The 70,777-nt window shown below is 43.0% G+C and overlaps 4 protein-coding genes across 4 annotated transcripts; 3 read left to right on the top strand and 1 right to left on the bottom strand.

The window, feature by feature from the left end:
- The first annotated feature begins 23,568 nt into the window (after positions 1 to 23,568).
- On the top strand, positions 23,569 to 29,379 carry psmb1 (proteasome 20S subunit beta 1). Its single transcript, XM_088934094.1, has 6 exons — positions 23,569 to 23,806; positions 24,423 to 24,530; positions 27,034 to 27,115; positions 27,221 to 27,350; positions 28,213 to 28,319; positions 28,859 to 29,379. The coding sequence occupies exons 1-6, from the start codon at positions 23,706 to 23,708 to the stop codon at positions 29,042 to 29,044; spliced, it is 714 nt and encodes a 237-aa protein (XP_088790220.1). The 5' UTR covers positions 23,569 to 23,705; the 3' UTR covers positions 29,045 to 29,379.
- A 3,295-nt stretch (positions 29,380 to 32,674) lies between these two features.
- On the top strand, positions 32,675 to 41,712 carry tbp (TATA box binding protein). The gene is made up of 8 exons (XM_088933569.1): positions 32,675 to 32,767; positions 35,487 to 35,674; positions 36,457 to 36,854; positions 38,481 to 38,568; positions 38,989 to 39,080; positions 39,546 to 39,713; positions 40,106 to 40,200; positions 40,592 to 41,712. Exons 2-8 carry the CDS (start codon positions 35,621 to 35,623, stop codon positions 40,669 to 40,671), a joined length of 975 nt encoding a protein of 324 aa, XP_088789695.1. The 5' UTR covers positions 32,675 to 32,767; positions 35,487 to 35,620; the 3' UTR covers positions 40,672 to 41,712.
- Positions 41,713 to 42,072: 360 nt separating this feature from the next.
- pdcd2 (programmed cell death 2) lies at positions 42,073 to 46,637 on the bottom strand. The gene is made up of 6 exons (XM_088933568.1): positions 46,260 to 46,637; positions 44,973 to 45,212; positions 44,388 to 44,546; positions 43,989 to 44,098; positions 43,149 to 43,262; positions 42,073 to 42,869 (listed from the first exon to the last, which is right to left on the bottom strand). Exons 1-6 carry the CDS (start codon positions 46,573 to 46,575, stop codon positions 42,696 to 42,698), a joined length of 1,113 nt encoding a protein of 370 aa, XP_088789694.1. The 5' UTR covers positions 46,576 to 46,637; the 3' UTR covers positions 42,073 to 42,695.
- Positions 46,638 to 50,522: 3,885 nt separating this feature from the next.
- rhoua (ras homolog family member Ua) lies at positions 50,523 to 58,453 on the top strand. The gene is made up of 3 exons (XM_088933570.1): positions 50,523 to 51,183; positions 52,171 to 52,229; positions 55,439 to 58,453. Exons 1-3 carry the CDS (start codon positions 50,934 to 50,936, stop codon positions 55,889 to 55,891), a joined length of 762 nt encoding a protein of 253 aa, XP_088789696.1. The 5' UTR covers positions 50,523 to 50,933; the 3' UTR covers positions 55,892 to 58,453.
- Positions 58,454 to 70,777: the final 12,324 nt, after the last annotated feature.

The following is a 70,777-nucleotide window of genomic DNA, read 5'->3' as shown; positions in this document are numbered from 1 at the left end:
CCTTCAATTCAAGGTTTCAGTTCCATCTTGGCTGGAATCCATTTGATTTATAGAAGCTCATAAATTGGAAAAACCCAACCCATTGCAGTATTTTGGTTTGCTTATATTATTGATCTGGGAGCTCCACTAAGCCATGTCATATAGGGTGCCAGCAAATTCAAGTCTACTGCACAGTGTACCTGTAAACCTGTACTGTACAATGGGACAGTTTGTCATATTGATGCAAGTCATCGTGTGAAGAGTGTGCTGTGGTGTTGTCGGCCCAAAACTTGACTTGGTGTTATATTATGTCTTCCATAGTGTGCGAGAAAGGATTTGATTAGACTTATAATTTTGACGTGTTTGCCTTACTCCACATCCAGTTTTGAGCACTGCTTACCTTTAAGCAAAGCACCTGCTTTGCCACTTTGCTGCAATACGCATTGATCTTCCAATTATTTCAGAATGGGGGTCTCGTGCTGAGTTTCAGCAATAATGGGCAGAAAGGTTGTTTTTCAAAAGTAGTTTGGGGATAAAGTGAGCGCTGTGGCTCCTGGTTTGGCCAGAAACAGATGTGTGACACTCAGGATGAAAACAGCAGATATTGACCTGATGTCATCCCAGCAGGCGGGACGAGAGGGGAACTGGGCTAACGGGGGATTTCAGAGCAAGCCTGACGGGCTTGCGGAGAATCGCAGTGGGATAACCTCCTCGCTGGACTCCTTTTCGTGCGTGGTCGGGGCTGCTGCTGTAGAGTGCACAAGTGTGGGGTGAGAACGTCACCTAGACCTGGGGGAACAGCATGGAAACTCCCGGGATTCTGCAAAGCCCTATGCAGTACTGTACTGCTGGAGCACACAGCCAGCTCATGTCCACAAAGTAAGAAGAAGGAAGAACAATGCTCTGCGCTGGAGCCTTCTTCAGCAGCAGGAATTATAGCATATAGTGGTTCTTCCTAAAACCAGGAGTTGCACAAACTATTTGGTCACAAGGTGCTTTCATACCGCAGATGTTTGCTTCTTCATACGTGAGCCTGCACTGTGTGCTGTGTTATTGTGCTTCCCTGAATGTCTGGGCTGTTGTTTACTTGTGGAATCAGTCCAGCCTCTCGCTGGTGCTGTCCAGCCCCTGTACCCACCACTGCCTGGAGGCAGACCTTTGTCTCGTCTTTGCTCCTTACTGGGTGATGCAATCAGAAGGCAATGCAGGGACAGCAGGGTTAGCGTTACAAGAAGCAGAACAAGGATGCGCAGAATTGCAGGGAAGAATAAATGACATGGAAGACTATAAATAACCCTTCCTGATAGGAAGCGATGGCCACTGAAAAAAAACCCCGGAATATTTGGCAACACTAAATAAGGAAACTAAGGGCCTGCTTTACAAGGCCAGCGGACCTCCGCCAAGTTGCAGTCACTTATGGAACTGCTAATAATGAGAAAAAACATGCAGCCAAAAAAGAACAAAAATGCCAACGTCTCCCTATTCACACATCCTTCCTATTCCCATTGGTTTATTTCACATTCAAAGGGGGAAAAAAAAAAGATTTCTTCTAAGCACCAAATTTCCAAAGAAGGAAAAATGAGCACAGCAGTAGATCCACAGTGGATCACCATATCCAGCAGTAACTGTAGTGGTGAAGGCAATAACAGATGCAGCTGAGTGACACCGCAGAAATGCAGTAGCAAACCTGGCACATTATGGGTGTGAAGCGTCAGGCCGGTAGCGTTACAGACGATTTTACAAACTCGGTCGCCCAGTCAGGGTCTCGGAGCTCTGAGCAAAGATGCCCTTGTGTTGTGAAGCGCACACTTCAGCGCATCTGAACTGCTGATATTTTATTTAATGAGAGTGGCAACATGTTGCACGTTGCTCCTTGTCTGTACGTCTTTTATCTGTTTTGTGTTGTGGGCTTTTTGTATCCAGTCTGCTTTTTCAGCAATCATTTAAGCAGGCGCTTGTAACTTTGTTGCTGCTGCTGCTGCTGCTGTTCTGTGTTTATGTTTTGATGTTTCCTTAATGTCTTTGTATTAAAGCATACCTGCAAATAAGCCTTTCAGTGCACTCGTGCATATGACAAATAAACTAGACTGGACTGAGGATGGAGAAGGGAAGGAGTCAGTTATTAATCACCAGCATCTTGAGCTCAAAAGCCCTCGTGGTGAGAACTAGACCACATGCTCCCTTTGTTGACAACTCCCATCAGGCATCGATGGGTTAGTGCGGCAGGTTCCCTCTATTAGAAATTCTAATGGGCTTAAAGTGGCGAGTTAATGTAGCACAGAAGGTCTCAGGCCCTGGGGCATAGGCTGGTCCCTCTGTCTTTTTTTTTGGAAAAAAAAGGAGGCATCTGTGTTTGGCATATGGCACTTATTTATTATAGCTGCGGTATTGTAGGACTACAGTTCCCATGATAACAAGTTCTCACATATCAGAATTCCTCTGCTGCTCGTTCCCACAGCAGTCGACTGGACAGGAATGTGTGCACCAATGCCACCACTGTTGCGGCAGACAGTTGTCTAAATGTAGTCATTACTGAGGATAAACAGACGCGACTGCTGGCCTGGTATAAGACAGCCTGCATATTAAACAGCAGCGGGCAGGGAATCACAGAGTAGGGAGGGTTGTCTGGAGACAGCAGTTCACACCTCTTTCTGATGTAGCGTCGCACGGTCTCTTTTTGCACAGTAAAGAGCAAATATACGCGTTTACAAAAAAACACCAGGCATACGCACGGTTTCAGTTTCCTTCAAAAAGCGAGAAAGGAGGCATTGCTGGAGCTGGGGTTGAGCCGGCACAGAAATGTAAGACTGACGAAACTTCAATAGAGAACACAGCTTATTTTAAAATCACTCAGCAAAGGAAACTCCCACACCTCTTCCAGTTTCTGTTCTTCAGGTATTAACCTGCTAATGTGCTCAATGTTGATGGGGAAACGAAGAAAAAAAATATCCACCTGAAAGGCAACACAGTCTTTCCCTGAAGGAGCGCGTGTACCTTTCTCTTTCCTGGGACTTTCTGACTGGTGCCTCTTAAAGAGTCCAGTTGCATTTTCAGCTGCTTCAGCCCTTCTGCTCTCTATGTGAGTTGAATGCCCGACATCCTGCATCTGCAGAGAGAAATTGCCGGTCGCCTTTCGCTGGGCTGTGTCTCCTCACTGCCTTGAGTGACCAGCAGGCACGGATGTGTCTGCTCAGGCTTGTGCACCGCCAGAGCCAGTGGACGGGTTTCTGACCATCCAGTTCCAAGGTCAAACGGGCGTGGTTCTGAGTGTTCTGTGTGCTGGTACAGAGCAGCCCGATTGGAATGCCTGTCATCCTGCTTATTTCCAAAAGTCTTGGCCTTTTATTTCCCAGACTTTGAAGCTGCCTGTCCCAGGCTCTGCATGAACTCGAGAGTCTGCTGAGACTTTTATCATAATAATAATAATAAACATTTTTATATAGCACCTTTAAAGGCGGCTTCTCAAAGTGCTTTACAGAATGACAACAGCAATAAATAAGAAGAATACACAAGATAAAACACAATTACAATACACAGAGGAGACTGTGGATGGTGGTACTAAGTATAGTAGGAGCAGAGGGGTAAAGAATGGAACCAGTTCTGTAAAGGCTCTTCTAAAGAAGAGGGTTTTGAGTCTGGATGTGAAGGACTTTAGGGGAGGAGACTCTCTGATATCCTTGGGGAGAGAGTTCCAGAGCCTGGAGGCATAACAGGAGAAGGATCTGTCACCCCTAGAGTGTAGACGGGCTTGGGGGACACTTAGGAGACCAAAGTCTAACCTTTTAAGTTTAAAAAGGTTTTCATTTTTATTGGGTCTTTGCTTCTGAATAATTTTATTTGAAACAATTTCATAATGAGAAACTTGGCGATGCTTGCGGGTTCTGTTATGCTCTATTTTTCATCCTTGTTTTTTTTTATGAATCCTGAAGAGTTACTGTATTTGGTCCTGAAACAGTAGGATATAATTCTTAAACGTAAAGATAGAATCCTTTAGGGAATTGAGGCTGTGGAGCAGAGTGGTGCAGTTCATTTTAAATAAATAATTAGGGGGAAAAAATGAAAGAATGTACATACAGGCACATAATGTGTACATATATAAATCATTTCTATAAAGAGCCAAATGCAGTGAAAATGACTTAAAAATGACTACAACTCACAGCCAGGCAAGCTAAACATTAAGTCACAGAAAGATGTCATTTACTGGAGACTGCAAGTCCAGTGACAGCCTTCAAGTCTGCCCGAGACACGGAGGAGAGTGAGAGAAAGTTCTATATTGGATTCGACTGTCTGGCCTCTTTGTGGTCCACAGGTATCTGAAAAACAAAACCAAAAACTTCATCTTCCACCCAGTTATTTGTCCAGATTTTAAATAGTATTGGAAAGGGCTCAGCAATGCAAAGAAGGAAAAAGACGGAAAGTATTGTAATTTTGCAGTGAGTGGTGAGGCTTCCCACTATCATTTTTCTCCAAAATCAAAAGCACTAGTCCACACAATTTGCAATCAGCTCCACTCCAATCAATTATTTAGCTCCACTCAGTCTCCAGTGAAAGCAGCTCTTTCTGGCGTTGTCGTACTAAAATAGCTTTATTCCCTACAGGAAGGTTTGGGCAAACTATGTCCTTGTTGCTAAATCTAGCCGGTGGTGTCTGTGAGTTGTATCTGTTGGCAGAATCCTTCGCTGTCACCAGGCCTTTCTGCAGTGCCAGTGGCCTCCCTGACCGGCCCTCCCCCAGTGTGAGAATTCACAGGGATCTTGCTGAGAGTAATTTGCCAGCCTGTGGGATGCTGCTGTATTCCTGGCCCCATTTTCCAGCAGCCCAAGTGTGAAGGAAACGGGTCACAAACTTTAGCCCGGTCTTCAGCACGGTGAATAAACATTTTTGTTTCCTTCTCCAGAGGGTGTGAGGACAGACCTTGCATTGGCTAAACCACACCTGATTCATCTCTCAGTGAGTGAACGCCGTTTCCTAGTACTTTGAAGTGTTAATTTGCACCCTGCCTGCATGCCTGCTACATCCTAATAATAAATAAATAAAAATATCAAGGAGCCGGGGTTTAGGACCAGAATTTAGCACGGCCAGTTTCTTAAGGCTGCTCAACCTTTGTTCCATGTAAGATCATGCTAATTTTCCAGACATTGAGCGGGGACCATCAGCAGAATGTAAAAGCAATTAGTATTTAATGACATTAAATATTACTTTAATGTTTTGTAACCTAGACCTAGATCTCTAATGCTAATATGAGAAAGACAATCTCTTGAGATGTTTGTCATCGATAAGATTAGATCACTTTATTGGCCATATATAATTTCTTGCATTGGGAATTTGTCTTTTAGCATACCCCAGCTTGCTCTCCATGAGACACACTGACAGGGAGAGAAGCTGGGGGTCAGAGCACAGGCTCAGCCATTTATACAGCACCCTTGGAGGGGTTGGGGTTAAGGGTCTTTCTCAGGGGCCCAACGGAGTAGGATTCCTCTGCTAGCCACAGGATTTGAACCGGCAACCTTCCAGCCACAGGCACAGATCCTTAGCCACAGTGCCACCGCTCTGCACATCTGTGTGCATGTGTGTTTGTAAAAACAAATGTGTGCTCCTGAGCGACATCTGGAAGGAATTGGGAATAATCTGAATCCAACGAGCCCTGTGATCATTTAACACCTCTTAAGGAGAGCTACCAACCAAAGGCCGGTGAGACGGAATCAAAATAAGAAGATTTAGAGTTCTCCCCTTCTTAAGCTCCACGTGTGATGCTGTCAGTGTTTGTACAGGCAAATTAAAAGTTGACTGGCCAGTTACTGTTCAGGTTCCTAAAGCCCAGAAAAAAACAGGCAAGGATTTCTGGTTTTGGGCAGTCGACTCAAGATGAGATTTAAGACACATTTTCAAAAATGAATTTCCCTGCAGCAAGGCGTTCGAGCACTAACTTAAAACATTCGATTTCATTCCATCACATCACTGCATTTTTATCTTTGGATGTTTACAGACACTTTTTCATACGTAAGCCTCTCTGCACCTCCAGCTTTTCTTTCCTGCCCTTATCTTATCTTTCTGGCCCATGTCATTAGACGAATGCTGCCGGCCCTTAGCACAATTAGCCTGTTGCCACATTTGTCATCGTCAAACCCCACTTATTTAAAACAATTTGCCATGAAATACTGAAGCGTGAGAGCTCACCTTGATCTAGAAAAATACACTGAGTGCTAGTGAGAGCCCAAAGTGAGGCCTGGTGCCGAGAGTTCCTTTATACTTCTGCTAATTAGCCTGGCTACGTTTTGATCTGAGCACCCCTGCCTTTTTCCTCAGGAAGCCAGACCACGGAACGGCTATGGCTTTGTAAAAGGAGCTCGTATCGTAGTGCAAGGTGGCGCACGCCTTGTGGCCAGTACCAGGTCATAAACGCTAGTGAGGATTTTCAAAAGGGTTACACTCCAGAGCGAATCCCCTGAAAGCAATTGTGAAGGACCTGGAAGGTGTGTTTCCTGCATGAGACAATGGAGACATGAAAATCAAAGAGGGTATGGTGCTCCTTTCAGTGCAGGCTGGCATAATGAACTGCAGCTGATGCAGAATGATGCAAACAGGGTTAAAACTCAGCAAAATAACTTTCTTTAAATGAAGTATAGTGAAGGGCTATCCTCTTTTTCGATCCTCCTCATGATGTGAGATGACTGATTGATTCCTTGTTGCCTCACACACCTTCAGAACATAATGATTTTTCATCTTTTCAGGCATCAGCCTGTCAACAGAACAATCCTTACTGGAGTCCGCTATATCCGATGATGTCATGTAATTAGCCAACACAGTATTAAATAAATAGCCCAGATACTTGTCTTTCATTTTAGTCTTTAATAGTTTGGTTCGAAACAGATGCATGTTTTGTATCTGAATGTAGGCTCTTGATATGCATGCTCTTTGCTAGTTTCTGACGTTGCAGCCTGCAGTCTTCTGCTACTTAAACATTCCTGCAGGAGACAGACGTTTGGAATGTGGAAAAACCCGCAAAACTGCTGCGATTGTGGCTCCCCCCCCCATTTTGTGTAAACAAAACTCAAAACGCCGAGCTGGCATGTGTACAATGAAAATAATCACAATTAAAAATAGTAATAATTGTCTTCGGGACTCGTGAGAGAGCCATGAGCCTGTGGGAGGGAAGGGAGCAAGGGTTGTGAGAGCAGCGCGGTTTCAGAGGAACGTTAGAAAGGGTGCAAATGAGAGGAGATTGTAGCTGATGGATCCCAGGGTCTCATCCAGCCATTTCTTGAAAGAAACCAGGGTATCAGCTTCAGCAGCACGGCTGGCTACCTTGTTTGACACGGCCACAGCCCTGTGGGTAAGGAAGCACCCTCCTTTTCTCAGCTTTGAAGGCACGTCCACTTGGTTTCCACTCGCGACCTCTGCTTTGCGTTTTACAGTGAGTCCTGACAAAGTCTGCTAGTCTGCTAGGGTGACTTTGTCAGTGCCTTGGAGGCATTGCGAATACTGGGATCAATCGGGTCACTTTGTGGTCTTTGATGTTCTTTCATCCCAGTCACAGACTGTTCTTGAACACATCATCCCCCACAGCGCCGTTGCTGAATTCTGACCATCACACACACACTCCTGGGCCACTGGTCTCCTCCGGAGAAGACCTCCCTTGTTCTAGTTGACAATTGAAGCACAGTGACCTGTTAGGAGTTGGCAGCAGACTCCACTGTGACCCAGCCTTGGCTTGGTGATGCAGAATTAAGCTTCCCCTCTCTAAACCTGCATGCCTGCACCTTTCACAGCGCTTTTTCGACTTTCCTTTTTCCTTTTTCTGGAGGGGATAATTACATCCTAGGGGCTTTGTCGTATTCAGATATCTCTAATACAGATTGTAATGAAGCAGGCTGTTGCTAATAGACCCCTGAAAGAGTGAATGGCTCAAAGACCCCAATCATTTACTCTGAGGATGAGGAAGCTCTGAAATCTGGAGCCTCCTGCTGAGCCTCTTCTCTTTGGCTGGTGTGAATAACCCCCTTTCTCACCTCATATGACCCCTATGTGTGAAGCCAATATATATACCATCCATTTCACAGGAGCTTGGGAACAGAAGCTACAAACACTGGAGGGGGCCAATGTAATTGCATTTAACGGGTGTTTTTGCAGCAACTCTGCAGCCTCATCTGGAGAATGAAATCTTCAGAATGTTAAGAGTGTGCAGTACAGTACACAGCACGTAATTGTCTTTCATGTTCATCTCTATGTGGGTTGTTTTTTTTTGCGCAGCACAATTATATACAAGCAAATGTCTCGAGAGTCACTGCCAGGAGATGGCATTAGATTCAGAAGGCATGGTGCTGGCAGGCACTTGGAGAGGGCCAGTCCAGGGAAGGGTGCCACTCGCTGAGATGACGCAAACAGAGCAGGAGTGGTACAGGGATTTCCAACCATGGCTCCAGATAGTGATGTGATTGAGTAAAGGGCTCAAGGGAAATGTCTTGGCACATTTCTAAATCTTTCACATTTCCTGGCAGAAGCAACGCAGGTTGGTTATAATAACACTCCTGGAGTCTGACATGCGTGTGTCAACGACACATGACCCTAAGGCCAGCCAGACATTGCCCTACCCTTCTCTGCCCTGTGTATCAATGTATGAAAAAAACATGAAAGTAAGAACCTTAAATACTGCCCAAAATACTCACTCACCCCTCAATGGCTTTGTTACAGAGTTTATGCGAAAATATAAAACAGGTAGATGTCAGGGCTGCTACAGCATTCTAAGCGCTGAAATGTTCGCCTTTTGCAGATGAAAAAAATTGAATCGGGACAAACATTGGACAAATTGAATTAAATTATTACCTTGTGGCCTAATCTCCTCAAATCTCAGAAGAAGGGCAAGCTAAGCAGAACCTAGTCAGTCCAGGGCTGGGAGACCTTTAAGAAAAACCAGGCTGTCTCTGTAGCTGAGGTCGGAATACCAGTAGGTGGACAAGAAAGTCCAAACCAAACCCCAAGATAGTGACTCAAGTTGCTGTGCATCCTTTAGATGAGACATGAAATCAATGGTTGACTGCTAGGTCATTAAAGAGCCCACGGCACTGTTCGTAAGAGTAGGAGTGTCCTGGCTAAATCCCACTAAATTCAACTTCCAAATCACTATCTCACGTCTCTACTTCATTGGTTTCCAGCCCTGACCCTGGGGATTCCAGCTGAGCTCGAACTCACTAGGGATCTAAGTGCTTGTTCATACTATTGGTTCGACTGTTTCCACACTGTCTCCTGAGTGTCAGACATGTCCTCCTCCAAGCGTACTGTTTCCAGCACCTCCGTCGTACGGATCTTACAGCGTGATCTCCTCAACGTCCTCCCCCCCCATTTCTATCTGAGCAGCGATTAATGGACGATCGGTTTATGACGAACAGACACAGGTGGAAATCAGACACTCCCACCATGGGGTTTGTTTTTAAGATGATAAAATCACTTAATTGGCCATATACAGTTTCTTGTCTTAGGAATTTGTCTTTTCACAGACCCCAACTTGCTCTCCTTGAGACACACAGACAGGGAGAGAAGCCTGGGGTCAGAGCGCAGGGTTAGCCATTAATACGAGCACCCCTGGAGCAGTTGGGGTGAAGGGCCTTGCTCAGGGGCCCAATGGAGTAGGATTCCTTCGCCAGCCGCAGGATATGAACCGGCAACCTCCCAGCCACAGGTGCAGATCCTCAGGCGCAGAGCCACCGCTCCGCCCCTGAAAGCTTTGCCCCGTGTGAGGGTCGAACCCACGACCTTCAGATTATCTTACTGACTCGTTACCTACTGCGCTAACGAGGCATTTCGATCAACACACATGTAAGAAGTACTTGGCAGAGAAGTCAAGAGAGCTAGAAGAAATGTCCCAGTGATGACTAGCCTGCGATGAAGACCTCCCCCGGTCTGTTGGCGCAGTGGGGGGGGGGGTGTGATGGCTGCTGTTTAGATCGTGAAAGAAACGGACCCTCTCTGGTGCTTTGGAATCCTTTTGTATGAAAATACTCTTACCACTGCATCATATATTGCAGGAAAACTTTAATTCATATAGAGAGAAACGACTGGACCATATGATACAGGTGGAAATTTAGTCCAGGGAGATTAGGAACTGGACATTTAGGGGAACAGTTTTTTGTCCAAGCACTATACTATCAAGTATTCATGTCAAAACCACTTTCCTGAGATACCAGGAACTGGTTAAATAATTTGATTTATACTCGCATCCAATGGGTTGGGAAGATATTTTCCAAAATGTTCCTTTGCCCTGTAAAAACACAGTCAGAACATTGTTGCTCTCGTGACCTTTAAATCATCAAATTTCACTGGCTGATTTTATTACTTCTATTTTTGTGCCGATGAAAGGAAAAAAAGGGAAAAGCACTTAACTCAGTTCAGGACAAATATTTGCACAGACGTTTTGATGCAGAGCGAACCACTTGTAATGATGACAAAAAGCGTTCAGGTTTCATCAAAGATACTCATTAGTGTCTTTCTGGACGAGGGAAACTTGTTCAAAAGGTACAGGAATTGACCGCATGTGTGACATATTGAAAAAAAACTTTGCAGAGAAAATGAGTAGTGAGTATCATTAGGAGAGTAAAATCTGGAATAAAACATTAGGAGAACATAAGTGAAGTTACAGATATCAGGAGGCCATCAGGGCCATGTAATTCGGTTGCCACTTTATCTAAGGATCTTATCCGTACGTTTCTAGAAAGATCCCAGGCTATCGGCTTCAACAACATGGTTTCGACAGAGCCATCCAAAACAACATAGTTTACCTTATTACCGGGCTAAATTGGTTGGTGCTCACTTAATTGATAGCTAATTTCCGGAGATAGTAGTCATCCCCTACTTATCCCTCATTGAGGAGCTTGCCATTTGTGTAGCTGTCTGTGAGTGGCAGGGATGTTAAACCCGTGAACCTTGCTGACAGGACCACTCCGCAGGCTCTGACCGGGAGAGGAAGCACGGGCAAAGGCCACTGTTAAATCTAAGCGATCCGTCTTTCCCCAGCCCTCTCTTAATCTGGGGGAGATAGGAACGATCCGGGTCTCCGAGAGGCTGTCTGTGTATCTCAGTATCCAAGGTTCTGAATCTTTAAGTGCTTGTTAAAAAAAGAAAAACCTACCGGGGGTCAGAAAATTAAAGTTTCCACTTTTAATATTTGAAAACTGGATGTTAACTGTTGACTGTGATTTGTGAGGGTTGTGTCCCTTAACCTGGATTTGATTTTCTTCAGATTTATTCATGGCTTTCTTGCAATTGGTCGCAGAGCATGGCCATCACTAACCTGATGCTGTGTTTAGGAATATATTCATCAATCCCGTTTGGCTACAGAAGTCATTTTTGTCCTGCCACAAAATACATATACTCCTTGCCAGTTTGAAGATGTGATCAAATTACGTTTCTTTCCCACAAGCTGTTTCATTTTCTGTCCGGCTCCTTGTCACGACACCTCTGCTTTTCACACAACTGTGGGAAAAGTGATCAGCTCTCCAGTGTATGGCCTGCATTGAAAAGGGTAATTCAATTTTACACCATAGCAATCAGATGTAAAATAGAGAGCGAGAGAGTGAAGGCCGTAAACAGCCTTTCAGCGCCCATGTCTTTTGCATGTGTTTGAAACTCCCCCGAAAGAAAGGGACAGATTTGGAAGATTCTCTGCAGTCGGTACTTTCACTTTACCGGATTGCGGTTGGTCTTCCTTTTGTAGGCATTTCGCCACCTAGTGGCCACAAGCCTCAAGTACATCGAGGCGAGAGGAAGCGGTGACAGGCACGCCAAAAAAGTCCGGATGTCACCTGCGAGAGTCTGTCCCACAAATCATTAACGAACGCCTTTGAATTGCTCATGTACTGTACTTTGTTAAGCTATCTTCATCCATGGTGACATATGATCAATGAACTGTAAAATATTTCGAGTACAAGAGTAAATAACATGAAGCGTGTATGACTTAAAGAAATCGGTCAAAACAATCAGGCCATAATAAAATATGAGAAAAAACTGAACATGAAACAAAAAATGTAAATACAAGGCTTTAAAAATCCCTAATCTAATTTATTACTGATCAATTACAATTACAATCTTACTTATTATTATTTGGAGCTGATGCAAATAAGCAAAAACTAAGCCAGATTAATAACACGATTGGCCTGTATTTCCAAAACGGAACTTCATGGTAGGAACATCTAAAAAGTGAAACTGGTGCTGCTGGAGGGGATCCCCATTACCTGTAAAGAGTTTTGAGTGGAGTGTCCAGAAAAGCGCTATATAAGTGCAAGGAATTCTGGTGTCATCTATGAGGAGTTTGATTAGTCCTATTATTATTATTATTATTATTATTATTTTATTATTATTAAGCGCAGCAACTCGGCAGTGGTTCAGGAAACTGCAGCAGGTAGGAGTGTGCGTTGTTCACGCCGTTGTTCTCCTGCCGGGCGTGTTTGCGCTGAGCGCAGAGCCTGTTCTCTAAAGTTGCTCTTCTGTTCCCCTGGTTTGAGCAGCAATGCTTTTTTCCCTTGCATTAAATGTAATTTATTTTTATTTTTTTTTTAGGGATAGCACCGTTTTTTTTGTGTTAACGGCAATAAATAGCACAACAAAAGTTTCGGGTTTCCTAACATCATAATGAACATGCATATGAAAAGACTCGTACAGCCCTGTATGGTATGATTTTTTTTTTACCAGTTGATTTTGTAAACGAGTCACTAATTTCAAAAAGTAGTGAACACAAGAAGAAAAAAACAATGGTATTTTAAAAACAATGGCAATTAATCCCCATCGCATCATCGAGGTGGGGCTGCACACTGGTGGTGGTGGAGGGGAGTCTCCATTACCTGTAAAGCACTTTGAGTGGAGTGTCCAGAAAAGCTCTATATAAGTGTAAGTAATTATTATTCTTATTATTATTTTTACCATTATTATTTGCAGTGGTGGTATTTTGGTAGGTGGCATGGTTGCAAGGTTGCACTGTGGTTAGCAACCCAGACCTGGGCTGCTATCTGTGTGAAGACTGTACGTTCTCATGTGTTTCCTCCCACAGTTCAAAGACATACTGGTAGTTTAATTGGCCCTGGTGTGTGTGTGTGTCTGCCCTGTGATCTGGCATCTCGTCCAGGATGTACCCTGCCTTGAGCCCACTGCCTGCTGGGATAGGCTCCAGCTCCCCCGAGACCCTGAACTGGTTAAAGCAGTTCGAAAACGGGTGGATGGTGATGGCCTTTGCTCAAACCCTTTGAAAAAAAACCCCAAAATAACAGAAAATATTGAACTAATCGTTTGTGAAGGCACAGAATGCTGAACCGCCAGCATTTGTTTTTGTAATGTGTGACGTGTATGTTGGATGCCCGCAACAAAAGGTCGCCCATAAAACGATGTTTATTATTAGTAGTGGTAATTGAGACCCTGCGGACTTGTTTTTTTTTTCCAGTTTCTTACTCTCCTGTCAATTGCTGCGGGAGCTGAGGGCAGGTTGCTCTGCAGACGTTAGTGCTCTTCCCGCCTCGCAGTAATAGACCCCTGATAGCAGCCAGCACCCCCTTGATAAGTGCTATTAGGGCAGACGGGCGAGGTGCTGCGCTGTTTATGGGATCACACAGAGGCTGTGGGGCCCAGCCTGCCCCCCTCCCTCCTGTAATGTAGTTCCTGTAATGGGCCAGAGTGCCAACGAGCCACTGACAAACCAGGAGCTTCTCAGCCCAAATGCAGTGTGAGAAGCTGCTGTGGGAGAGGGGCGAGGCAGGAGAGATCAAAGAGCTCTTCCTCTTTTTTTTTTTGAAGTTTGATTAGAATTAGCACCAGACTGCGAAAGTGCCAGGGGAGGGGGGCCGGAGGGAGGAAGGTGACGAATCACCTGCAGAGCGCAGACCTCAAGTGTGAAGGTCCTCCCACCCTGAGCCTTGGCAGAGGAAGAGAGGCTTTTGTTACCTCGGTGAATGGTTTCAGTTCTTTTTTTTGTGTGTCTTTTCTGCTTTGCGGAATACAGTGCCACACACTTGCCAAGTCACAGGAGACCAATATTTAATCCTTCCTACTGCTATTAAAGTTTACTGCAGCTTACCAGGTGAAAAGCAGGGTTAGGTTGTAATAAAGTACAGTGAAAGCATAGTACATATGGTAGAAAGAGCCATAATGAAGCCTGATGCAGTCAGTAGGAAAACACCACAAAGTAAATGCATGGTAAAAACTAAAGAGTGCAAATACATTCCAATAAGAAGTTTCTTTTTTTTTCCTCAATGCTGCAATGCTTCTCTTTTTTTTAATTCCAGCCAGGACTCTTAAAGTCTTTCTTTGAATTAATTGTCCCACTTAATGCAGCTCTATATTGCCACTGTTCTCCAGGTTTTTACATGGGAGACCTCCTGGGAAAGCTGAGGCTGCTGCTGGAAGAGGTGTTAGTGGGGCCAGCAGGGGGCGCTCACCCTGCGGTCCATGTGGGTCCTAATGGCCCAGTATGGTGACGGGGACACTATACTGTAAACAGGCGCCGTCCTTCGGATGAGACGTAAAACCGAGGTCCCGACTCTCTGTGGTCTTAAAAATCCCAGGACGTTTCTCGAAAAGAGTAGGGGTGTCACCCCGGCGTCCTGGCCAAATTTCCCATTGGCCCTTACCAATCATGACCTCCTAATAATCCCCATCTCTGAACTGGCTTCATCACTCTGCTCTCCTCCCCACTGAGAGCTGGTGTGTGGGGAGTGTTGTGGCGCACTATGGCTGCAGTTGCATCATCCAGGTGGGGCTGCAGACTGGTGGTGGTGGAGGGGATCCCCATTACCTGTAAAGCGCTTTGAGTGGAGTGTCCAGAAAAGCGCTATATAAGTGTAAGCAATTATTATTATTATTATTATTATTACTTACTGAAGATCATAAATTCACTGTAAAACCTGGTGAACTGTTTCCCTCTGTCACCAAGAGTGGACATGGAGCATAATGCAGTTCAGAAACATCATGTGCCAAGTCGTCTGAATAATCTATTCATCGGTGTCCCCCAGCAGTAGTACAACCGCAATAAGAACCATTGGCATTGTTAATAATATAGATGGTGAGGAAAACACCTTTATGAAACAGATCGATACTGTGAGGAGTCAGCATTCGAATGGATTGCCCTTCCTACTATTGTTTGCGTAACAATTTTCAATTAGAACAAGCGTCCAGATCCTGTGTTTTTGTTAGTTTACTGGGGGGTCTGTGTGTATACATTAGTGTGGTTTTGGGGTCTGAATTTGCTTTCTCAACAGTGCAGACTTGCATTAATCACTTTCCCTTGAAAAAAATCAGAGAGTGGCTCAATTAAAAACGATGTTATCAAGGTGTGATTTAGTAAGATGTGCCTGTCAATAGTCGCCTGTGATGGGCACACATCAGGCAGTGATACACTCCCAGTGTGGAAGGAGACAGGGGAAGGTGTGCTTGGTCATTACTGTCTCCATGCTGTAACCAGGGCTCACAAGGAATCAAACTGATTGATAACTGGTGAACACAAATTGACATATGGAATCCGGGGTTATGGAGTTCAAAGTATGATATATTCTGAAATGGGCAGGTGAAAACCTAATGTTTATGCATTCTAAGTAAAACTATTTATTCTTGTTAGGTTCTCATACTGGAGAGGAGAAGGATAGTAAATCTAGAACACAACTCTGTATTAAATTAGGAGCTCAGTTTACAGGGTAGATCAGACGCAATTGCTTCAAAATAATGACGCCATGAAAAAGTTTGACAGTACTATGAACAAGGTGAGATATAAATGCCTGCCAATTTACAGGTTCACTGTGATTCAGGATTACCTAATCGTTTATTCAAGGACTGTTGGTGTTCCTGTTTTCTAAGGATAAGCACCTCTGAGTCTGTCTAGTTATACTGTTACAAATTATGACTAATCAGTTAGAATGCTGTAAGTACAAAACATGATAGGTTTTTCCATAGTCATGCGCTAAGCCTGCTTATATAATTCACCCGAAAGATTTCAGCCCAGAACTCAAGACAGCATATGCAGGTCCTCTGGTATCTGAAAAGACTGCAGTGGCTCAGGCCAGGCTCTGCTGGAGTGCTCACACAAGACGGCTCTCCGAGAGGATTTCCTGGAGAAAAGGCCTGGCCTTGACTACCTTTCCTGTAAAGAGCCGCAGTTAAATTATAAATAACCTATCAAAAGGCTCCCGCTGCAGCGCGGTGGAACTTTGTAGATAAGGCCAACCACAAAACACGAACAGGAAGCAGAGCCATAAACAATGACGGACATTTTGTTTTAACTGCACCTTAAAGTTGAACCCGAATCTCGCTGTTTCCAGGCCCCATCCAGCTGCAAAGTCTGGGTTCTATCATGCATGTATAACTAAGAAAAGATGCAATTTCTGTGTGCAAAAATCAGCGTCTCCAATGAAGACATTTCTCCAGGCTCCACTTAGCAATTCATTATTCTGTCTGTCTAATCTTTAGAGGAGGGAGTGGCCGCAGAATCCAACGTTGTCCACCCCAGCACTGATGCATTTGCTGCTCTTTGTTTTGCGGTTTTTCTGGCATGGTGTGCCAAAATCCACTGAGGAACCTCAGTTTCCCAGCCCTTCCATGAAGCACATTTACAGCTTTGCTTCCAGTCCACCAAACCAGCACCTCCCTGCCCACAGACTTGATTAAATAAATTCTGTTACTACTTTAGAAGAGAGCGCAACTGTGAAAGGGCCCTTTTTAGAGCAGAGGGAGGGGGAGTTATTATATTTCTGTTAGCGAACCTTCCCCGAGCCGCCTGCCTGCTGTCTCCTAATTGATTTAGACTGATCTCTCGACCGGTTCTCACAGCCTGGGACTGTTCACACTCTTCTCCTCCTCCGTCCCAACAGCAGGAAAAAAAAATAACAACCACCACAAAGGAAACGTTTCCGCGCCAGCTCATAAATCGAATCTGTTGTGTTTTTTTTTCAGAATAATTTGATTTTACCCCCTCCTCTTCACACACTAACTCCTCACATTCCTTTATACAAGTGAGGTGAAAAAAAAACCAGAGGAAAACGTAACTACCGGTAACCGACTCGCCAGAGTTTCCTTTATCTCAAGAGGCAGAATCTAGATAATTATTCCAAAATAATGTGTGACAAGGCTGACATGGAATAAGCACAGTAAATGGTATTGTATGGAACTACTGTATGGTGCTTTACAGTTCTTGCCAAAATTGTGGAACACTTTCACCAAAACCCTTTGACTTTCAGGACAACATTTGTATTTCCCCTCTCCAGCCCTCACAGGGAAGAAATAATTATCATTGTTGTATCCTGCTGATCAAAGAGCACTCAGAAATCTGGTTCAATATCGTGAGAACGCTTAACTTTCATGTTTGTTAGCTCATGCACAAATTCTGTAACTTCACAATGTTCCTTCAAAATCAGATAGTGTTTCTATACTGAAATAAAATCCTGATTTGTATAGGAAGACAAGGCCAGTTTTACCGTTATACAAGATAATCCAAAAGTGTTTTAACCTCCTTCACGAATTCTGAAAAATAAAGAATGTGAATCTGGGGTTATTCTCATTCTCTTAGCTTTAAAGAAAAACTTGATAAAAACATCCAATACATTGTGTATGAAATTTGTAGTGCAACTGTATTAAAATGCCTGACCAAACCTTGCTGGGCAGTTGTTAACTTGCTGCTCAAAATTCCCTTGGCTTGCAAATAAATGTGATTGTTACCACTATTTACGCAACAAGTTAACTGCGTAGCTATTGTTGGCTGCCTCTTCACCACATAACCACAAAGGTTAAATATAAACCATGTATATATGCAAATGCAGTCTTAGGTTTTCAACTTATTTTGTGAAAGACCAATATAAATAACCTTAAATTGCTTTGTCATATATATAGTGTTTTATTTATAACTGTTCCTTATTTTATATAGTTTGTCCAGAATGGTGCATGCTTTTTTCTGAATGAGTGTATATGCTGAAAGTCCACATAATGAAGTACACAGACGCAAGGTGAAGCAACATATATCCCCATCACATCACAGACCCTTCCCTTTACAGCCGAGCAGAGTAGAGACGTTTCTTGCCATCTGCACATGTACTGTCACAACACGCCAACACCACTCGATGTAGACAGTACATTACAAACACAATGAAGATTAACAATCAGAACACTGAATACATTGTAGAGAACAATGAATATGTGGTAAAGAAAAGGTAGCCCATGCAAAAAGGGACTGCAGCAGGGTAGAGATGCAGTGGCGCTAACCTGCAAGGTGATAGTTATTGTACCATGCGTGAAGACGAAGGTACAAAGCTAGGCTGAAACCTCCTCTGGCTCTACTGGAACAGGGACCTGTCAAGTGTAACTTACACTGTAAGGCCCTTCGTGCTAAGCCCATTCCCCAGTACAGCTCTTGCGGACAGTGAGACACTTAGACCTGGCAGACATGTATCCTGCATGACCCCCACTTGCAGGTTTTGCACCGAAGCCTAATTCCGCTCGTGCCAGGTGCCAGGACCAGACTGACAATAAAAGTGGTGGGTTTCGCAGTTCCAAATTCCGCCTGTAGGGACGCAAGCAATAGCTGGTGTCAGTTCCCAGCACAGTGCCCACCCCCCTGTCTCATATGGCCCGGTGAGAAAAAGGAAACCTCTTCCAGTAGCTAATCCCCTGTGCCAAGAGCCAGGCCCCATTGTATCAGCTACTCTCCACTTGGACATCAGGAGGCGCGAGGCTGAAACGGAGCCCATTTGTCTTGTTTGTGGCTAAACGTGTGACAAAAGGGTGGCTTGAGAAATTGGGATGGTGTCATTAAAGACTTTATACACAGCATATAGGGGCCACAAAGTGACAGCTTTAATGCAAAAACAAGCACAGAACAGTGTTTCTGACTATATAAGCCCCAATGGATTATAGCTGCTAACCTTAAATGTCTGAGCTTAGTTAGTCCTACAGTGTGAATGATATAAATGACAACCCCTTTCCTTAAAACGATTGAACAGGCGGCAGAATGGATGAGTGGTTAGAACTCTAGACTGGGTTGTGGGTTCAAATCCCAAGTGGGACACAGCTAATGTGCTCTTCAGCGAGGTATTGTACTCAGACTGCGCCAGTTCTGCCTTCTCCATGAAACACCTCGTAATCTTCGAAGCTGAGCTCAGTCAGGCGTGCAGCCGCCACAGCAAAATCAACCACAGCCGCCATCCTCCGAAAGGCACTGGGAAGAGTGGCGACTGGCTGAGAGCCGTTTGGTGGCAGCGGCTCAGGAAGAGGTGGCTTAAAAGTTTGTTAGATGTGGTGGAAATAAAAGCCGGACCCCCAAAGTAGAAACAAGAGAGCTCGGAAATGAAGTCTTTAGATTAGGACACTGGGCAGTGGAGGCAGACCTCCATTATTATTTTGGACTTTCAGTATGTGGTTAAAAGATTATTCATTCTGTCTGTCATGGAGCCTTATTAAACTCAAAAGTGACACAGTACCCAGGTTTTATGGAAAATGAATTACAATTTAATCACACAGTTCCAACACTAATATGTAAGAATGGTGCATACTTTTGTCTTTGACTTCTTATATGTACTATATATATATATTTACAGTATTTGAATACATGTATTGGGGGCTATATGGATTATGGAGTAACAGTTCACTATGGTTATACTTTTTTTAATTCTGTGACCCTTGAGAAATTTAATCACACCACACCTACTGTACGTGATATATTGGATATTTTCCAGCAATTCTGCTTAGTTGGCTTCCTAGGATATGTAAATTTTCAAGAAAGCCCCACCCAACTTAAAAAAAAGAATGCAGCTACATCAATGGACCCTTGAATCACACCCTTGAATAAGTCCAAACAAAACAAAATAACATTTGCTCGCTTTAAAGACACAATTCAGCTGTATCACCCATTAGTATGACCCTTAACACTACTACATCTGTCTGCATTGTATTCCTGAGATCTGTGGAGGCTTGTTTCCTCATTATTTTCAAGAATGCAATGACAGCTTTGCAAAGCCAAGATATCAAATTAAAACCAAACTCTTTGAGTTAAGAGTTTTTTTTTTTCATTTACCTTTTAAATGTATTAGTGGTTATTCTTATGAGCTTCCACTTCAGTTTATTAGCCAGCTCTTTCTCACACTGGGTGACTGTGGACAAAGGTCTGAACCTTCTGGTGTCCTGCTAAACTTACTGAAACCTGAAATGGCTTTAATTCTTTACTTTAGAACAAGTTTGCCTGACACTGTGCATGTTACAGCTCCCACACAGAGATATGTGTTCCAGTAAAGATCTCGGTGTGTATATGTCTGTTCAGCAGATAATAAGCAATGAATAACATATAAAATTTTGAAATCTTGCTTGCTTATATTTTATATAGTGTTTTTATTAGTGACATTTTTATAGCCATAGAACTGCACATTTTTGTCGATCATATGAATGGTACCTCGTGTAGCAAGTTGCGGTGATTACATTATTTATAAAGAAATAAAAAGCACCCTTTGAACAGCCAGAAGACTCGTAATTGTTTTTACAAATATCTGTGCATTGACGCAGTATGAGTAAAGACTTGATTTTATAAGTTAAACAATCCCAAAGTGCTTCCCAATCATGAAGAATTGTTGACATAAATATGAAATTATGACTTGTGACTTCTTTTGCATGAACGACTTAAATCTTTTAGAGCATTTATACATCGTCTTTGACCTGTCCTCAAATTAAAATGCAGTGCATGAGGGATAGAAATATCCCGGAATGACATGGACTGAAAACTGTTTGTAAAGTGTTTAGTTATAGTAAATTCGGCTCAACCCGCTGGGACCCCCCTGCAGAGCGAGGAGTGAACCAACAGGCAGCTGCACAGGAGGGGAGGTGGAGGAGGGATGCACGAGATGAATGCATTTAAGTATTTATAGTTGGTTTTTTTTTTAAATCCAAGAAATGATGTCAGGAATGATTACAAGTCAGGGTAGCGGAGGAGAATTGAACTGGGCTGCTGTCATCCCCTTCCAGACTCTGGATGTACAGTAAACCACCTATCGAAAAAGGAGACAAGCCATCTAGGCCGGCGCTTTTTCAAATCAGGACCACTTCCGTAATGGATGTGGAAGCTCACTTCGGAGATATGGGAAGAGAGCTCTGTGCCAGTGAGTGGACACCGATCCCAGCCCTCACGACCCCAGGGCCAGCCTCAGTGCTCGGCGGCAGGGCCTGTCCCATAACAGGATGATTAAGAAGGCCTCCTCCTCTGACGTGACATTCAGCTGCTGGAAAGGAATCCATCATTGCATGTGAAGATAGCTCACTACACAGCAATTAACATTCAGTTTTGTTTCTGGTTCACTGCTTCACATGCAGACAGTATTTCTTTCAGGGGGCTGCAGGGTCACGCTGTCCTGGGAAAGTTAAGTTTTCCATTTAAATAAACAAATGTCGGTGCCTTCTGGTTGGTATATGAATGTGTGCAGTGACAGATGGCACTGCTCCATAACCATAGACTTAAGATTCTAATCCCCCGGGGACAAGACATCTCTATGCTGTCAGCTGATCACCTCCAAGAAATTAAATGGGAAAAAAAAAGATTTTATTTGATATGATTGTTCTGGTCTAATCCCTGAAAAATTGAGTCCAAGCATTTGTCGGCCATTTGAAGGGTTTCTGCTTTTGTTTTACAGAAACTGTGATGAAGTGTCTGGGTTATCAGTTGAACTCTAATAAGGGGCAATGAATCATAAAAAGGGTATGAAAATTGCCTCTCTGTTCTGTTTAATATCTAAAATATACACCACCAGGCCATGGTAAATTATCCTAAGCACTAATATATTACCAATTGACCCCTTTTTCACATTCTTATGTCCATCTGGTTATTAATATAGCATTTGACTAAGCACAAATATTAATAAAATATATTACAAATTAAACACTGTTTCATTCGTATAAACAACGGGGGAGAAATGTTATTAAAAGAAACAAAACTAAGAAATAATTTTCAAAATTTAAAGTTCCATAATTAGTCAAATATTATTGTCCGGATAGTAAACCGAACGTATGATAAAGAAAACGCTAGCAGTTCTGGAGTTATTTACACGAACACCATGGAAGGTACGTCTCAAAACAGAACATTTGTGTTGTTAGTAATAAAAATACACTGTAATATTACATTACAATATTTATTTTTAGTGAGAATATGAACTTCCTAAGGCAGGACTGGACAACACTACTACCCTCACACAAGTGCCTCTGTGAATGTTACATATTATCAGGAATTACCGTAGCTCTGCAACTGAGTGCAAAGAGAAATGCAAATAACTTCATATACCGTATTCCTCTGTCTACAGATAATTTACAACCGATTAACAATTGTTTCAGCAGTAAGGAAATAGCCATTTACTAAGCAACTTCAACAAAGATCTGGTTAATGATATTACTCATATGCAATGTATCTTATTGTATTATCGGTTGTATTAATAGATGTGTAAATAATTTAAAAAACTTCCTCACCGACTAAATCATGGTGAATTCTGAAATTAACATTTTTTTTCTAAAAGAAAACAGATTCCTGGGTATTTAACGTGGCGTTTTAATGCACAATGTAGTTACACCGCACATTTGTGGAAAGTTTACACACCCTCAACGTGAAGAGGATGTTATATATTTACGTTTAAAATATATACAGTACCAGCACTTTTACCAGAACGGGAAATGGAGTAATGATGTAGCGCCGCTGTGTGGAAACGGCTTGAATGGTGCTGTATGTGTTAATATGTGTATGTCCTGAGCGCAGGATACTGAGTCATTTCCAGTCACTGCAGTCTTGCTGCCTCTCGGCTTGTGCCAATCACAGAACCCACCCTTAAATCAGGCCAGCCCTATCTCTTTCCTTGTCCAAACCCCAATAGGTCCTGGGTTACTGGGTTACAAATATTAAGGATCTTTTTGTCCCCCTAGTAGTTCATTTGAATAAAATCTAAATGCCAGATTTGTTATATATATATTTGTGAACAGCTACATGTTTTATAAATGTTATTATACAAAAAACACAACAATCAAGAGCATTTATATATATACGTTACAACATGGGCAGAATGACAGCTTCAAATGAACCAACCAGAACAACAAATCAGTAAGATTCAACAAAATGAAAATTACGAGAAGTTTATATGCTATGAGATTTCTGTAAACCAGTTCTCCGAGGGAATTTTTAGATGTTTTTAATGAATTTGAATACAACCTCAACGAATGTGTAAATTATTTGAAGCACACAGAACTTTCACGCACTCTCTCTCTATATAAAATATATATAAAATTTTGCCATCATGAGAATGCCATTTACCATCATACGAACTTCTTTATTTTTATTCAGTACTCTAAGAACAATGTCCTTACAAGTTGAATTTATATACAAACTATTATTATTTAATCAAAAGCAGAGTGCCAGAAAGCTATTGAATGCTGACATGAGAAAAAAAGATGTTCAGTTGGTATTTATTATCGGACTCACAGAAGTGCAGGTGTTTAAGTCAATGTTAATATGCTCAGTTTCACAACTAGAAAAACTAAAACTGTTTCCTGCACAAGAAGTTGGTAAAAACGTGCGATATACACTAGATGGCAGCATTGAACTGTTTCCGCTTAAAGTGTTACGTAATTCCGGTTCCTGTTCCGCCATACTACAGTGATGCAGCATAGTTGAGATACAGAAAACTGTTGTGTTATTTGCGAAAACAAATAGTGTCTTTGTTTAAACAGTTAATTTTTCTTAAAAGCAGATCATAATGCTTTCCGCACAAACGTACGGAGAAAACGGGAAAATGAAGGAGTATCATTACAGTGGACCCGTAGAACACAGATTTTCACCATACGCGTTTAACGGAGGGTAAGTGAAACCGATTATTGAAATAAAGACATTCTTAGCCGGAAACTGTTTTAACGTGTGTGTTAAGGTCATTCGGTTAATTTTGACTAAGACGTAGTTTTTTTGTTTCTAAAAACAATATATGAACACTCGTCAGAAGACGACTAGTCTTTTCTTAAGGGGGAATACTTTGAATTTAATCCACGAGGCGTAATCTTTCCCATTCTTGAAAAAAGTATCTTAAGGTCGGCTTTGCTGTGGATCATGGCGAAGGCTTGATTTCAGAAAGTCGTTCTGGATGTGTTCATATGTATGTGTACCCTCTGGAGTGTGTTTAAAATGTCGTTCTCTAGGAAGCGTGCACCTTAGAAAACTGTGTATTGGATGTTTATGACCCTTTTGTCAATTAATGCCTTGTGTCAGATATTTGGAAATGTGAAGTCTTGGGCTTGCACGATAAAAGATACAGTGCTCTTTTAAAGCTTTTAATGTTGAAGTTGAATAGTTTTTAACAAAAGAAATGGAAATTGCGACCGCTGTGGGAGGCAGAAAGCGCTGTTGTTCTTGTGTTTTGGTTCACTGTCTTGTGGGAGGGCGGCTCCGGTACCTGGGAATGATTCTGGTTTCCTTCTGTCAGGACTGTGCTGGCAGTTGCCGGAGAAGACTTCGCCATCGTGGCCTCAGACACCAGGCTCAGCGAGGGCTACTCCATCCACTGCCGAGACTCGCCGAAATGCTACAAACTGTGAGTTTTCTACCGCGGCCTCTTCTGCTTTGTCAGGGTAAAGCGGTCCTGTGAAACCGTCATTTGAGGGGGAGATGGGCTGTAATACAGGTTATTCCATGCTGAAAAAGAAAGAGAGACAACGTTTCGGTTGTGGAGCCTTCTTCAAGTGTCACCCGAAGACACAACGTTGTCTATTTTCTTTTCAGTGTGAAATAAACCTGTTCCAGATCCTTTGCAGCCTATGCATGCTGACGCAGCTCCCTACTCGAACTTAACTTAATACATTTTGTTCTTTAAGATGCACCTTTTTGTTGATATTACAAGTTTATTGAATACTGATTCATCATGTGGAGTAGTATCTATGAAGATACAATAAAGCCTATGAATTCATCTCTGAACTGGGTTCATCACTCTTTTCTCTTCCCCACTGAGAGCTGGTGTGTGGGGAGTGTTCTGGCGCACTATGGCTGCTGTCGCATCATCCAGGTGGGGCTGCAGACTGGTGGTGGTGGAGGGTAGACCCCATTACCTGTAAAGCGCTTTGAGTGGAGTGTCCAGAAAAGCGCTATATAAGTGTAAGCAATTATTATTAGTAAGGAAGACACTGGGTGGAATTAGCTAACTTTTAAGGTTGGAGATACAGGTGCATCTGCAGCCCTACTGATACACTAAGGCACTCTGAGAGTGGAACACAAACCAGGAATTCCTTCCAGGAATTGAGTTTGAAACCCAAGCATAAGGCAAATGATTTGCTGTGGCTCCTGGAAAGTCCCCAGTCCTTGTATAGAATTTGATATCTCTAGTTAAATGGTGTACCAGTGAGGCAGGTTTCATTTGCTCATTCCTTCCCAAGTACAATGGAGCATTTTTGACAGCTTGTCCACTGTCAAATTACATGCAGCAAAGTAATGTTTTTTTTGTTTGGCAGCAATCAGAAATGAAAGTATTCTAGGCAGTGTAGTAGAAACTCCTTGTTGGCTTTTGCTGACCCTCAGCTTTTATCTTGCGTTCATGTCAGTCTCTCGGCAGGGGAAACGAAAACGAGACACTGATATTTCCTTGCAAACATGCATCGCCCAGTACAGCTCAGTTTTTATTGGAATATAAGAAACAGCATGCAGGCCAAGCGGGAAAGGTTAGACCTTGTCTGTGGATGCTCTGCATGTGTTTTGTCATGGATGAACAACCAAGTGATAGTGCCAATTAATCTTGTGCTGCTAATGCACAGATCCTGTATAAGAACAGGCCTCTGGCATTGTATTCACCAGTAATGAGACAAGCAGGGATTGTGTTACTGGTGATTTTGCATACTGAATCTTCACTCAAAAGGAGCAGAGGTAAAGGTATCCCCATCCTTGGAGAGACATTCTCCTGTTAGTTTTAAATTAAGCAGTTTTTTTAACACTAAAACAGTGTGTACAGTTTTATCAATAGTGCCTTAATTCTGGTCCTGGAAGGCTTCTGTGTTAAGGTAGCAACTCTATAAAAATTCTTGATAATTTAAGTTGACCTGCTTCAGTGATAAGAAATACATGTAAGATTGTGTCATGATTTTATAGAGTAGACTTGTTTTCCACAGTAGGTAGGTTTCTGACATAGAATGCCCTCTTAGACCCTCCTTTTCCCCTCCCCTAAACAAGTAAAATCAGTCGTAAGTGTATTAGTATGTGTATGCAGATTAAAGTATTATGAAAACAGTAATGCAGCAAATATAAGGTAGAGTACTCAGCAGATGAATAGCCTTCTCCCTCTCTCATTGGACAAATCGAAGATTCATTCTTGTCATACATACACGCCAAACTATTCACTATCACCCCACCCTTTAGCTTGTTCAAAATCTTGATTTTAACTCCGATTCAGGCACTTTTCTTGACTTGCCTTTCCCCTTCCTACCTGTTTTTCGGTTTACAAGCCATATTGAGGGTGATGCCGCATGATAAAGAAAGCACCAGCGTGCTATCGGCTCTGTAACTGCTTCGCACAGTGTAGCTCAGGTTCCTGCTGATTTGAATTTGTGAAATTTCCTACGTTATTTGATTTTTCACTAATTTCCAACCGCACGTACAAGGATTTGTGTAAAACTCAAGTCTACTGCATAATAGTGAGTAAAGAGTTTGTCGTACTTCTCAGTGGCAGTCCTTCACAATTCCTGTTGGACACCACTTGTACAGAAATAAGAAGGCACAGTAGGTGTTGATGTTGTTGACAGTGTATGGTTGTGTGGATATAAACAACTGGAACCAATGAAGTGGCTCTATCAGTGATCTTCAAGCTACATTTACACTTTGGTGTAGTTGGAGGCAAAGCCTGAATTCCTATTGGGCAGTTTGTGGAAACAAACAGACTGAGGTGACAACAACCTAAGGTAACATTACAGTATTGACTTTTTATACTGTTTGTTCTCTGCTCTGTAATGTTATTAGCTTCCTTTTATAGGAGTGATGTGTGGTGTAAATAGGTTTTTATTCGGTACACATCATGTAAGCGAAGGTTAAGAAATGTTTCTGCTTTCATTTCACAGAACAGACAGAACGGTCATCGGTTGCAGTGGATTCCATGGTGACTGCCTGACACTGACCAAAATTATTGATGCGAGATTAAAGGTATTGCACGGGACCAGTGCTGACAGCTTTGTGTGAACAGAAGTCTTTCTTTGGTGTAGGGATGGGGCTGTTTGTGATTGATTGCCTTATTCTTTGTGCTTTTAGATGTACAAGCACTCAAATAACAAGACCATGACAAGCGGAGCGATTGCAGCCATGCTTTCCACCATTCTGTACTCTCGGCGGTTCTTCCCTTACTATGTTTACAACATCATTGGTGGCCTTGATGAGGAAGGTATGTCACATTTGTTCTGTTGCATGTGCTCACTGAACATGGAAGTTTCATTCCATCTGCCTCTTAAGGTGTAAGAGTGATTTAACAAGTAATAAAACTAGTGGGCAGCACCTTGCTCCAGTAGTTAGCATTGGTGCCACGCAGCTCTGGGATCCTGGGTACAAATCTGTGTGGAGTTGGCATGTTCTCCATATGTTTGTGTGGGTTTCCTCTGGGTGCTCCGCAAAGACATATTGGCGGGCAAGGCCTATGTGTGAGTGTCTGTGTTTGTGTCAGTGTGTCCTGTCCAGGGTGTACCCCGCCTTGTGCCCATGGCTAGCCGGGATAGACTCTGGCTCCCCTGCAACCCCGTATTGGATACAGAGATCAGAAAATGGATGGATAGTAAAACTGACAGAGCAGCACGTATTAGTGTAATGCGCTTCTGTCTTTTTCAGGAACTGCAGGCTCTTGTATAACGCAACACCAAGTGGTATATCTTTCAAGACTTTTTATTTTGAATAAACTTGGTTTGTGATGTTATAAATTACATCTAGTATATAAACCTGCAGTGAATCTCTTTATATGTATAATCTGCTGCCTTGTATTTAGGCCTGTTTGTATGGAGCAGCGCAGTAATGTCACAGGGGGCTTGTGTGTTGTTCCCCAGAAATATCTGAGTCAGGAGCCAAACGTCTGTGGCAGCTCATTCTCCTGCAGCGTTTTAAAGCTGTGGTGAAAGGAATGACACCTTTTGAAATTGTGTTCAGATTTCCAAATGATTGAATCCAACAATTGAAAATGGGAAAAATCATTCTTATTTTAAATTTAAAAGGCTGTTTTGTTGAGAATGTGTACCTTAACAAGAACTTGACTTTTCCAGGTAAGGGTGCAGTGTACAGTTTTGATCCAGTAGGCTCTTATCAAAGAGATGCTTACAAGGCTGGAGGTTCAGCAAGTGCCATGCTGCAGCCCCTCCTCGATAACCAGGTACAGTTCCTGTGAAAAGCAGTGTTCTTGCACTCTGTTCCCCATAAGGCTGATTTGTTGTTGACCATGTGAAGTTTGATCTCATGTGTTGCATGGGCATTAACTTCGATTCAGTCAATATTTTTAACAATATTACAGGCATTAATCTAATTCTGATATGACTTCATGATGTTTACTGCAGCTGGGAAAAAGAAGAAAGTTTAATTGAATTTCTGGAGAAATAATAATTAAAAAATAGACTTGTTACTATGAATGCAAAATGATTTTTGTTTAATCAGACGTTGTTCTGTGCAGTTGATACATTTAATGAATTAAATGGTTTTCAAATCTGAATCTTTTGGGTTTTATGGTAGTGTTGATCAAATTCCCTTCAGTTCTTCAGTGTATGGGCATTTAACTAGCAGATCATATAGTCCTGTTTTTATATATTACAATATTGCACTAAGGACTACTGCTGTATGGGATTTTTACTGGACTTCAGCAGAGGGCAGCTTCCTTATGGCAGTGTATGATTTTAAATGCCTTTTACTCCTCTTTAGATTGGCTTCAAGAACATGGAGAATGTGGAGCACTTGCCTCTGACCTTGGAGAAGGCTGTTCAGCTTGTCAAGGATGTCTTCATCTCAGCAGCTGAGAGAGATGTGTACACAGGTGATGCTCTTAAAATCTGCATTGTCACCAAGGAGGGCATCAAGGAAGAGACTGTCCCACTCCGAAAAGATTGAGAATAAACTTGTACCACTTTCCTTCAGAAATGTTTAATGAAAGTGTATTCATTTTTTACACTGTCATCTTGTGTAGTAAATAAAGAGGTATGGTATGTATATTTTCTATTACAAGGAAGTACTCCTTTCTGTATTTAAACTGACCCTAACTTTGTTTTTAAACAAATATGTAAACCAATTTAATAGTTTGCCAGGTATGTTTCATGTCATTTTGCGCTGAAACATCCATATGTTCTATTCCATTAGCTAAAACTATAATTTTCCACATTCTAAAAAGTCCATTGATCTAAAATCAATCATTGATATCTAAATAAACCTCTGCAGTTTCCCTATAATTATTTTTGTATTTGGAGTGCGTGTTCCTGATTTTGAAATAACCAAACTATTCATGCGATACGGATTATTTAGTAATGAACATTTTTATTTCTGGAACCAATGCAGGTTCTGATAGTCAGTGTCGATAGGCTTTCTACGTCACTATACGGCAGCAGCTGACAAGCTGGGAAAAGTTAAAGAGGTACAGTTAAGCCATTAAATTATGTAATCTAAGAGCGGAGTTGGAAAAATGCAAAGACATGGGCTCTCTAGTATTGAAGTTGGGCACCCCTGCTTTAGTTAGAACCAAGGACTCCACTGCTGCTGTTCAATAGTATCAATTCATTTACATTATTCATGTGATTACATTATTACTGTAAGAGTGATTTTTAATATGCAGCATGAATTTGCATAAGTCCTTTAAATGCACATAAAGAATTGCATGGATCCAAAGGCCACAAAAACACTGCTTGAAGTATTGGATTTGTAATTGAGGGTCTTGAATTAAGCGTGGTTTACAGATTATATTCTAACTGCATCATGTATCTGAGACATTTTTTTTTTTAATGACACAATTCTCATCAGGCCATTTAAGAGAATCTCTGGCCAGTGTCCAGCTCAGTTCTGCAGTCCCATGTCTTCGCACTTGGCTTTGCAGTCCGGCCAGGCTTCAAGCCCAGATGCAGAGCCCATAGACTTTCTACTGGTGGGACTTTAAAGTCTCAACAGGTTATAAGGGGTTGGGGGTTGGGCTGTAGCATAATTCTGGATCTGTAACAAAAGAGCCTCAAACTGAATAGCCCTGCTCTGTAGCTCATTAGCAATTTAAAGTGAGCAAAGTGGTCTTGAGTCGTGGAAAAAGACAATTTTCTGAGAACCCTCCGGACTGTTCTGATGGACTGCTTAAATCCTCGCATAAATGAGTTTTTATCAGTTGCTGTCTCAAAAGGGCCATGTCTGGATCAGGGTGGGCACTCCAGCAGCCTGACAGAGAACTTCCGGGCGATGTGTAGCGTGCAGCAGGTGTAACGAATACCCCCCCCGCGTATAACGGGGATCTCAGCCGCCTGGGCTAAGGGAGTTCTCCTTCAGCTCAGCTGGCAAGCTCCCTGTTACGTGACGCCAGAGACCCGGGTTCGAGCCCAGCCAGTGAGAGACGAACTGGCAGGGCAGGAGGGGCAAGGGCGGAGACCCCAAGAAGCCTTACACAGGCATTGATAATCTCAGTGGCCCTGGTGGGCGTGTATTTCTGATTGCCCCTCAGATGGTCCAAGCACCTGTAATCTCAGTTTGAGGGCACCAGATGTCCTCTGGATAACTCTATGGGCCTTGTCATGGGCTCTGTTGTATCGCCCTTCTGCCTGACCAGCTGGATCCGACACGGGTGAGGAGGTGCTTCTGCAAAAAGCAACTTCTGCCATCTAAAAGCAAACGAGATGATAATCGGTGAGGTGATTATGTATCAGTGTAAATAAGGCAGGTGGATCCTTTTTAAAGGCAAGTGCTAGGCCTAAACCAACAGCAGGTAAGCCAAGGCAAATATCATAAAAAGCAATCTAGACATTTACTGCACAGAGTGAAAACAAAGCCAGAAGACAAGTATGACAAAACAACAAAGCACACAACCCTGTAAAACCAGCCATGGCACTCGGGTCAACTGAGGCGTGAGGGTACCCCCAAAAACTACTCGGTTTAATTTAAAAAGTACTCAGGTTCATTAGGGCCTGTGGGGTACCCCAAAGCACAGAGACCTCACACCTAAACATAACAATGAGTAGTTAAAATGATTCTGACAACAGTCTTTCAATTGGCTTTTCCTGATGATATGCAGAAGGGCCTCATCGGGATTTTGTTTTAAAATGTTCAGAAAGGTCCAAGTCTGGTGATGCCGGAACTTAGGTTGTTGATTCCTTACGGACGAATGAGTGGGTCAACCTTGCCACTCAATCAACACAGGCAGGTACCGCCTGGCAGAAACCAACACCAACAAGCCATCCATCATCTCCACAAATGCCAGCCTGGAACTCTTTGCTAATGGAAGATGGTTCCCAAAAAGTTGCAACACTGAGTAAATTACTGTCCGAGTCCCAAACCATCTGGACTGATGGACCGGTAGTTGTTTGTACTCATGAAAACGAACTCTCTTTCTACGGGCGCTGTGATGTGCACTTGAGTGCACCCGAGCTCTAGGTGACACCCGAGCCCTGTTCTCCTCGCTGCCGGGGAAAGTGATGAGCTGCTCTGCCCTGTCAGGCAAGACTGGGAAACTGTGGTCGCGGCTCGGCTGACGGAGGACTGGCGCGTCCCCGCAACCTCCGCCATGTGTGTCTGCAGGGACCCGTTTGCACAGGAGCTCAGAGCCGCGAGCAGGGCTGTCCCGCACGCAGCCCACAGAGACCACGGAGACACGGATAAGAGGTGGTGTGGGAGTAGAGAAATGGAAGTGGTCGAAAAAAAAATTCATTGTCGAATGTGTCCAGCCCGGACCTGGGGATACTCCGGCCGACCACCCTGTCCACCTCGTCTTGCACAGTGAACCTCACTGCAGCCTCATGTGACATTTTCAATAAGACTCTCTCGCTACAAACGATTGTGTGTGCCCATCTCGTATGCAGGATTTCGTTCAGATTGTTACACCATATCGCAAACACCATTTTTACACCCATCTTTACATCGATAATTGAATTCAACACTCATTTCCCTGCACGACCCAGTTTGTGCCTGCGCACCTGATGACACAGAAAACAACGAGAAGGATCGCCCTGCTTCCAATGACCGCCGCATTAAAATTAGTGCCCAAAGCACATATCACAAAATCCTGTTTATCCGTATGCTTTAGATTAGCTAAATCCAAATGTTCTGCACACAATTTAAAAATAGTTATTTACCGTATTATTACGTATATACACGACTAATATAATTCCAAGTACAAAACACCCAAGTATTGCTTTAGGTAAATCAAGAATAACTAAGGCACTCCTTCCAGTATAAAACTGTCGGCCCATACCCTGCTGTGTCCCAGTAGAAAGCTGTATTTAGTTGACCTCAAACTTTTAAAAATACACGATAGACGTCTGTTTACGAAATCATGTACAGAATCACACATTCTCTGATTGAAACTCTTAAGGATTTAAAAAATATATTCTATTTAAAACCAATTATCTGAAAATAATCACCACCAGGCTTGTTATGTCTCATATATTTTAAAACACCAAGGCAATTACTCTTAAACCCTATTAACATATAACAACCACCACCACAGTTTGAATTTTGCACGCTTGTTCCGGAAGGACAACCCGGCGCCGCAGGAAGTTTGCGCGCAGTTTGCTGGGAGAGAAGGAGGGTTTTTTTTGCGGTAGTGAGCGGTCGAAAAAACAAGAGCTGCTGCAGGGATTGAGGCGTAAAAAGGTGAGCGGAAACGGGACGAAGGAGCTAACAGTTTATTTTCTGTGTTTGGAAGACACTAATGAGCCTCGATAGCGAGGGTGTTTTTATTTTGCGAAGGAATGTCTCGCTGCACGTCGGGGCCGTCGGGTACCAGAAGGAAATTGCATGTGTGTGAGCGGGATTATTTTGCAATTAATTTGTTTAAAATGTATTTGGGTATATCTGCCAAGTCATTTATAAACAGCCCTAAAATGAATTTTACGCCTTTAAACGTAAAAGATACGCGCTCGCGAAGATTGTCTGTTTGTTGCGGTCAGCTATGATTTTTAACTCGCTTTTTTATTTATAGATAACTATGCATTGAGCACTGTTGTATTGTGCATTTGTTCTTTATCTCGCATATCTGCAGTGCCCCATACTAGGAAAGTAACGGCTCTAAAGTAGATTTGTGGAAAACCCACAGAGGGTTACCTCTACATGCATGATTTAAAGACTCTGACTGGCTTGGTTACTAAGTTAAGGTGCACTTCGTCAACTACGACACAAAGGCGATACTACAGCGGTAGCGAAGAGAGGCTTCTCGATGAATAAACCTGTTAATATGCGCTGGTCCAACACTGCTGTAATGTCCTTCTGCAATGTCTGCATCAGCTCCAGACCATGGGTGCTGGAAAACCTAGTGGCATTAGTGTCACTAGTCCCTTAGCAGGGACTGCTCCGCGTCCGTGGATGACGGTGCGGTTGAGTAAGAACTGGCTCTGGTGCCAAAATGTCCACACTGCTGTCAGGACAGTGTTTTGGTGGAGGGCTGGGTCTCGTTGCTTCGCGTTGTCGTTGAACTGCGCTCTGACCGGCTCGGTCTCCTGCTGTCGAAGCTGCAAACTATTTATAAGAGGGCTAAGCAAGACAATTATTAGTCGACTTCATTAAAGAGTGTTATCAAATGGAATGAAAATCGGCAGACACGGTGGGTTCCCAAGACCAGTATAAAAAAAAAACTCGGGCAGTGCCATATATCCTTCTAATGGGACATTTAACTGAGATGTTTAACCATCAGGGGTTCCAACCTGAGCTGTCAGTTACATCGAAGGCCTAATTATTTAACTGTATAGGTGTAATACCTGTAGCTTGGCTAAATGCGTGACCTTACCTTTAACGTACTGAGTGTGTTGAGTCATCAACTGTAAAAAGCCTTAAGTAACATCCTGGTTTTTTGTCCAGGATGGACAAAAGTCTTAGTCCATCCAGGATGACTAAGAAAATAATGAGGTTCATTGATTAATTGACAGCTCAGGGTGGGAGAAAAAAAGCAGGTGACAAGGTCTCCAGGATGGGAGGTTGTAGAGCTCGTACAGCCTCCCTAATGTTCCCACTTCATGTGCTTGGTGAAGTAATATTGTGCTTCTTGCATCGACCTGTTGGATGCTGGCAGTAGGACCTTTTATAATTTAGTGCTTGGGGATGTAAACAAATTCATCCACCCATTCATTTCCTAAACTGCCTCTTCCAGTTTGGGGACACGGGGGAGCCGGAGCCTATCCTGGCCAGAAACAGGTGTATGGCGGGGTACACCCTGGATGGGACACCAGTCCATCGCAGGGCAGACACACGAACACACACACACTCGCACCAGGGTCAATTTTCCAAGAAGCCAATTAACCCGCCAGCATACCATATTTTTACTGTGGGAAGAAACCCATGTGAATACAGGGAGAACATACCATTGTAACCATCGTAGTAGTAGTAATAATAATAATGATTGCTTACACTTACATAGTGCTTTTCTGGACACTTTCTGAGCACCCCCTACTGGCCCCACTAACACCTCTTCCAGCAGCAACCTTAGTTTTTCCCAGGAGGTCTCCCATCCAGGTACTGGCCAGGCTCACAGCTGCTGAACTTCAGTGGGCTGCCAGTGGTGAGTTGCAGAGTGATATGGCTGCAGGGTTAATCTAATGCACTAATCATTGTGCACTAGTGCTGTACACGTCAGAACCTGGAGGACCCCCAGGTCTTTCTGGTTTTCTTTCAAGATGACATTTTGATTATCTAGGCAGATAGAGCTATAGCTGATTAAGATATTTTGTTAATTTCATAAGAGCATGTATGCAGTTGTTGATGAGCATGGACCCCAAAATCTTTTCTGCACTCATTCAGGTGTATGGATTGTATGTAATTTGGTCTTTGGAGAACACAAAATTGCCTTTATTGGTTGGAGGGTTTGATAAAGTGTTCTCACATGTACCTGTACCTAAATAATTGATTACTTCGTGCGAACTGTTTAGACAAAAAAAAAATGCCAGAACCACTTAATTAAGCAGGTTGAGGAGAGACTGAATGGAGATTTCTTGGCAGTCTTACAGCAGAGTATTTTCTAAAACAAAATCTGAGTACAGAATTATGTGGACAAGCTATTTAATGGTCTAATCAAGCAAGAAGATCAATTAAAGGGATCACTTTGACTGATTAAGATAGCAAGTGGAGCAAACACCAGAAGAGACAGACCTCCCCCAGTCACGAGCTGAGAGCCACTTCTCTGTACTGCACCTGTGTGTTAAAATGTTTAATGTCTCTCACTCATACGATGGCCAGCGTGTTAAGATAAAACATTTCTTTGGAAGTTGTCTCATCCGAAAAAATCTTACATCTTTTACTTTCCGTAACTAAGGGGTGCATTGTTAGAACTTGTCCTTCTCTTTTTGGAACATCCTGCGATTTATTTTGTTTCCTCTTATTTCAGATTTCGAACAGGCCCTTTGTCAGGACGTCTCAACTGAATGACTGGTGTTAGCTGCGGTTAGTGTTTAGTTGCGGACAAAAGGTGGAAGAAGGCCTTCAGAGGTGTTTCTCTGGTGACGCTGGGCTCGGGAGAGGATGGAACAGAACAACAGCTTGCCCCCGTATGCGCAAGGCCTGGCGTCTCCGCAGGTGAGGAGGATGGGTTCCGCACGGGGAGAATCGGCGTGGGGTCGGTGAGCAGGGTGGACATTGCAAAGATCTCCCGAGTGTTCAGTAGCGTTGGAAATTCAAGCATTTAGTTTTCACTTAATTTGTTGAAAAATGCAAACTACTGTTACAGACATGAATTTCACGTTCAGCACTGCTCCAACTTATATTTTATATTTAGTCAGAATAAAGGTTCCCTGAACACCATTATTTATGTACTGTAATTGGAGCGCCATGGTAAAAGTATAGTCTTTGACAGCAAGAGAGTGATATCATGCATGATGTCTTTAAATCGTTCCTGTTACTATCCATTCGGCTTCTTACCCAGAGCATAGTAGGCCAAGTAGGCTTTTGGATTTGGGTTTGTTTGATAGCAGTGAAATGGGGAAAGGTGTTTAATTGCTAGTTCAGTGTATTTGTATAGGGTTGAAAAGTACAAGGTTTTCCGTCGTGGCGACAGTGTTTATATAATCAGTCAAGGGGAACGTCACTTCCCTGTTCTCTCAAGTGCAACAGAAGGGCTGGTCTGTTGATGAAGAACCAGTTTTCAATTCAATTTCAATTCAAGGTGCTTTATTGGCATGGCCGGTGAGAACAATCAGTTTTGCCAAATCAAAACAGAAACTGACAAACAAACAACAAGATCTGACTGCATACAGTATGCTGTATAAATTAAGTTCCAATAGCCTCTTGACTGTTTTTTCCTCCAGAGTTTCTTCAGCTCCGTGTATCATCCTCTCATAGTGTCCTGTTTGCTCCTTCAGGGTGCCATGACGCCTGGCATGCCTCTGTTCAGCCCCATGATGCCCTACGGCACGGGGCTGACGCCACAGCCCGTTCAGAGCACCAACAGCCTCTCTCTGCTGGAGGAGCAGCAGAGGCAGCAGCAGCAGCAGCAGCAGCAGCAGCAACAACAACAACAACAACAACAGCAGCAGCAGCAGCAGCCGCCGCCGCAGCAGCAGCAGCAGCAGTCCACGTCCCAGCAGGGCGTGGTGCAAGCTTCCTCGGGCCAGACGCCACAGCTCTATCATTCCCAGACCGTCACAACCACCGCGCTTCCCGGAAACACCCCCATGTACACCACCCCGCTCACCCCCATGACCCCTATCACCCCGGCGACGCCCGCATCCGAGAGTTCCGGCATCGTGCCCCAGCTCCAGTGAGTACCGCCTCCGTCCTCCTCACCCTCTCCCCAGGGCTCATGTCCCAGCTCCTCGAGCTTGCAGGCTGAGTCTTCTGCCTGTGGTAGTACAAGATTAGCTCCATATATCGCAGCCAGCTGGATCTGTGTGCTGGGCAGAGATGTGTTGTACCAGCGTTCTGGTGCACTATGGCTGCCGTCACATCATCCAGGTGGGGCTGCACACTGGTGGTGTTGGAGGGGATCCCCATTATCTGTAAAGCGCTTTGAGTGGAGTGTCCAGAAAAGCGCTATATAAGTGTAAGCAATTATTATTATTAACATTAGTTCCTCTGCATCTCTCTTCAGTAGTAGGTGTGTCCTTAAGTGTGACCTTTCACTTACTGCAGCCTCTGGAACTGGCTGTCTCGTTTTTACCGATGTAACAATGGCTGCAAAACCAACATTCTGATGTTCACAGAAGCATTGGTCTGCTCGTGTAGAAGAACATGCATTCATACCTCTTGGGTGATGATTCACCACGCAGCATAACGGTGATTGAAGGCAACCAAGGAATTCATCAGAAGATAAAAATGGAGAATCTTAGACTGGCTAAGTCTGTCTCCAGATAGGAATCTGTTTGAGCAGTGTGTTTCCTGCTTAAAAAATGAATTGGCAAGAGCTCTGAGTTTTAAGTGCCTGCAGCAAAGCGTTTCAAAAGATTGAAGGCAGCGTGTGGTCAGCTTTATGTGCTGCAGACATGAAGCAGTCATTGGGGATTGTTGAGCAGATACTGATAATTGAATGTGTCTAAATAGCTTGTTCAGACTGGACGCCTCAGCTAGAAATGGAAGAAGCTGGGGGAAACGGGGCATAGTGCACTCCGGAGCAGAGCCACAGTCATGGAAATAAGAGCAAAATCAATTAAATGAATGTATTGCCAAAATGCAGTTTGTCAGTTTTAGTATGGTTCCCATTAGAAAACAAAAAGTGTTTATTCACTGACAGTGAGGTTAATTAATAATATGATATTATATAGAGCTTTTCTGGACACTCCACTCAAAGCGTTTTACAGGTAATGGGGATCCCCTCCACCACCACCAGTGTGCAGCCCCACCTGGATGATGCGACGGCAGCCATAGTGCGCCAGAACGTTCATCACACATCAGCGATTAGTGGGGAGGAGAGCAGTTTAATGAAGCCAATTTATAGATAGAGATTATTAGGAGGCCATGATTGGTAAGGGCCAATGGGAAATTTGGCCAGGACGCTGGGGTAACACCCCTACTCTTTTCGAGAAACGCCCTGGGATTTTTAATTACCACAGAGAGTCAGGACCTCAGTTTTACGTCTCATCCAAAGGACAGCGCCTGTTTACAGTTTAGTGTCCCCGTCACTATACTGGGGCATTAGGACCCACATGGACCGCAGGGTGAGCGCCCCCTACTGTCCCCACTAACACCTCCTCGAGCAGCAACCTTAGGATTTCCCCAGGGGGTCTCCCATCCAGGTACTGACCAGACTAACACCTGCTGAGCTCCAGTGGTCTGCCAGTTGTGAGTTGCAGAGTGATATGGCTGCTGGCTTGTATATTATCACTTATTACTATATGCCTTGTTTTGTTTTTTTTAACCAATTGAATATCCCACTCTGCTTCTCTTTTAGAAATATAGTGTCCACTGTAAACCTGGGCTGTAAGCTCGACCTAAAAACAATAGCACTGCGAGCCAGAAATGCTGAATATAATCCAAAGGTAAGATGTTTATTTTGAGGTTTTTCCACTGATAACAGGAGACTTTCATGCCCCCCCCCCCCCCCATTAGAAGTAGCCCTGGATTAGTTTATCTAAATGCACATTAGATAGTCCAGGACTAATGGTAATTGGAGTCTGTGAAACTGCTGTAAGTGTTAACCCTGTTATTACAAACTGTGCTATGTGTCTTCCTCCTGGGTATTTCATTGTAAATCGAGAGCTTGTTGAAGACATGCGCATGTTGACTGCCTTTCCTTATTTCTGATCAGTGATCTCTTGAATAATGATGTACACAAAACTGAAAGTTGTATGAAACAAGTTTTCCCAAACCACTTGACTATTTATTTGGAGTACTAAGGATTGTGATTTTTTTTTTTGTTGGGGAAACTCCTCAGATTAACATCTTTTTTTACCCTGTAGCGATTTGCAGCCGTAATTATGAGAATACGGGAACCAAGAACAACTGCCCTCATCTTCAGCTCTGGGAAGATGGTGTGCACTGGAGCAAAGAGGTGTGTCATCAGATATCCTGCTTTCAGACTTGCAGCTCTGGGCTTCAGAAGGATAATCGCATAACCCTTTGGGTGAAAATGTGCCTCCTGTTCTCTGTATTAAATGCACTTTCACATGTCCCCTGGCTTGTGTTTCACTGTTTATTGTGTCCACTGGGCTGACTTTGTCTCTGCCTTCGAGGAGTTGGAAAACGTGAATCAGACCATCTTGTTGTCTTCGCTTTTCAGAAAAAAAAGATTAACAGTTCTTTTAGCCTGTTAGGAGTCTCTTTCCCTCTTCCTTTCCTCCTACCCTTTGTGCTGTGCTCTGTGGCTGCTGAATATTGATCCATTATAGTTTCATTATTTCATTATTATTTCACCCTTTGATCACCTGTGTTTACCTGCCTCTTCGCCTGCCTGCTTGTACCTGCAAATGTTTACTGCACATCACACTGTACCTGCATTTTTTTCCTCTGCTCGCAGTGAGGAACAGTCACGACTGGCAGCCAGAAAATATGCCAGAGTGGTCCAGAAGTTGGGCTTTCCAGCAAAGTTCCTGGATTTCAAGATTCAGAATATGGTGGGAAGCTGCGATGTCAAGTTCCCAATAAGACTTGAAGGTCTGGTCCTAACACATCAGCAGTTTAGCAGGTATGTCATGCACACTTTTATAAAACATCACAATTGGGTGTTTGTGTACAAAAGCGCTGTTTTAAAGAAAGTAGACAGTGTGCTGTTTTCTGAACGTAGAATAAGAAACCATTTTATTCAGTCCTTTGGGATGTAAGAGCAAGTAAGGAGACAGCAAGAAGATGAGTGCCAGTATACCATCATGCCCTAATGAAACAGCATTGTTGTTACTGGGGTCACTAAACTGGATTGTGAAGACCACTCTCATTGTGGGGGTGCAGTAGTGACTCTGAATAATATTATTTTAAAACTTCAGAGTTGAAATTTCTATATTGTCCTTGATATTTTCCTTTTCTTCTCTTGACCATATTTCTACAAATATCTTTAAATGACTTCACGTTTTTATTTTTTAGCTATGAGCCCGAGTTGTTCCCAGGCTTAATTTACAGAATGATCAAGCCCAGAATTGTACTTTTAATATTTGTGTCTGGAAAAGTTGTACTAACAGGTAAGATTTTGCTGCATTCAATGATTGTAATTGAAGAATACATAATTTGTTGTGAATCCTAATAGCTGTAACATTTTATCATATTTATAGATTATCAAACTAATTAGTAGGTCTCATAGAAGTGTATTTACACAGTGGAAAAGAAACTAAGTGTACAGTTTTGTCTCTTGAGCCAAGTACCTTGTAACAGATACCATTTTCACAAGTACTTGTTCGTGTGTAGCTGAAGATTAACATACCTAAGAGAAAAACATAGTATAATTTGTGAGTGTGCCATTTTGGCTGACTTTTAAATGTTTTTTTTGGATATCAAGAGTGTGTACAGATTGACATGTCAACACTAGTGCTGTATGAATGACGATTTCCATTCATTGTCCACCTTTGTTCCCAGGTGCAAAGGTGAGAGCAGAAATCTACGAAGCATTTGAAAACATCTATCCCATCTTAAAAGGATTCAGGAAGACCACGTAACTGGTTTTATGAAAAACCTTTGCTTTTTTTTTCCTCAAGAAATTCAGTAGTGTTGTCATCCATGAACTTGGGACTTGGCCTCATGGAAGACTGAGGTGTGTTATTAATGGGAATGAAGCTGAAATTCCTGTGGTGAGGAATTCTAGGAGCCCTCTTTATTTTAGCTGTCAGATTTGCTTTTAAATAAGTTGTCTTGCCTGGTACTTCAGGAGAAGAATCGTCAACCAAGCTACATTAGTTTTTAAAATACATTTTTTAAGTGTTTTAAGTTTAATCTTCATTTTAATATTGTTTTTACCAGGCATTTAAATGTAAACATATTGGGATTTTCCATACATTCCTTTGTCAGACGTTCTTTAAAGACCTGAATGTTAAGTTTCTGTGCTCAGAAATTTTTGTAGGAATGAACAAGAAGTTTATTTACCAAGTTAATGCAAGTCTAGTTTGTCCAAGTTCAGAGTATTAAATATAACTTCATTAACAACTACAGACTACAATATAATACTATCATAAAATATCAAAGCTTAAAATTGAGCTATTTTTATAATTTTTCCACATTCTTTAAATTGTTAGGCATTATGGTAAAATCACAATGTATATGATTTAATGAAGACCTAAGGATGCCGTTTTTTATAATTTTAGAAGGTGGCAAGGTTGAAATTTATAATTAAAGAGTAAGCACTTGTCTCACCTGAGAAACAGAACCTGGGAATTTAAAGTAACTGTACCTGCAAATCGTCCTTTTATTTATTTTTTACAAATGTGTATATATTTCTTGCAGGGGCATTTAATCATTTTCGAACTTACTCCCAATAAAGCAGTTAAAAACTCCCCTGAGAATCTTTATATGCGTCTTCCCTCCAATTTGATTAGAATTGAAAAGGTACTCCTTGTATATAGCTATATGTGGCTTTGATGCTTCCCAAGCTCTGGCTGTGCAAAGTACAGTATTTCAATGGTGTTCAGAAGTTTTTTTCCCAGGTGCATTTTTACATTTGTGTATTTGTCATACTGTACACAATTAAATCATTTCATTATGGTGGTTGTGTTCTTTCTGTAGTCTGCTGTGAACTTTGGAATGTACTCAGGATGGGATGATCTAGTAACTGTTTGTATACTGTCTGTAAACACAAACAGTGGTAAGCCCTCAGAAATGGTTTTTAATTAATTGTACAGTATGAATAACAACTTTCATTTCAAAGTGTAAAAACAGTATAACTGAAAAGAGGCCATTTAGTCTAGCTCAGTTGATTGCTGTTAACTTATCTTGAGGTATCTTTTAACATTGTGCAGGTTATACTTAAAACATTTGGTGAAATTATTGTATAGTGGGTTGTACTTTGGCAATGAAATTAATTTACAAATTCATTGGCAGTTAATTAGAATTAAACTTTTAGACAATTGAGACAAAAGACATTGTTTTAATTTTACACAGCTGCTCCTCAAAAACGTTTAATAGATTACACTAAAATGTTTTATGAATACAGTATATGGCTGAGCCGTAAATAGGTCAAGATTACATTATTTCTAAGTGTAAAGAATATTTACTTCTGATGAGATTCATATGTTGATGTATTCAGTTTGTCTTTTCTATTTTGCAATTCAGTTTACAGAGAAAAACAAGTTCAGCTCTAGAAAACAGAACTGAATGGTAAGATTCGTTCAAGGCTTAAACACTGTAGAAGAATTTCAAACTTGTATTGATATAAGCAGTTAAAATGTCAATTCTGAGTGCTTTTACTGAAGTTCAGCATAAAATACATTTATAGCATACAAAACACAGTTGGAGAAAGCTGCACAAGTAGACTTTCTGCAGATTTATTTTACTGAGCTTTTGTAATTCAATATTCATGTCATCCAGTATCAAGGGGCAAGAAGGGAGGTTTATCTGTTATAATCCTCACTTTATGAAGGGACTTCCCAAACTGGGTTTATTTACAATCATCAGTGAGTCACAGATACCAGGTAGTGCTCCAATAGTCATTGGGATTATTCCCTCCTGTTGTTGCTGCTCCATACATCAATCAGTCCTCAGTATTTCTGGGGTCTGCAGCAAAGTCCTGTTTCCAGATGAACTCCGCAGTATAGCTGTTGCCTTGCTCGCAGGTTTCTGTACAAGTATAGACAGCCAGGACTCCCCAGTCAATGCTGTCTTGCAGGGTGTCCACCTTCAGATGGTTGAGTAACTGGGGCATAACCTGAAAGGGCACACAAGCAGAAGGAATGCTGTTAATATTAGACCTTGGGTTACAAAAGATAATGGGTCACTTTTTGAGCTTTATTTGGTCTTCCTTTAGACAATGTTAACTAGGTTCTGGAAACTATAGAACGAGAGAAGTGATTTTTCATTTTAGGGACATAAAAATGGATATCTCATGTGCATATTTAAACCCTTTCAAAGTTTTTTTTTCTCCTTTTGAGTCATCTAGGCTTCTTATGTTTTATTTAACGGAAGTCTCTGAGGAAAATCCTTGCACCTGAAATTCAAAGACACGTCTGGCTCCACATGAGCAGTTTGGGATGTCCTTTTCCTGAGGACGATGTTCAGCAGAAACCCAGAGCGGAGTGCCCTTTCTGCAATACCGTAACACCTACAAGTTGAGAGAGAAAAAACCTTGTGCTTAAATTCATTTTTCACTGAAAGATAAGGAATAATAACCATGTTAGCCGTCAGCTGTTGGTTTTTGCTTGGGTTGGAAATACATGCTCTACATCCTTACAGCAAACGTTTTGACAACTTCAATACTCAGTGGATTGATTGTAAAAAGATAAAGCTGAAATTAGCTAACTTTAAAAGCAACACGAACAGCTGCCAGGCTTTGGGACTGAAACCCGGCTGATACAGGTCTTGGAGAAATGTTTCCCGCTTCCCCTTAAAAGACAGGCGGGAGTCTGTCTCATGTTAAAAGAAGTTTTTATTTCCTGCGCATGGGAGCAAAACACACAGATGCTCGGTCTGTTTTTCTCAAAGTAAACTAGAAGAGCCCTTAAAAAATTTTCTGTTATCCATCATGCTTCCTTGTGCTTACAAGATTGCCAGTGTTCCAAACTCATGCACATCTTCCAACTTCCCTATTTGCTAAAGATAACTTCTTTTAATACAATTGGTTACTTAGGTTCGTGGTACACATTCCTATATAACAGCATAGAATTACATAGTAACCCTTGTGTCCAGCATTCTTCCAAACCAGTTCTAAATGCCTGCTTTATAAAATATTGCATCTTCTGTAGGAAAAGTGTGTACAAAGTTCACAGAGACCCTCAACACCAGTGTGTGATAAAACCTGATGGACCTTAAGGTCTGTAAAAAGACCAACCTGATGAGGCTCATGTGCAGTCCTCTGTTTAAATTTCTGAAACAGTTTTTGATCTTCGGTTTCATGCATAGCCATGGTTTCTAGATCCTTCAGCTCAGGGGACTCCAAGCCTGCAGTAGAGATATTTGAAACGGTTAGCCTTGTAGGGCTTTTGGTTTTGTGCTCAGTGTGCTTTTACACCTGGTTCCCAACATCAGATCGACTTCAGCAGGTTACCATGAAGCCTCCAGAACCCTCATCTGTCACGTGTTCATCTACATGTTCTTTCTTTATGGTTTTTAAGTAAAACAGAAAATGAAAGCTCTATGGAACGGTCCCTCATGAAAGGGCACTAGATTACATTGCAAAATTGTAATGAACTGGAACTATGTAAACTTGAGGTGGTAGTGTTGTCCCGACCTTCACCGGGCAAATGGCTGTACGGCAGGTTCTGCTGCGATTCTTCCAGGGGTTTGCTGAGCTCTTCAGCATCTCTCACTGGCAGCTCCTCTGGCTCCGTCACCAGCTCAAATTCGGGGAAGAGAATACCGTGAACAGGGTTGGGCTCGCCGGACAGGGCTGAACGAAGAAAGAGGAGGTCATTTGAAAGAGCCTTCCCCTGACAGAAGAACAAGAATGCAGGTTTTCCCAATCCTGGAGGTTCTCACAACTACTGTTTTGTTTTTCTTTCCAGCCAAGCTTCATTACCTAATTGAAGCCTTAAACTAATAAGAACTAAGAACATTTACAAGTTCTTTCTACTTAAAAGTCAATATATTATGTACTTATATGTAAAAGGCAGGCTCCAACTCTTTTAAGTGCATGAAGACAATCAAGTAGTTCAAAATTAATCCTACTATTAAATCAATAAAGGGATCAACTGTGTAACAGATCTTGGGTGGAACAAAAACGAGAAGGAACCAGGACTGTAAGCCCCTGCTTCAATGGATGGTACTTGTACTGGCAAAGGAGCACAGCAGAACCTTGCTCCTTCTGTCTACCTACCGCCGCTGGAACACCTCTCCTTATGGCCTGCCTTCCAGTCTGCTGTCTGGTGGTGCCTGCTGCAGTAGTTGGCGCTGTGACAGCGGGAGCATGTCTTTGGGCCCAGGCAGCCACACACCCTGCACAGCTTCACCCCAGACCCCAGCACGAAGGCCTCGCTGGCACCTACTGTGGGCTCCTCCTCTTCAGGAGGGTCGTATGGGTAGAAGTCATTCCTTCTGGGTAACTGGCTCCTGTACACTGAAAATACCGATGCATAATCGTTTTACTGTGAAGGTTATGAGAACTATCTTTTAGTCTAACGTTGTATAGCCAGATGATTTTCCAAAACCATTTAGGGGGAAAAAGGGGAGACAGTGCCAGTCCTCTTCCAAACATTGACCAGCTAACTGGGCTTATCTTTCATGTTTTATTTTGTACTGAGGTCATTTCCTCTTTTATTTGCCTGCTCTCTCTTAAGGGCAAAACGTCTTTTTAGAATGTTCAGGCGGGAAGCTGCATCAGCGGGTCTCCGCTGCAAAGGAACAGGCGAAGGTTAATTCCGCACTGAAAGGCAGAAAAAAGAAACCACCGACTCAACTGTTGAGCCTCTTCAGGTCTTCGGGTGTGAGAGAGGAAAGCAGTGGGAATATAAAGGATACAGTTGGTGCGAATGGGCCCATAGGAGAGAGAGAGATAGAATTCACAGATAGGGGGATCTGGGATTTTTCTTTTTAAGGTTTATGATCAGCTCCTAAAGGGAATTTAGGGAGGGCTGATTTAAAAATGGACACTCACGCCTGTTGTGTGTTTCTGGCTGCTCTGGCAACCTATAGGCAACCCACTTTTAGAATTAAACTCTTGAGCCCTGTCCTTGTTCTTCTAGTCCAGAGGTTCCCTGGTGTGGAAACCAAAATGTTTCTACGTCTCTTTATGTTATTAACAGCTCTTCATATGGAAGAAGTTTTAAACTGACATTATTAAAGTGCTACTGGACCAGTTTAGCTCTTCTACACATGCTTCAGCTGTTTAAGATTTAAATAGACAGAGTGTGGACCTCGACGTCAAGAGTTTGGTCTGTTAAATAGCACTGGATAGCATCTATTGAACAGCACTGAAGTCAGAAAGTACTCGCACTCTTGTGTGGTCTCCAAGATGTTACGGTTAGTGTTAATTGAACAATATTGAAATAGAAACATGTAACCAAACCAGAATGGAGTTGATACATTATAAGGTTCACGAAACGTAATAATCAGTTTTCAGCAGCAGCCGGTCACTTGGAGCCAGTTAAGTGATCAAAGAGCGTACCTTTAAAACAGCGACTGTCATTGTGAGAATAGCAGGCTGGAGTTTTACAGCAAAAGAGGAAAATCGTTCTGTGAAAACTTCGGTCCTGCCCGACAACAGGCGCATAGACCTGCATTAGAAAGGCTGTAGGCAGCTGGCATTTCTCGCACGCCAGCTCGGACGGGCTGGGTAGGTCCGACTGGCTCAGCCACGCAGGTCTGCCACCCACTTTACTGGGGAACTGAGGGCTCTGGAGTTGCCAATACTCCGCTTCTTCCAAAAAGCCAAGTAAAACTCCGGTTTCTTCCCTGTGCTCATCAGGACTATTCTCCGCCATCCTGAAGGCAAATCTCCCGAAAAACACACAAACACACGCGTTCCGAATATCCGGCTCCTCGAAGTCCGTCCGACTCAACTGTCCCTCACCACAAACCTCCCCGACACAACTCGTTCCGCTGCGTTTCTCTGTTCCCTCCTATGTTTCCAGTAGGCACTAAAATCCAAAAAGATCTTTTCTTGTTTCCTATGATGTATTAGTTGCGTGATAATGTTACTTGATCCTATGTCGCAAGACTAAAACCTGAACATGTCAGGCACTTCCTCTGAGAAATACAAACACAAAATCTGACTTTTTCTGATGATACTCAGTGATAGAATTCATATGGCTTCATATCGCCAGCGCCCATATCACCCTGCAGCTCGCAACTGGCAGCCTCCTGAAGCTCAGTAAGCCTGCTCAGTAACTCGATGCGAGACTCCTGGGAAAAACTAAGGTTGCTGCTGGAAGAGGTGTTCGTGGGGCCAGCAGGGGCAACTCACCCTGAGGTCTGTGTGGGTCCTAATGCCCCAGTATAGTGACGGGGACACTATACTGTAAAAGGCTCCGTCCTTGGGATGAGACTTAAATTCGAGGTCCTGATTCTCTGTAGTCATTAAAAATCCTGAGGTGTTTCTCGAAAAGAGCATGGGTATCACCCCGGTGTCCTGGCCAAATTTCCCAAGAACTTTATCAATCATGGCCTCCTAATAACTCTCATCTCTGAACTGGCTTCATCATTCTGTTCTCCTCCCCACTAATAGCTGGTGTGTAGGGAGTGTACTGGTGCACTCTGCCGTCGCATCATCCAGGTGGGGCTGCACACTGGTGGTGGAGGGGATCTCCATTACCTGTAAAGCGCTTTGAGTGGAGTGTCCAGAAAAGCGCTATATAATCCTACTTAGTCTGACTTTTCCTCTTTCAGTTCTTTGCAACATATCCCTTTGCAACGGGTATCTTTGCTTAGATACCCCTCTCAGCTGACTTTAATCCCCTTTCCTCTGTAGAAGGAGCTCCTCAGCCGTCACGTCCTAAACACCACTTCAAGGTCCAGTTGTACAAATCTGATATCATTATCCCCACTTTTTAAACTCTCGTAATTCTCCCTGTAGTTCCTAATTCCTTTGGGTTTTTTTTAACAAACGCATCACGGTTTCTTTTTATTTTTCAGTATCAATCCACGCGCCATCGACAGTGACAGGGTATTGACAATAAAGTGGGAGAAACAAGTCAGTAACTGCACCTCGTATAGAACGGGAGCACAGACTTGGGATTCAAACACCCACAAAGCCCGGCGCCATCAGATCCACCTTTCAGAACCCAACATCTTGGATATTAACGATAACGTGCAAGGAGATTACTCGTGACCATGATCAGAAAGGAAAAAATAAAATAAAATTACAACTGTGGAGCAAACACTAACTTTCTTGCCTGTGAAACGTCTGTCGGGCTGGTAGGAAGGTAGGAAGGCTCAGGCGGTTACACCTCAGCAGAGCTGAGGGGGCTGTCAGTCCGCTGGAAATTTCAGCTGCCCTTTCCAATAGGAATTTAAGCTTCTCTCTGAAGACAGCTCATGCACAGTGCTTGGATATCCCTCTGAGGATATACAGTACGTCAGTCTCTTTAATGTTCAAACCAGTTCATAAAAACAAGGGAGTTTGTTAACACCATTACTCTTAATACTATACTATATATAACGGCCTTAACAAATAGGGAAAAATAGACGTTTCTCACTATTTTTTATTCAGCTTCAGGTGACAACCGATCTCCCTAAAATGGACCCTCCACAATAGGGGAACTGTGCTAATCTGACTTGTAGTTTCATTTATGGGACAGATACCCCTGTGGGGGGAAGCAGGAGCCCAAGTCACACCCTGCCCAGGTCCTGCCGGGCTAAATAATTCACGAAGACGTTTGATGAAGAGATCAAACCATCTGGCAGCCTGTAAGAGACTTCTCCAAACATTACAAGGCCATCCCTTCAGAGCTCAGTCTACTGCAGCAGCTTCACAACTTGTTGCAGACCAATTTGTAGAAAGCCAAAAAGGACATTACAAAAAAAAAACAACAAAAGTGCCAAGTGTTTTAATATTTGAGACCACCCGTCTCCTAATTCCTTTGTTATTAGGTCTCTCCTTTCTGTAAAAGTGTTGAGCCGCTCTGAACAGCATCCTCAGACACTAGAAACGTTACGGAAACCAGGAAGAGAAAACTGAACAACCCTTAACGTGTCTTACGACGTTGTAGTGTCGGTATCGTGATGTCTGCGCTGTGATTCTATTGGCCACTATCAACCACCAGGCGGCGCAATTGACTCAGGCCATGGACTCGGAGAGCCCCAGTGGTTTCCGGTTTTCATTACTGCCCAGATCTGAATCACTTGATTGGATCAACCGGTTGCTAAACTAGGAGACATACTTTACAGATCTGTGTTGACTGACCATTACGGGTGCCTAGCTCTCCAGAACCAGGGCCGAGGGCCGGTTATTTTCCTACCATCTCTTCCTTAGGAGCTTTTATTTTGAGGTCACTAATTTCAATTACATCATACAAATATCTCTTCTGAAATTAATAAATAAGAAGTGCATTTTCAGCTATTTAACTACAAATGCATTATACCAATCACAATCATCTTATTTTACATCTACCAGTACAAATGATACCACGATTCACTTCTAATCTAATATTTTTTAGATATTTATCTATTTCATGATACATAATCACAAAGCATTTTACAATATGGGAGGAAGAGGAGAGTCTATATCAAACAAGTCCTAGTTTAGACAGTTGAAGGTATCTCTCCTAACCCACTTAGATGTAGCAGAGAACCATAAATAACCAAATCAAATCGATAAATTCTAATTTAACCTGGGTTAAAACAAACACCACAGTAACACATTTGTAACCTGGTATGATAATCAAGACTGTCTGGGCTTATGATCCAAAACACTGTGTCTCAGTCAGTGCTTAGAAACAACATGAGGATTATGATTCAGGCAACAAGAAGACTTTAGGTGCCTCTGTGGAAGGCTGGAAGCAGAGGTGCTCACAGCGCTGTGCTGTCGTGTGAGAAGCATGTGGCAAAGTCTCCAAGGTGTGAAGTAACAAGCTGTACATTTGGTGCTCGCTTGGTGACTCAGATTGCACTCCACTCGGTGACCGTCGGACTGCGACGCTCCACTGTGGTTTTTCACGTGCTGGAGTGAAACTCCCTGTGCCGATCGATCTCTTTCTGAGAGCTGTAAATGAACGTGTCCCACAAGACTGGGTGGCAAGCTAGCTTCTGGGTAGCCCACTGCAGGCAGGCAATGACTGAGCTGTTGCGAAAACAAGAAAGGATGATGTTTCTTTTGTAAGAGTTCTCCTGGACACTTGGAATTCATCGGTATCTGTACTTGATGACCAAGGCCTTGTGGACACACTCCTCCTTGCACTTGACCACTAGTCCTGGCTGTGCATGACTCATCCCCTGAACTGGACAACCAAGCAGTAAGAAGCAGACTAGCCAGTGCCATGAAAGTGTCCTGCTGCTGCTTCAATCAATGTCCCATTGACAGGCGATTTGTCCTCTTCTGCAGAGTGAGATCAGCGGAGATCTGCAGACTGACAACGCCTCTGTACCTGTTGGAGTTGCGTGGTGTGTTTTATCACGTGAGTGGCTCTTTCTGGGGTGGGTCTGTATAGCTGAGTATGCATATACGATTCGTTTGAAATGCAAGTTAATCTTTCACTGACACTTTGGTCTTCTAGACCAAAAGAACCGACGGTCTATTTAGAAGCCGTGCGATTTACCCCCCCCCCCCCCCAAAAAAAAAAAACTTTGTAGAAGAGTGGTAGTTTGAACGATTTGCAATACGTCCAATGAACAGACTTGCACTGCTCACAGCGAAGCGGCCGCTCGACGATTGGTCGGTCAGTCAAGTCTTTTCCACCCCCCCGAAACCCCCTCCCCCGATGATGATGATGTCATGCAACTGTAGGGTAGCTCGGTGAGGCTGGAGTTGGGGAATAGAGACTTGAAAGGTTGCACCGAGGCGGGAGGGGAAGAGACACGGAGAGCGACACTGCAGCCAGACGCGATCTCACCGGAGGAATTGCTTCGTGGTCCCCGAAAAAGCATATTCTGCCGTGGACGTTTAGGGATTGATTTTTTCTGTTGTTGTTGTTGTTGTTGCTTTGAATGGTTTGCGGTCACAAACAGCTGCTGGGTGTGTTGTGAGAATCATTTCCCAGCCAGACCGAACCGTTCAGGGAGAGAGGGACCGGGCACTCGGCTCCCCCAAATGACACCCCCGCGGATATCTGGACACGGGAGCCGCTCGGGACTGGGGGATCTGGTGTAGGGACAGTCGGGTCCGCCCCGCCGGTGCCACGCCGCGATGCCGCCGCAGGGAGCGGCGGAGTACAAGCCGGTGGCGGCGGCGGAGGCGCCCCCGGTCCCTCCCCGCAGGTGGCGGGGCAAAGAGCAGCCGGCGAGGTGCAGGTCCCGCTGGGGTCCGGGCGCCGAGCGCAAGGTGAAGTGCGTCCTTGTCGGGGACGGCGCGGTGGGTAAGACCAGCCTGGTCGTCAGCTACACCACGAACGGGTATCCAACGGAATACATCCCTACGGCGTTTGACAACTTTTCAGGTAAATGCCTCCGTGCCGCCAGGCTTTTGTAACGGTACCTTCCGGGACCACTTTGGCTTCTCGGGGGAGAGCAGCGTTTTCGCTCCGATTCAAGAAAAGAAGAAAAAAAACTTCTGTTTTTTTTAAGCTCTGTTCCAGTGATCACCACCGCGGTGAATTGTGCTTTTATAGAATAAGGAATACGGACTTTTTTGTTTAAATTGGCAATAGAGGCTTGTTGGATAGAGAGACCGGGCTGGACGTTAATTTCATGAGACAGCGACAATAAATATTGAAGTCCTACGAGATGAACGGCAGTTAAAAAGCTACCCCTGCGCGTACAGCATTTCATTTAAATTCAAGACTGACCCTGTCCATCTGGTGTGGGATCCGTTATTGCGTAAGATGTCTCCAGAGAAATAAGTGGCTTCACAGATCCCCAGCTATTCAGTAACAAACCTAATCTTTTCGCTGCTTAACTATAACCGCGTTTATTATAATCAAGACGGGCCGATCAACGATAGCTCTCTCCCACTGGTTCATACTGTAGATAATACCCTTTATGATTTTTTTTAGAAAAACTTGTCCGTTTGTAAAACCTTTTTAAGTAATTTAAAGAAGTGGCTAAGAATGTGTTTCTTTTGATTTGTTTTAACTGGAAAAAAAATCCGAATCGTGCGTCATTTCGAGCTCATGAGTCTTTAAAGCATTTGAATCAGTTAAGTTAAACCCCTAAATGAAGGCAATAATAATAATTCATGTTGTTATTATAATCAAATACACGCATTACACAGACCAGTTCTAAGTGGAACATTTCTTACGTTTAACACAGAATTGGGATAAAAAAAAACGCTTTCAGCTCTGGGGAGGTCGCATGTGCGCGAGTCCCCAGGGTCAATAAAAGAGATTTTAATTAGAGTGATGAATGGAACTGGGGACAAATCTGTGATATTACTCCTGGAAAATGTTCTCTCTCACCCTGTGATTTTCCTGTTTTCCTCCCTGCAGCGGTCGTGGCTGTCGATGGCAAACCAGTGAAACTGCAGCTCTGTGACACCGCAGGCCAGGTCAGTGAGACGATTTCAGCTGCTCTCTTTCTGCTAACTGTGGATTCAGCCCTTTTCAGAGAACAACCTGATTTCAGCTAATCCCTGAAATTGTATTTCAGCTTTCAAAAATGCAAATAGGGACTGCACAGGTAATGTTGCACAAATCTGCCTGATCCACATTTCCGTATCACTTAGTATAGCAGCTGTGGGAAACAAATCTGAAGTGTCCTTTAAGATCTTTTCAAAACGCGTAGATACAAGGGCTTGTTTAATGAAAAATGGTACTGCACTCCTCCTCACCCTGACTAAATCAACATTTCAGTCTCCAGAGCTTCCAGCAGGTCGGGAAGTCTGGTGTGGGTCACACCTGTTTCACATGGGGAACCACTGCACATGAAATTCTTATCCAGTGCTCAAAAGAATGTCGGCTTCTAAAGATGGTAACGGGAATATATTAAGAGCTAGTCTGGGTCTAGATAGAATATATATTTTCATGTCACTTCTCATGGCAGCATAATGTACAGTTGCTGGAACGAGTGGAGGAAGAGGGATGTTCCTGAAAAGTTGTCATCCCAAGTAATTGTGTAGGTGGGGCCTCTTCATCCGTTTAGCACAGCAGGGCTCTGCAATAACGGTTTAATTTAGCAAATACAGTCCCACATGGGCAGCGCAGTGCTAAATTGCTGTTAACCATGCTAATTAACGTCCTTGGTGTTCGTTAATGAGATGTAAAAAGACAGCTTCCCTGCTTGAGTCTGCGTTGTATCCTGTTAATGCAGTGGAACTGGCTTGTGCCGAGTGTGAGCTGTAGGAGGGGACCGGCCTGTTTAATAGCTCAGCATTTCACCTACAGGAACCCTTTGTTTGGGGATCAGGGGCTTTCCTCTTCCCTCCCAAGGTGTTCAATGTCATTCACATGGAGGTGCCGTTTAGTAACGTTATGAGACGACGGGATCCAAAATAAGAGAGATAAGATCACTTTATTGGCCATGTACAATTTCTTGCATTAGGAATTTGTCTTTTCTCATACCCCAACTTGCTCTCCATGAGACACACAGACAGGGAGAGAGAAGCTGGGGGTCAGAGCGCAGGGTCAGCCATTTATACGGCGCCCCTGGAGCAGCTGGGGTGAAGGGCCTTGCTCAGGGGTTCAACGGAGTAGGATTCCTCTGCCGGCCGCGGGATACGAACCGGCAACCTTCCAGCCACAGGCGCAGATCCTGAGCCACAGAGCCACCGCTCCGCCATAAAAATGGAGCAACAAATGGAAGCTAAGAGCAGGTCCATGTAGGATGCAGGAGCCTCCTCTTTCGACAAGGAGCAGAGATCACCTGGGACAAACCAGGAGTCCACATTGCTGGATTTGTTTTTTCTTCGGGAAATAGCTAGATACGATTCTTTGATCAGCATGCAACCAGCCACTAAGTGAGGAAAATGAATTAGTCTGATTTGCAATGAAAGCGTCTAAAAATTAGAAATGAAATGTTTATTAGTGTACCAGTTGCTGTTTGCACTCTTAACAGCCTGCTTCTCCAGTTTGCTGCTTTAGTCCACTTATTTCTCTGTCTTTTCAACTTCTCAGGCTTAAGTGCTTCAGAAAAGCACCCGTTTGCTGCTATTGCATTGCCCACACTGTCATTTGTTGGTCAAGCCATTAAAGTTATTTGAATGTAGATTTGAGGGGACAATCTAGTTCATGTGGTCGCTCACAGGATCCCAGAATATCATCCAGCCATTTCTTGAGAGCAACCAGGTAATTTGCTTCAACAGCATGGCTGGGTAGTGATTCGGGTGTAGTTAAGCATTTGTTCGCCACATACAAGAGCTTCTTCTCTGCACCAAACAATGCAGATTTTGCATTGTTTCCAGAAGCACAGAGTTTGTGCCGGACCTGCAGTGGTTGAGAATTTGGGTTCCATGTTGAATTCTCCAGCCTTTGGGCACGGACACCAGGACTTCTATGGAAGTTGCAAGTTTAAAATCAGACTGGCCCCACGCTCAGCAGTACACAACCCTGGGGTAAGATCAGGGTAAGCTCGCTGATCTCTGACCCCCCGCAAAGTGATGTTTAATTGTACCTTAGAGGAACTGCTGTCAGTGAGCCGCAGGAGATAATGACGAGCTTCTTTATTTTTTAAATTCTCGGTTTAATAATCGACCTTATTATATGGCCTATTATTATATATAGCCACTTAAAAAGCAATCATCACAAACTAATTCACAGTACAAATAAGCAAATAAACAAGCACTGTGGTGTAGAAACATTAATTTAAAAATCATGTTTTAATTATGAATTTCGTGAGCATAGCTGATTAAGTTAAGTGATTGCTCTTTATTGACCCATTAATATTTATGAAAATGTCATATTTTCCTCTCTCACTCCAGTTTCCGCTACATTATTTTAACACTTAAGGGTGGGCTGTAACAGAGAAGGCCAATTCAGACTGGAGTACTGTACGCTTTAGTAGAATTTGTACTGGTACGGTGCTTTTTGAGAAAGTGCCCAGAATTTCAGGCTCTCTCTCATTTCCCTGCAGAACTCCTGGGCATCTCTGTCTCATCTGATACCGGTTTGATGTTTATAAGGCACATTCTCTTGCATTGCATGTAGTCCTCTGCAGTTGTTTTGCACTATAGGAAATAATAAACGGAAAAAAACGCACACAGATTCCGGAGTTAAAAAAACAATTCGGAGTTATCAGGAAGTTGGAGAAAGCTGATACAGGACTGTATTTACATAGCTTGACCTCTGTAGCCATGGTGATGGCTAGAGCTGCATTAGAGAGGGGTGGGTGTGCTGTCGAAAGTGTCAAAATACAGCTGGAAAATCGCGTGAATCACCTATTCAAAGCAAAGGGAAGTCTATATAATGAGATAAAAATTCCATACTAAAGGGAAAACTGCTATAGCAGTTCGAAGCTCATACCTGTAAGTCTTATTATAGCTTTTTTGATTTTAGATTCCAAATATAAGTGATGTCATTTAGACGAGAACGGACACAGCTAAGACAAAAGTTTTTCCTTAATTTTTCAAATCCTGCTCTCCTTCCGATCGTTTGAAGTGTGTGATGCCTTGAGGGCTGCAGCAGGAGAGGTGAATTCCGGTTTCGTGTCGGCCGTTTCGGAGCCTGTGTCTCCCAGGGGTTCCAGGGGGCGTCCTCCTGTGTTCTTCCCGGGCTGTTTGTCACCGGTTGCACGTTGTGTGTGTGTGTGTGTGTTCCTCTGCAGGACGAATTCGACAAGCTCCGGCCCCTGTGCTACACCAACGCCGACGTCTTCCTGCTGTGCTTCAGCGTCGTCAGCCCCTCGTCCTTCCAGAACGTGACGGAGAAGTGGGTGCCGGAGATCCGCTGCCACTGCCCGAGGGCGCCGCTGCTGCTGGTGGGCACGCAGTGCGACCTGCGCGAGGACGTCAAGGTGCTCATCGAGCTGGCCAAGTACCGGGAGAAGCCCGTGGACGAGGAGGCGGCCCGCACCTGCGCCCAGGAGATCAAGGCCGTGTGCTACATGGAGTGCTCGGCCCTGACGCAGAAAAACCTCAAGGAGGTGTTCGACGCCGCCATCGTGGCCAGCATCCAGCACGCCGCCAGCCAGCAGCAGAAGAGGATAAAAAAGCGAACTCCCGACAAGATGAAGAAGCTCTCGAAGTCCTGGTGGAAGAAGTACTGCTGTTTCGTATAGCGCCCGGAGACAGGGGCTTGCGGCGCAAGGGCGTGTCGGGGCTGCATTAGCTCAGACTGCGGACAGGGTGGCGGCCTGGCCAGAGGTCCCGCTGTGAGAACGGCAGCCCCTGCGCAGACGAGGGACAGTACCCGGCGTTTCTCTTCACATCGCGGTCCTGGGGGAGCTGTTGGAGTAACTGCTGCCAGCTGTTTCCTTCTTGATCAGAGAGCCTAACCAGCCACCTGATTGCTGCCTGTTTTAAGTTTATTAGACCCTCAAGCACAAAGCCAACCCCCCCTGAGGTTTCTGTGCTGCGTGGAGAGAAACAAAAAAGAAGCTGGGTCTGAAGAACATTGCTGAACTTTGTTTTCGGCCCACTGTTGCAACACTTCTTTTAAATCCATTGGGGGGGGGGAGGGGGGGTGGGAGCCTGAAATTTGCTGCTTTAAAAAAAAAGGATTAGTAGGTCTAGCCTGTTACTCTGCAGAACAGGTTAATCTCCTCGCCCATTTCAAGTAGTGCCTGTTGTAAACCGCAGTGCAAGGCTGTTTTCCAGTCCATAAAAGTAAAACAAATGCACTGCAAACAGTGTTTCATTTCATATTGTTTGAACATGATTAAGTTATAAGAGTGGAGGCCGCTTGGCCCATCTAGTTTGTTTGGTTGCTAGCAGGACCAAGGATCTCATCCAGCTGTTTCCTGAAAGAAGCCAGAGTCTAGTTTTATTTGGCTGAAGTTTTTAAACAAGTTAGCGTGAAGACGGCTCGGCTTTTTAACCACTACGTTTAGTTTGCATCCTTGTCAGACATTTCAGCAAGGGCGCCCAACATCTTGCAGTCTTTTTTTTATGCTTGTGAATTGTCATCTTAACTGGACGAATCGAACTGCTTCTCAGGTATCAGAGGTCACAGACACTTGGCGCTTATTTGTAATGGTTATTTGCCCTCAATCACTACTAGGCAAACTACCTAGAACACCTTTGTCAGAGTTATCTTGCAATTCTGCTGGGACAGAGGCTGTAAATAGTGAAGGCGTATGTGTGGCTACTGTGTTCTGTCCAGTGGCTGAAGGCAAAGTGGAAAAATCTCTGAACCTTTTTTCATTCCCCCTTTAAACCTGCCTTGAAACTGATGCAGTACTGGGAATAAATTGACAATTATTAACCAGAATAGACTGCTGACCATTGTTTTCCAGCACTTGCTGCTGGCAGGTGTTGGCGAGATTTTGACAAGCATGAAAACTACCTTTCGCTGGTAAATTGCGGGGGTCCAGTCTCGGTACGGGAGCAGCAGTATGTCAGCTCTGTTTGACGCTGAAGCACCTGCTCTTTTAAACTGGTCTGGTTAAGCTGGTGACCAGCTGGTTTTGCTCATTAAGAGCCGAGTTGGAATGAAAGCCTGCAGACACTCCAGGACCGAGGTTGGACACCCCTGTAGTAGGTAAATATCACTATTAAAAAAAAAAACTGGAAACCCCTTGATTGCAGCATTGAGGAAGACGATGCTTTCTGTCATTTTATTTTGTATTTCGACAAAGGTTTTCTCATCCCTGGAGAACGGCCCTGCTTATCTACCATGTTTGTTTTTCAAAAGTGCAGAAATGGCCTTTTCAAAGCATTCGCCTTTCTTCAAATGCCTCTTAACTGTTTAGGTTAGTGGAAACTTATAAGCTCATAGTGATAAGTTATTTATCAGTTAATGTTTCTATATTAATGATTAGATGTATATAATGAGGGCCAGATGTTAATCCAAAGAACTTACTTGTTTTCATATCACTTACCAGTCACATAACTGGCAGAGGGGTGAATCTTGGTAATATTTCCAAACAGGTTCCAGTTCATTCTAATGAATGAGATGCGACTCCAGAAAGTAATACTTCTTTTCTGAATGTATTTCATTTCCAGGTGTAATCCATTGTAGCTGTGCTCTACCGTTTCAGCTGGTGGAAAATAAATGGTCAATTCTTTAGGGTGTGGTTATGTTTTCACACCTCACAACCTAATTAAAGAGGTTCGTAAAGGCTGACAATGGGGGAAATGCCCCCTCAGACTGTTCTGGAGTTTGTCTGCAAATGAGCTGCAGTGACTAGGAGAAAAATCCTTAAAACTGTTTGCCGATTAAGCTGTAGTGACCCAGTTGTGAAAGTAGATGGCTTGTGGTGTTGGTATAGTTTAATTAGCATTTCTGGCAGATACACAATGCCTTTAGGTACCCCGACTTGCCAAGTGTGGGTATATGTGCACAAAACTCTCCTTGACACAGGAGGAAAAACAATCCCGAAACAAAGTTTAAAAGTGTGCGTTCGTTGCAGCTGAGAGAAAATGATTGTGGAAATGTTAATTTACTTTTACTCAAATAATTTCAGTTTTTTTCCACCATATACTGTAGCAGACAAGCCTGTCATTTCTAGAACTGGGTTTGTGTGTTTTGAGGCTCAAATTATAACAGTGAAACATAAAATCAGTACATTTAGAATTTTTTGAACTCCACACCTAATGTCTATACAGTATATAAAAAAAGAGGCTGGAGTTATCCAGCTCCTGTTTGCAAAGGAACCTGCAGCTTAATAAAACCGGAAATGAATCAGGTGGTTGTCTTTTGCCGCTGCATGCTTAGATCTACTTAATTGTATCGCATTCTTGTCATTTGTACATGGTCTGCTATAGGAATGTCTACACAGGGAAAAACTGTAGAAATGAGGTCTGACATGGATATCCATAGGTGACAGTTTGGTAGCAAACATTCATATGATGTACAATGCTACCTGTGGATATTGGGAGGACTGTACAAGCTTAACTGGAGAATGGACAATATTTTCTCCAAGCTATCTTACATGTGTCTGTGGTAACAAGCAGCCGTATGGAGGACTGGGTTAGATTCTGTGTAAATGGGTCTGCAGGTTGTCACTGTGAATCAGGATCAAATGAACAGCTACAGGGGAACTCGGAAAGCGGCTAGAACTGACATGGCTCTTGCTGAGCATATCACAGACACCTGAGTTCAAAGCTTCCTGGAATCTGTAGATTATCCAGGACATAAGAAAGATTTATGTAGAGGCAACTATAATAGGTGTCTCATAATGCAAACACCCACTCTCGTGCTCCTTACATGAAACATGCAGAAAGCTATTTGCAAAAGTGTAGTTTGAAGTGAAATGTGTAAGTCAGCTCAGCAATAGTTTTAATACAAAGAGATGTCGGAGAATAACTTTGTTAGTGCAATACTCTCCAGACTTCAGTTTTTTTGTGTGCGTACATTTCACTTTAGTTTTAGACATCTCTGCTCAGCACCCTTGACGTTTCTGGGCCATTTTCTGTGATCTGTTCATACAGATGGGAAGAAGCTTGATTGATGATTGGTTAGCAGGCGTCTTCGGAAAATGCAGATGTCATATCCTAAACAACTGCCATTGTCTACTGGGGAAAAACTGTATCAACAACGTGCAAGGAAATGTTTCTCCAGATGCCTGGAGAAATGTTATTTTGGTGTTGTTGACTCTGCACCAAGCTTATTATATAAGTCTCTACCTCAGGGAAGAAACCGTTTTGCTTAACATGCTAAGCAGGACTGTGCCCTAGAAAATCGGACAAACCCCATATGACCAAGCACGTTTGCAAAAGCTTGTTCTTCTAAATGCCCGGACTTGCTCTAGAGAGACTGATTCTTTCTTTTGAGTCAATATGAGTCCTTGTCAAATGGGTAAATCATGGGATGGTGGTTATCTATAAGGGCTAAGCATGTCATTAATTCTTGAAGCTCTTAAAGTAATGAACTGTCTTCGAGTTTAATGTATTTCAATGGATTTCTTTGAGTGTAACCAGCAATGCGCAGGACGCCGTGCAGGAGAGACTTGGCTGGCACTTGACTGTAACAGGTTTGGTTTTTAATCATGAGCTGTTCAGCTTATGTTTGGAAACATAAGGTAGAGCTTCTGCTGCTTGATCCTTCAGGTTGTGAGATTCTTTGGCTCTGCTGCTGTAATCCCAAGTTCATTCCTACATGCTCAAGTGCTTCTTCCATAACCCAAATCTTACTCCCAGCCTTACGGGCTGTTCGTTTCTGCTCCGATGTGGTAAGAAAGTGGTTATAGGGCTGGCAATGATCGAATAAACTTGACATCACGATCCAATGTTTTAAGGTTCATTGGGTGTTTTTGTCACTTGATAAACTATCCTTGCTTTGTAACAATGGAACATGCTGATCGACAAAAAAACTGAAATAACGGTAAAATATTAAGTCCTTGTTAAACCTTGCCTTAATTTGCAAACGTTCTATTAATTGCTGAAAGGAAGCAGTCTTTTTTAATTAAATTCATCCTTGATTTTCTCTATTACAGATACCAGATGTTAACATCGGTGTCTGATTTGTCAATAATAGATCATCGTGTGCAAAGACACATCGTGACCAAATGATTAATATCTGTCAGTTCTGGACTTATTCTGAGCAGCTTCTCTGGAACAGAATCAAACATGTGACCAGGATGATGCCAATTCTCAGATGCAGAGCCCAAGTTTAAAGAACTTAATCTCATGAGCTTGGAACGACTTTGGGGAGATTTGATTTAGGTGCTCAAAATCCTTAAAGGGATTATTGACACGCTACCATGTCAAACTCAGCCCAGTCCAAAGAACACTCAAAAGAAAATCTAAGTACATTAGACTCTGTCGCTTAATATTTAACAGCATATCAATTTTCAGGAATGCCATACAGGGAGGCATATAAGACCATGTGATTTTATAGGTACATTGATAACATTTTGGGTAAACTGCATATGGGTGTAGGAACAAAAGTTGGAACAGTAAGTTTGTAATTTAATATTAAGCCCTGCTGGTGTTTGCAAACTGGCCTGCCTCTTGGGTGGGACTGGCACACTCAGTGTCATAGTCACATGGCAGCAAATTGCTAATCTGCATTACTGTCAGATTCTTTAAAGGGAGCTGACAGGTCTGCTCACACTGCAGATTTGCCTCCTGTTTGGGGGCTTTGCAGCCATTGCACATATGGTGGTTGACTTTCCTCTGACGCAGCTCCTACAGCCAAGCCTCACTAAGAGTGCTGTTGCAAGCACAGAGTCCAGAGAGCACTCCAGAGGTTATTGTACACCAAATGTCTTGCTTTAGGGGGTGGAGAGGTGGCTCTGTGGCTCAGGATCTGCGCCTGTGGCTGGAAGGTTGCCGGTTCAAATCCCACGGCCGACAGACGAATCCTACTCCTTTGGGCCCCTGAGCAAGGCCCTTAACCCCAGCTGCTCCAAGGGCACTGTACAATGGCTGACCCTGCGTTCTGACCCCAAGCTTCTCTCCCTGCCTGTGTGTCTCATGGAGAGCAAGTTGGCGTGTGCAAAAAAGACGAATTCCTAGTGCAAGAAATTGTATATGGCCAATAAAGTGATCTTACCCTAGAGTCACGCCTCGTGTTCCGTTCCAACTTGTTCGCCTTTCCTGAAACCGGTATTGTCTTCCTCCTTCCCAGTAAGAAGAAAGAAGGAGAGGGGGATTTGTTGTTGTTGTACAGCTGTATTTCTTAAAAACAAGAATTTCTTGGGTTGTGAAGATCGTAAGAGTGCACAACACAATACCAGTAGCAGTGAAAGACAGTAAACCCCCAACAGGCGCAGGCTGAGTTTTGGTCCACGGTAAGTTTAAACTGAAATGGTAAAAAAAAACAATGTAGCCACTGTGCTGCCAAGTACTATTGTGCTACGAAGTGCAAAGTAAGCAGTGCTCAGGTGATGTTCAATGGCTGTTACAGGGGGGGGAAAAAACAAGTACAATTTTACAGACTCGGGTTTTCACCCTTCAGAAACTAAGCCTCAATGAATGAGCTTCGCTGTATCCCTTCAGACAAAAATGGGATACACTACAACTACGCCATTAACGAGCCCAGGCTTTCTTTTTTCTTAACACACTTTTCAACGTGTTGGAATACCTTTTTTTTTTCCTTCTCCTTCCCGACGTGCCCCGTCATCACTGAGGGTGACAGCCACCTCCGAGTCCTGGAGGTGGTTTCAAGGAGAAAGCAGTTTTAATTGGTTTCCTCCTGATACCCCAATTATAGTCTCCATCTCCTCCTGGGGTTCTCCAGAGAGCTGTGACAAGGGTGAGTTAATCCCTTTTGAGCGATCTTCACAGTAACTGTCGTGACCATGGGTTTTTATCAAATTTCCCAAATTGTCTTAATTGTTTTATTTTACAAAGGACGTATGAAAGAGTATGAACGTGACAAATTGAAAAGTCAGCTTTCCAAGACCTGTCGACTTTCATTTCCTCCATTACTGAGTCAAGCACAAGCCCTGAACCTCAAGTGAGTGTCTCAAAGACCAGCATGAAGGAAATCATTGCGACAGTGCAGTAATTCAAACTATTCCCGGTAAATTTAGATTGTGAACGTATCTTTAAATACATTGTTAAACTAGTTTAAAAAAACGAATTCAGCACTGATGGCAGAATTACAGAGAGAGGAAACCTAAAAAATGGCAAACATACCTTACAGCCTCACCCGAGAATTCAACTGAAATACGCTTTTCAAAGTGTATTTTAAAAATTGGTTGATGTCAGAAATTGATGTCTTCATCATTTGAAATTTGATGGCTGAAAATAATAGGTAATGAGAGGAATTGTGGGGTGTTTATATAAAAGAATGCACAAGACTGGACACAGATCTACATGTTTTTCTTAAACTGGGTATGAATATACAAATGGGAAAACAAATCCAGATAAAACATAGTGCAGTAAAAACATCAACAGACCATATGTACAGTAGGTGAGGTCCCCTTTTCAGGCCATAAAGGCCCATGGGGGGTAAGGGCCACCAGTTTTCTCAACCATCCGACACTGGAGGTGGAGGTGATGGGGTCAGCATCATGGTCCAGCTGGCCTAAGACCCCCTGAAGGATTAACCCCCAGTACTCATTTGGACAGCAGGCTGAGTGGACCTGGGAGCCGTTTGGAAGGAATTCAAGCTCCTGAGATTGAACCCGGGACCTTCCACTCAGGAGCTAGACACCCTTGCCATCTGAGCTACCACAGCTCCAGACCGTATGTACCACAGTAAATGCAGCCTGCTTGTTACCAATAACACTTTAAGAGCGTTAAGTCAGTTGTTTTCTCCTGCCCTGTACAAGGTTCCATCTGTAGAGTGAACCTCGGTAATAATGAAGGAGAAAGGTGAGATACCTTGTCTGACCTCAGTGGAGCAGAAGGTGAATCGCTCTGGAGTAGGGAAGCAGAATTTTAAGAATGAAATGCTACAGATTTTTAGGATCCTCCTGCGGTCTCTTCAGTTGCCACTAAATCATTCTGGTAATTCATAGCAAGGGAAAGCTCTGAGTTGGTAGAGCACTTGACTGAGTAAGGAATGAAAAATTTGATCCAATATTATGTGATTTCTTTTAAAGAGCAGGAGCCTGCTCTGCTTGTTCCCAGTTTACTGAAAACTCTGTAGGTCCCAGTGAAGATATCAGAAAGATGCTGAATTGAAGCAAACTGAGTCTAAACAAAGAGCAGAAATGTCTGAGCCCTCATTCGCATTTTGAACCACTTTAAATCAAATCACCTGTGAAGCCCAGGTTGTAAGCCCAAGGGTTATAGTGTCCCAATCTGTACATGAACGCTAGAGTCTGCAGTTAAGCGCCACTCTGACAGGTGAGCCTGTCACCAATGAGTCATCTGTTGCTTCAAGTAGATTTTCTTACCAGAAAATACACTGCTCATTCGAAGGCGAATGTAGTCTCACTATACTTTAGAGTCTGAAATGTAATGACAGGATATAAATAGCAGGCCCTCCAGTAACCCATTAATTGTGAAACTTCACTTTTAGTTCTTCCTTCAAGGACATTCCTGGAAACTAAAGGTAATTTGTCAGATAGAAAGAGGAGGGTGGGTCAGGGACATGAGTGACTGCAGATAATTTATATAATATTAAAAAATTAAACCCAATCGGTTTAATGGGGAACTGCAACACTTTTTATATTTTTATATTTCAGGGTTAGAAAGAATCAGCATCGATGAGTGCATTTCTAACCGCAATAAAATAAAAATGTGCACAGCAACCTGTAAAACCTCCAATTTACATCACAAAATAAAGTAAATTTCCAGGTAGGCGCAATGCCACAGCAGGCAACAAAACGTCCTCTGAGGTGAAGCTGCCTTTTACATTGTAAACAAGCAGACTTGTGCATATATCTCTTTTAATCCAGTTGAAATAGTGCTCTAGGCTTTGAGACGGTTTTGCCGACAAATACTATTTACTTCTTAACTCTGCCTCCAGATCACTTTGAAACATTTCTGTGGTGAAATAACTGCTGCACAACCTGTACTTATTCATTCATATATTAGTCTTTACAGTGACTAGTGAGCAGGAAGGGCTGGTTTAAGTCACAATACTCGTGGACTCTCGCTCTTGTTCGTGGTGAGACCAGCAGTTTGCAGCAACATGGTGACTATACAGTACTTTCACAAAGGTCAAGATTTTGTGCTAAATTTGGAATTGGTAAACTTTTGCAATACTGTCAATGAATTTTACTTTGCTACCGGAATTTAATAACCGGTCTGAGAAATTGGGACGGTAGTTCCCCTTAAAATTGTTGCGTAACTGTTGGAGACACTTTCAAAGATTGTGCCCTGCGAGAAAAAAGACATTTTAATGCTGTACCATATAACTCAACAGATACAATGTTGAGGAGGTTCTATATAGTATGTGTGGCTGGTCCTGAATGTTTCTTTCAGCCCAACATTTTAGATTTAAATGCCTAGTAGGCAAAAATAATGTCACTTTTATATCCAAAATCGGTCACAAAAGAGCACTTTTAAAGACTTTTCATCTTATGTAAGTGTCCAGGCTTCCCATTGTGTTAGTTTACAAATTGAAAAGCACTTCATTTCCGTGCCCTAAATGAGTTCAAAGAGCCAGAGAGGAGAGAAGGGCAGCTAATCTTTTGTAATGGTTTTGGCCAACAGCCATGTGTTTCAGCCACAAAGCAGGATAATTGGGTGCAGACCTTCCAAATGTGCAGCAGCATTCGCTACAGATTCATAGAGACCGGGAGAGGGGAGACAGCTGAGACAGCAAACACCCAAACAGAACCAATGCAGCGTGCTGCACAGTGCTCACTGAAAGAAATGATTGTTTTATGTATCAGCATTCTGTCAGGAGACATCTCTTTCTTCCAAAACCCAGCTGAGAGTAATTAAAAAAGCTTTATATTGTGTGGTATTACAAGTTTATATTAGGATTCCTGTATTTGCTTTTTACGTAAACTAAAATAAAATGCAAATGTTTAATCACTTTTCTTTTTACTATATGTCTCTGTCATTTCTAAACTGAGATTTTGAGGCTACAAATCTGAGATTCTAAATCTGAGATTTTACGTTTGTATGGATTTTTGTTGAGACTAAGGGTATAAAGTAATTTATACAACATATCGCAGTTTCATATTTTGCACAATCTTTCTTTTATCTTTTATGATAGCAAACAATGGCACGTACAAATTGCAGTTAGAATCTGGTTGCCAGGGTGGAACATTTCTACTGGCACCTGTTCAGAAGAGGTCTCACTTTGAGAGTGCAGGCAAGATAAACTGAAACTCTGCTCTACTTGCTTATCAGTGGGTGAAAGTTTATCTCGACAATCTTTGAGCAGCTTAGTTTGTCTTGGAAGAGGTCAAAGGTCATTTGAAGTAACTGCTTCTGCTAAGTAAAGCATTTTAAAAGCCAGGGGCATGACAAAAACAAACTAAACTACACACAGTGTCCTCATGTCTTTCTAAAACTTTAGATCATAAAAAGCGGCCCTTTTGGCAGCTAAACCTTCCTTCACTATTTCTTCATGAAGGTTAGGGGAATAAGAGGGTTGTTCAATGAATACATTTTTTCAGGGTGTTTTGCAGCCATTCTGGACACTGGCAGTTCAAAAACTCCTTGAAAACAATGCATATCTCTGTGAGGTCCTTTTTCCAGTCCTGAAGGAGAATGTGTAATAAAGAAGACTTCAAACTAAAAAACATTTCGGTTCCATTTTTACATGACTTAGATTAGGAGCAGCTGAGCCTCTTAAAGTAGGTTAATGCCAAACAAGCTCAAAGGAAAGGAGTTGATTATTACATCTCCTTTTCAAAAGAAGGGAGCTGTCGTAAAGTCTTTTTTTTGCACTGCTGCAATGCGATCTCCTTGCCTGACTAACGTATCTCCCCCCCAACACACACTCATGACGCTTCGACTTCCTGGAGCTTGTCTTTTAATTGGACTGTACTTTCTGGCACGCACTCCAGCCCAGCTCCATCTGCCCCAGGCGCAAGTCCTCCTAAGCTGCTCCTAATTAGAAAAGAGACGCACAGCTGTGAGAGAGTAAAGGGACTGGGCTGACTCACTCCTGGTTCCCATGCCTGGAGAAACAGATGCACCTGAGCGTTTTGCACGCGGCACTATCGCAGTGCAGGCCTCACTGGGGAAGATCCCGAGTGCCCTTCTTCAGGTGTGCCACACAAAGCTCACAACACACTCACTCACAACAAACGGGTTTTTAAGCAAGCAACAGAAATACATTTACATGTTCCCTTTCTTATTTTGGTTTCTTTTTTTAATTAAATTTCAATGACACAATGGTGTTCTGGTTTTGACATTTTATGATAAACATATTTCTAATTATGCGGGTGGGGGGGATCGCTTTTGTGCGCTCCAGTCATGCGGTTTCAGAGCAATGCCAAACAAGTCGTAACAGCAGATGATACATGGAGTGCGGACTGTTTGTCCTGTTAATCAAATTATTGTTTCCATTTAATAATGGAAAATCTGACATTCTGTCCTGTTTTATTTCAGCTAGCTCATTAAGCCCATCAAACAAAATTTGGATTTTTTTCAGGGAACCAAAACCAACTCCTGAGCTCAGTTTCGTAAAATCTTTCACACGTTCTTTTTTACCCCCTCTTAAAATATTTATGTTTTGCGTCACAGCAGAGTTCCTTGACAGATCGCTTTTTACTAACTTCCATCAGGGCAGTAGGTGGTCTACTTCAAAGCAAAAAAAAAAAAGCAGACAGGCATGGAAAATATCTTTTGCTGTTTATATTTTAACCAGCCTGTGCCAGCAACATAAAAATCTCTCGGGGCCTATAGGACAAAAGGAGTTTCAGCTTTTCAGAAGTCATTGGCAGAATCTTGACATGGTGTCCCACACTAAGCAACCAAAGGACAAATCTCGAGCAAACAACCATACACTATACTTTAGAATCAAGATTTCCCTCAGTTAAAAATTGTGAATGTGAAATGAGGTCTAAACATTCATTTACAGCTCAAATGTTTACCCAATGAACATGAAAATGAAACCCTACACACGTTTTCATGTATAGTTCTAAGACCTTTTTCATGTATTGTTCTAAGACCTGTGTTGCATTCCTAAAAGTAATGCTCAATATTGCAATTTTGAAGAATTAAAAAAATATATGTAAATATTTCTGTCAGCCTGAATGAAACACACTGTCATCTCTGTTGTGGCCTGTTCGGTCAGTGAGCTATTTGTAGTCCAGAATGGAAACACATTCATCCTATGGAAACCAAAGTGAAAATCATGCAAGATGTCCTTTTGGCGTTTCTCAGTCGCAACACACTTGATTGTAGCTCTTGAAAAAACCTATAACAGAAATTTAGCAAAAGCCTGACTGGTTGTAATTTATCATTTCATCTAAGTTTGTTCTTCAGTGTAGAATTTTCAAAACAAATATCTTTCAGATAACGTTGATGCTAAAATGGAAGAAAAATCATTCAAATTCTATTTCAAGATTCGTAACTCCGAGAATATTGTAAGACGCTTTCTGAGGAAGACAACGATCTGGAAAGCAGGTGGTTTCCCGTCAACACACCCAATATGCTTGTGTGGGACAGTGGGCCTGCTGGACAGGATTGGGAAGGAGTCAGAGATCTCTATCTTGTCTGAACCTACTGCCCTCTCACTGTGACATTAGGCTCAAGAGATCACAAGATACCTGGAAGGGTGGAAGGGGTCATCTTGGGAGCAAGCTATCAGAACACTGGTAGAAAAAAAACAAAGAAAGTGCTTGTCCTTCAGCTATGTCACCCAGAGAGTCCCTGACTGAAAATTGAGTGAAAATTGTAAAATATGTTCCTCGTTTTTCAGAAACCTAAACTTGCACATTATACTTCCTCTTCTTTTAGCGTCACATTTGGCCATGTGGTGACTCTTTCAGTGTTGGCCATTTATTTCTTTTTTAACTAGATGAAAAGATAACACGCGCAGCCATATTGTGAAATGAATATCAATATAAATCACATAAAAGTGTGTAGGGTTTTATAACCATTCCAGGTGATAGGCCTGGCTCCTATAAAGCATGTTTCTGTGGCTGGAACCGCAGTATGGACAATAGAGTATTAGAGTATTATGGATATGGTGACGTCAAAGCTAACCTCCAAACCCTTCACTGTTTTCTGTAAAGCTGCCTGGGAAATATGAAGTCATTGTTTTCACCAGCACACAGCCTAAGGTGAAGACAGCTTGACTGCAGGGGCAGGGGCAGGGCCAAGGGAGGAATGTGGGCACACATACATGGTATAAATTCATGTCTCGATTGCGGAGATTGTGAATGTAGAGCACTGAGAAATGTCACTTTATGAATAGGGCTGTCTGTGTCACCATTGTAGGTCTGAACAAAGTCTGACCTCCACCTCTTGTTTCTTGGCTTGTCTCACAATCCGATTGCTCTGGCGTCCACACAAACAAGACCCTCTTTCATTTTTTCCCAGCTGTATTGAAGGCAGTGAGCCCCCTTAAAAAAGAAATAAAGGGAATATGTATCAGGAGGCATGGTGCTGGAGAACAGTAGGAGCAGAGGATAGCAGGAAAGGAAAATTGGGTTGATACTGTACAAGAACAAAAACTATTTTGTATTTTTAAGTGTAAACAGTGCAATGCTTTGAAAAGCATTGAACCTATGGACACCAATACAGCCCACAGAAAGGAGTCTGGATTGCTAGCTGTTTTCAACCTCGAATGCATTTACCTTGGTTTCATTGGTCTTTAATCAATTTTTCACTTGCTGCGCAACCTGAACAAGTCCATTGGATTCGTTTTTTCAATACCTTTGAGGATTTTGCATCCTGAAGACATGTCCCCTCACAGTCTTGTTTGCTCAGACTTCCTTGCTCAGGAGGTTCAGTTCTATTAACCTGTCGATGGCAGAAGACGTTACGTCAAGCCCAGGAATGTACTTGCCTCTCGGCGACTCCTCTCTGGATGAGTTCCAGAGAATCCATGTCTTTTTCGTTACGTGTTAACAAAAGCTGTGTGTAACATCTAAAATGAGTTCTAATGTATTGTACGGCTTTAACTTAAAATCCCGTAATATAGTTAAAGCCTCATAACTATGTGAGCTCATATTTTTCTTCCCTCTTTTCTTTGAAGTGTATGATTTTTCTTTCTGCAAGTGATAACCTGCAGTTGTCACAGGCCATTCGACGGTTTATCTGACTGCTGTTGAACATTGTCTAAAGCTGTTCTCTGCTGCTTTTCTGGGATTTGCAGTTCTTACTGTTTTTGGCTTCCTCCACAAATGTACTTCTATTAGAATCTAGAGGACTCAAAGATATTTAAATGCCCAGTGCTCCCAACATGGATCCTTGTGGTACCCCAATAATGATATCACCTCAATGTGAACATTCACACTGTCCTCTCTGGTTTCTATCCATAAGGTGAAGGGCAGTGTGGCTTATTGTGCCAGAGCACATTCTGGTTACTGTAGAATTAAGTGAATTGAGAATGCAGGACTCCCGTTCTGAGTCAGTGCTGGTCCCCACTTATACCACTGGGGTAAAGCACCTCACCCAAGGTACAACAGCAGCAGCCCAGAGACTTCCACCCACAACCTGTAAAGACTCCAGAGACTCAGCCACTACTCTGTGCCCTCCCCTCTCTACACATTAACCGGTTCTCAATTTAAATACTTGCATTACCACGGATGCCTGCAGATTTCAAAATTATTTTGTATAGTTCTTATCAAAACCTCATGAATGTCTAGACCATATCATATGCTCTGCTTGTTTCCTTTTCTATTGCTCTTCATTCAGAGATGATTTATAATTGGTTAAGATTGGCCTTTATTAATCTCTCTTGGCTATGCCCTAGAATCCTGTTACCATAAAGTTAACTTTCAAGTTTACCTCGTGTCCTTTTCTCCATATCTTTACACATGGCAGCATGGTGGTGCAGTGGGCAGCATTGCTGCCTTACAGCACTGGGGCCTTGGGTTTAATTCTGCCCCTGGGCTGCTCTCTGTGTGGAGTTTGTATGTTCTCCTCATGGGTTACCTCTGAATGCTCTGGTTTCCATCCACAGTCCCTCCAAAAAATGCTGGTACAGTAGGTTCATTGGCTTCTGGGAAGATTGGTCCATGGTCTCTGCCCTGCGATGGACTGTTGTCCTGTCTTGCTCCTGTTGCTTGCTGGGATAGCCTCCATATCCCCCGCATAACTGAATTGGAAGAAGTGTTTAGAAAGTGGATGGATCTTTATACATAACAGGAGTGAGACTGTGGTCTGTAATTACCAGGCTCAGGCTTCTCCCCCATTTTGCTGCCTTTGCAGCTTTGAAAGTGGTTTATTTAGTACAATACAATTTGCAAAAGAGAGGGCTGCAAGATTTTGAAAGAACGCGCAAGCTTTTTTTTCTAGGCCAAGAAAAAAAAACAGAGCATGTAATTACAGCCCAAACGATCAAAAAGGTGAATGAAAAGGTTGAAATAGGCTGTGTAATTAAGCACTCAATTACAGGTCTTTCTGCCTTCAGGAGGATGAGGGCACCCAGGCCTGAAGGTGTGCAGAAGGAACATGTAGGAGCAGTCATTTTCATCTTGAAAACTGTGGACCTGAGAGCCTGAAGCCAGCACAGCTCACTGTTTCGT

Source organism: Atractosteus spatula, chromosome 15 (genome assembly GCF_055471065.1).
Source record: "Atractosteus spatula isolate fAtrSpa1 chromosome 15, fAtrSpa1.hap1, whole genome shotgun sequence".
In the NCBI taxonomy this organism is placed as follows: Eukaryota; Metazoa; Chordata; class Actinopteri; order Semionotiformes; family Lepisosteidae; genus Atractosteus; species Atractosteus spatula.
This window is presented reverse-complemented; position numbering and strand designations above follow the sequence as displayed.

Coding starts and splice junctions, on each gene's coding strand:
- psmb1 (XM_088934094.1), top strand. CDS start 23,706: ATGCTTTCCGCACAAACGTACGGAGAAAACGGGAAAATGAAGGAGTAT. Junction 27,116..27,220: donor TTATTGATGCGAGATTAAAG/GTATTGCACGGG, acceptor TTGTGCTTTTAG/ATGTACAAGCACTCAAATAA. Junction 27,351..28,212: donor TGGTGGCCTTGATGAGGAAG/GTATGTCACATT, acceptor TGACTTTTCCAG/GTAAGGGTGCAGTGTACAGT.
- tbp (XM_088933569.1), top strand. CDS start 35,621: ATGGAACAGAACAACAGCTTGCCCCCGTATGCGCAAGGCCTGGCGTCT. Junction 36,855..38,480: donor GGCATCGTGCCCCAGCTCCA/GTGAGTACCGCC, acceptor CTTCTCTTTTAG/AAATATAGTGTCCACTGTAA. Junction 40,201..40,591: donor TGGAAAAGTTGTACTAACAG/GTAAGATTTTGC, acceptor CTTTGTTCCCAG/GTGCAAAGGTGAGAGCAGAA.
- pdcd2 (XM_088933568.1), bottom strand. CDS start 46,575: ATGGCGGAGAATAGTCCTGATGAGCACAGGGAAGAAACCGGAGTTTTA. Junction 44,547..44,972: donor GGAGAGGTGTTCCAGCGGCG/GTAGGTAGACAG, acceptor TTCTTCGTTCAG/CCCTGTCCGGCGAGCCCAAC. Junction 44,099..44,387: donor CAGCCATTTGCCCGGTGAAG/GTCGGGACAACA, acceptor TCTCTACTGCAG/GCTTGGAGTCCCCTGAGCTG.
- rhoua (XM_088933570.1), top strand. CDS start 50,934: ATGCCGCCGCAGGGAGCGGCGGAGTACAAGCCGGTGGCGGCGGCGGAG. Junction 51,184..52,170: donor GGCGTTTGACAACTTTTCAG/GTAAATGCCTCC, acceptor TCCTCCCTGCAG/CGGTCGTGGCTGTCGATGGC. Junction 52,230..55,438: donor TCTGTGACACCGCAGGCCAG/GTCAGTGAGACG, acceptor GTTCCTCTGCAG/GACGAATTCGACAAGCTCCG.